The sequence below is a fragment of the Nothoprocta perdicaria genome, unplaced genomic scaffold (genome assembly GCF_003342845.1).
Source record: "Nothoprocta perdicaria isolate Ctin4 unplaced genomic scaffold, notPer1 scaffold_126, whole genome shotgun sequence".
Taxonomy (NCBI): Eukaryota; Metazoa; Chordata; class Aves; order Tinamiformes; family Tinamidae; genus Nothoprocta; species Nothoprocta perdicaria.
In genome coordinates this window covers 1,911,628-1,983,716 of record NW_020454383.1, presented here as the reverse complement: position 1 = coordinate 1,983,716, position 72,089 = coordinate 1,911,628, and the positions used below count along the sequence as shown (strand labels likewise).

The following is a 72,089-nucleotide window of genomic DNA, read 5'->3' as shown; positions in this document are numbered from 1 at the left end:
TGAGGAAAGATGGAAGTCCAGCTTTTTCATAATTTGAATGAGCCATGATAACCATTAACTTACATCTAGGGGTCTCACCTGCAACACTAGAAACCTAAACTTCAAATCTAGGAATCTCCCTCACTCTCAGAAACTGTTCTAACATACCGGCTATGGGCTGCTTTGCATGTTTTCATTAGATTCCTGCTATGGTTTTAAAGATGGTCACCGGTAAACTGCTGATCATCTACAAAAACTGAAGTGATTTGTTGTATGTCACAATTTTAGGCTTTGATAATGATGAACTCCTGCTTAAAGTTGTAGTATACAGTTATAAAATGAAGGATTCTAGCAAACATACAGAAATGGCACTTGTTTCATTAGATAGTTTCATTAATCTTCCTGTCAGAACATCATAGATCTAAAAAAAATACAGGATATTGCAGCTTAACAGCAACAGAAATTTACAGAAACTTCCCTTATTATGAAAAAATCAGATAGATAAAAGTTTTTCAAGAAAATAATAATCCTAATTTTGACGAAAGTAACAGCTTTATGAACCACCAAAATCCTACACATATATTTTGAAGTACAGTGTTTATTTGCAGGTTGGTTGTATATATTCTGTGGACCAAAAGATGAGACTCTGTGAGAGAATTGCTTGAGAAGGAGGACTTGGAAAAAGACGGAGCTTGACAGAAGTTCTGGCACTGCAGAGGCCTGCTTGAGGTGAGAGACAGTTATCAATTCCAGGATGGCTGGTATCTGTGAAATCCACTTCTACCTAGGCAACACAATCTGTCCTCCTAGCCTATTAGAGTGAATTAGAGTGAATTAGAGTGAATGGAATTAGAATTAGAGTGAATTAGAGTGAATGGAGGGAGGAGCAGAGTGAAGACACCGTGGCCAAACTCTGTTGGCCAAACACCCTGCCGAGGTGGCAGCTTGGTGGGGCCACATAGCTGATAGGCCAAGGGTGGTGGCTGATCAGTTCCTTCTGCCAACCTTTGCTCAGGCTTCTTCTCCTTCTGATCCCATTGTAATACCAATACACAACCACTCTTCACTGAACATGCTCTCTAGATTAATAACTAAAGTAAATATGACTAGAGTCACTCAAGCTTCACGTGGATGTAAAAGAAAATGTATAAAAGGTGAACTAAGTGGGGGTCAAAATTAAGAAAGACCTGGAGGAAAGAATAGGAAAGAACTGGGAAGACACGAAAGAACTGGGAAGAAAGAATGAAGAATAAGAACTGGGAAGAATGGAAAGAACTGGAAAGAACTAAGGAAGAACTAGGAGGGAAGAAAGGAAAGACCTAGGAAAGAAAGAAGAGGAGAGAGGGAGGACTCCATCGTAACTTCTGGATCAGCCCACAGGCTGAACTCCTCCCCACCTCCTGGGTCAGGACACCACCTGAGGAGACTCAAGATTGAGAGCCCTTTCCCATCTTCTGGGTGAGTGATGATTGTGCATTTGTACATTAGGCAGTAGATAGGAACCCCACAGAATTTCCTATACTGACATCTGAAACCTGTTTTCTAAAAGTTGCATTTGAATAAATTGTGCTATTCATGAACCTGACCACTTGTCTGAAGGTGATTGGACCGACAGCCAGCAGACTGTGGGTGAATCAGATACTGCCAGAATCAAGCTAATAATTGATCATACTATTGGGGAACTCAATTTGCTCCTATGAAGGCGATCGGACCGACTGTCAGCATACTGTGGGTGAATCACAGAATCACAGAATCACAGAACGGTTGAGGTTGGAAGGGACCTCTAGAGATAATCTAGTCCAATTTTCCTGCTCAAGCAGGGATACCCAGAGCATGTGGTACAGGGTGGCATCCAGGTGGGTTTTGAAGACCTCCAGAGAAGGAGACTCCACAACCTCCCTGGGCAGCCTGTTCCAGGGCTCTGTCACCCTCTCAGGAAAGAAGTTCCTCCTCATATGGAGATGGAACTTCCTATGTTGCAGCTTGCACCCTTTGCCCCATGTCCTGTCACTGGCCACCACTGGGAAGATCTTGGCCCCTTCCTCCCTACATTCCCCCTTAAGGTTAACACATGTTAATCAGATCCCCTCTTAGCCTTCTCTTCTCCAGAGAAAAGAGGCCCATCTCCAAAGGGATTATAATCACTTACGATGGACATGCATTTTTGTGTGGTAGTTTGGTTATCACTTTTCCTTAAAGCAACTAAACAAAGTAAAAATGAAAAGTTTGGAGGGAAAAAAAGAATAAAGTAGCCTGGAGCTCTGATAGCATTATGAAGGTACTTCATAAAGGCAAAGGTTTTTTAAACAAGATGATCTTCTCCAAACTGTTTAGCATTTACTTTCTTTCTTTTAGCCTGTTATGGAAACAAATGAACAAAACTAGATTTCTGCAATTGCTTTGCCTGACATAAAGGTAGTAGATTAGGCTAAAAAGAATGCAAATATTTAAAATATTTCTCAAGAATAGTTTCTTATTTCTGGTTTAATGTTCTGTTAAATTATAGTAGATGAACTTATTGAACCTACTATGTAAAAATATTCAGAGAAATGAATTAAATCTTACCATAACAAATTTTCTCAGTGTCAAACTTACTTAGAAAGCTCAGTTCACTCAATTTATGAGACAAAATATATCCTGACTGACTCTGTAGTCAGGAAAATCTACAGATTTACAGATTTACAGAATTAGGCAATTCTAAATTTGGGAACCTTTATATGCAACAGCAAGGTGACGAGAAAAAACCTTAGAGCATCATTTGGCAAATCTTATTCTGGGATCATTTTTATCAAGTAACAAAACTGTAAGAAAGCATATAAATCAATTAAAAGTCTTTCTTTTGGGGAAAAAAAATGTAATGGCTAATTCCTGACTTGGGTCCATTACAATGACTGCTCTGTCCCTGCACCTCTCTCCTTCCCACATTTCCTTAGCCCTTCTGACCAGGTTGGACAACCTATCAGCAATGACACGTATGCCCCTTTTAGTAACACAGCTCCCATCTCCCCTCATTAGTTTTAGGTCCTCAAACAGGGTCCGATAGTTTTAGAAAACGAAAGTCTGTTCCCAACACCAGCTGTGCAGCCAGTAGTTAACCTGGAATATCTGTCTACTCCTCCTCATATCCTTCATCCTCACTGGCAGGACAGACAAGAAGACAACCTGGACCCCTAGACCACCATCCCTCAAGTTCTGAAACCATTTTTGATGATCTTCAGTTTCCTCTGGGTATTCTTAATGCCCACATGGAAAAACAGCAGGGGATTATAGTATGAAGCCAGGACAAGCTTTGGCAATCTCTCCATGGCATCTTTTATTCCAGCACCTGGTGGGAAACAGACCTCTCTGGATAAGTGGTCAGGTCAACAGATTGGTGCCTCTGTCTCCTGTGGCAGAGTCACCCTAAACAATCACCGTCACTTCCTCTGGGTGTTCCTAAATGGCACAGGGTCTATTAGCCCAGTTCCTTCCCTTTAAGTTATGTCTAGTTCTTACCGAGTCTAGAGGGCACTAAAATTATTGCTCAAATTCAGGTCTTCAGGAAGAGAAGGAGCCTTTCTCCTCCTACAAGAAATAATGAGTTTCCAGCCTTCATCTACAGTGTTGTCATATACTATTTCACAGCATAGAGCCCTCCAGCAAATGCAGTGCAGCGGGAGGCTGGGACTCCTGTAGCTGCATGGGCTTCAAGAACATCCTGTCTATCTCCTGCTCACCTTCCCAGATGCTACACAACCTAACTTCCTCCCCTAATTCTTTTACCAGTTGAAACAACTCCTCCAGCCAAAGAACACCTTAAGCAGGATGGCTGGCTGTCAGCCCAGAATTCACAGACAGATCTCAAGCACTCTGCCTGCAGCCCAAGACCTGAAGCAGATATAGAGATATATCTGCTGTCAGAGGGTCGGTCTGCATCGAAGCTTCTGATGGAGCTAATGTAGTGACTCCAACATCTACTGAGGACTCTATGTGCGGCATCATAACTACTTCATAGAAGATCTCCTCTAGCATCCTTCTGCAAAAACTGGTGCCTCTGTTTACTACTTCTGTTACTTTTGCTCTAGGCCTGGCTCTTATGTAAGCTATTGTCTAGTCCTGACTCCCAGAGTAATCCATCCACCATAATCAAGATTATCTGAATCAAACACCTCAACCCCTCCTGCTCAGAGGCAATGAAAAACTCCTTAGCCGCAGCTCCACCTATCTAGAGCCACTCCTTAAAGAAGCTAAGGCCTCCTGTTGTTATTGCCTAGCTCCACTTTCCCATTAGCAGCAATCACCCTCTAGTTCCTTGAGGTTTTACAATAAGGTGCTCAAAAGTTTTAAGTTCTAAGCAGAACACAGACACTGTTGCGCAAACTGCTGCATCTGTTTGCTGCTTCTGGAAGCTGTACTCTCCAGATGATCTTTCGAGTTCCCTTCCAACCCCAACTATTCTGTGACTCAGTGATTCTGCAATTTGTTTGCATTTTTGCCAAGGTAACAAAACACTATTCACCATCTCTCATGTGTCTAATGTGACACTAGAAGCTCATAGATAGCATTCTTAGCTTTAAAGATTGAAAAAAGAAAAAGAGAGTCTTACTAGCATGAAGCTGCTCACCAAATAATTCTGCCTAAAAAATATTTCAATACAATCAATACAAACCAACATTTTACTTTTCCCCCCCACCTTTTAAAGTGATTTTTGAGAACTAATCTTTTCAAGTACAAATGTTTCAAAATTCAATAATTCTTTTAAGTAGAGGCTTCAGATTTTTCTAGACAGATGTCAAACTGCATTTTTATCTGATATTAATAAAATAGGAATGTTTTCCACATATGTAAAATTATTTTAGAAATTTATTAAAATACAGTGACAAAATTAAAATTTCTTTTGAAATTGTGGAAATTCTCTGCACCATTTGTGTCCTAGTGATATAGGACTAGTGGCAAAGGTCTTTATTTTCAATTAAATAGTAGATTCTGGATTCATTTCTGAGTACAGATAATGACCTCTAAATTTTCAAAGCTGACCTTAATAGGAGGTAGTATGAGGTGTTTCCAGAAAGGATTGTACCTCTGCCCATTGTAGAGGAGAAACTCTAGTACGTTTGAGACAATTTATGTCTCAACATCTCCATCTGATCATTTAGTATCCTCAATGTGCACAAACCGAGCAGTATCTAGTCCCATGCATACACAACACAAAAATGTAAAACTGACTGCAATTAGCAGACAGTAATAGCAGCTAATACACTGAGCAGTAGTTATGAGAGGCTAGCACTTATACGGAAGTTACTATAGATCACAGTATTTTCATATCCAGATCATGTGAGATGTGAGATGAAAATGAGACATGAATTGAGTAACATCCAGGATATTTTGGCCCAAGGCAATAATTCTGTGCAAGCTCTCTCCTGAATCCCTCCTATCTGGAACAGAATTTGTAAGCATGGGTTGCTCCATACAGATATATGCTGAAAAAACACAAACCACAAAAGCTCAGCCATCATGTGAACAGTAAGGACCTTTCTCCTGTTATGCAGTATCACAGCTTAGTAAGTTCAGAGCCTTTGAGTGGTTTTAGGGATTGTTTTTTTTTAGTGGAAGACATGACCCTCCCATCCTTTCCTGTCTCTCCATTAGCCTGTGTATCCCATTCAGCCACACATGAGTGACTTAAGTCTTAAACTTTTTCTCTCATTGTTAATCAGGTGCCACTGGACTAAAAGATGTTTTACCAGTGAAAGGCAGTTGTCTGATCCACTTTAATAAGTCATCCAATGGTAAGACCATAAAAGTTTTAAACGCTGTTTATCTCATGAAGAAGATTAGGAATACCATCCCTAGGAAAACCACCCTGAAGCATGGAAATTACCCTTAAAGAACTTCAGAAGTGACTTAAACAGAAGAAATATGTGGCATTTCTGTCACTGCAGAGTAAGGCATGTTGCATGGCAATTCTTTTTTCCAAGTGAAACAATTATAACTTTCTGTAGGTATCACATCAGAGCATAACAAAAAAAAAAAAAAAAAGAGTAGGTGGAGTGCTTAGAACTATGTGGCATGCTCAAAATATTTTAGCTCTAGCTGGGCATTTTTAGGAAGACCTAGTGAAATTTAATCACTTGTTCTGTCAGAGTCCAGATCCATTGCATTTTTAGATACAGATCCATTTCTTTCCTGAAACATTTAGGAAAAGAGAGACCTAATATAGGAGATGAAGAAGATAGGGAATAGTTGCAGGAATGTATGAAGATAGGATGAACGAAGTGCTTTAATTACATGAAACACATGAGAACTAAAACAACAGCAATATTGAGTATGTGGAGTTCAGTCTAGACATATTTAAGTTGGGGACTGTGCATTTAACATTCTGGGTACTGCACAGGAAGTTTCACTCTCCACTAGAGATTCCTAGGATTTTTCATTTTTTGAGGTTGGTAGAAGATAGAAATTTTTATCTGTGTCAGTGGTGGTGTGACTACACCACTGAGTTGACTTTGTTGCATGGACATTCTCTAATTTCAGAACTAGGTGTTCAAGACATTTTTATATGGCTCAGGATAATAATTAAGTACTATTCACTTTGTATGGTTCAGGCAGATGGGACGAATATTCAGGAAAATATGTACTTACTTCATTTATAGTGTCATGAAAGCTGTCCTCAATATCTTTAGCTTGAAACTAACTCTATATATTGCATGGTCCTGAAAAACATAATGATGTCTTGTTTACAGCAAAGGCAGAGCTCTCGGAAATGGAGATTGTCTTTATAAAACAATACTGCTTAATAAGAAAAGCCTAATGTTAGGGAGCTGCCTTCAGAAGGAACCTTTCAGCAAGGAGAAAATGCATTGAACGGACACTAAGCAAAGACGAAAATCATATGAAGGAAGATTATTAGAGAAAACATATATGCAATAGCCTCTTCATTGTTTTAAAACCCCATAATGTTTCCTGTTGTTACTTGTATGAAAGAAAACTTGTATGACTCATGCATTAGTCTTTACAAATGTGTGGCCATACCTATCCTGCTGTAATAAACAATCTCTGTTTTACTTTGCTGACCACGTGGTTTCTCCATTTTCCTTCTGTGCAGGGTATTAATCTCAGTTAATGTTCTGGTCCTTGCGGTGCTCAACAGAGAAGTGGCTCAACCACACAACTGGAAGGAGACACATGACAGATAACAAAACATGTGAGCAGGGATCTTTTATACTATCATAGGCACAGGCTAAATATTGATGATATTTGCAAAGAGAGATTTGCCATGATGATATAGTAGAACAATATTCATCACGAGCTGCCTTAGATAGGAGAGAGAAGTGCTATTCAAAGTCACAGCTAGTTTATAAACTTAAATGGGACATAGACTAGATCCTTCATAGTCCAAAGCACAATAAACTTTGATGGTAAGTAGTATTATTCACCCCAAAAGAATACACTGGGTTTTCCCAGTTAGCGTCCTTCTCTTCCTCACTGCTCCTGTGATGAGAATTGAAGTCAAGAGCCTTGGTTTGCTATGCCATAAAGTTTTCAGACAGAAGAAATTGTCATTTTGAAATCCTAGACTTCTCTGTCTTTTTTCCTTATAGACTGAAATTTGACGTACTTCCACATACTCCATCATCTTTCAAATAGAAATGGGAAAAATGGTTTTAGGAGCAAAATGGTTTCTCTGTTTCTGTGGTTAAAAGAAAGAGAAATACTTGTCATTGAGAAAAGAATTCTCTTACAATCCATTTCACAAAAGCCTGCCTGTGCTTATGCAGCTCATCCACTTGACTATAAGCATAGTGTGTCCTTGATCTGTCATCTTTATGGGTATATCACATACTATGTGCAGGATATCAGCTTGCATCTTGTCTGAGTATGGCACTTGCACAAGCCTGCAGGCTTCAGTATCCAATGTAGAAATCTGTAGCCATGCTAGAAGCTGTTCTTGAAAGCTTGCTATCCATATTGAGAGCTAATACAGTCTTAAAAGCATGTTCTGAACTTCTGTATTGTCACCTAAGTACATGACACTTGTTGAATTTTGCATTATGCTTTTAGAAAATTAAAGAGTAGAAGCATAGCCAAATGAGCATAAGCATCAATCAGATAAAAAGTTTGAATCAAATTTGTTTTAATCCAAATAAAAATACCTTGAAGAATCAGAACCCATAATTATTAATGACTAAGTGCACAAGTGCTGAGAAATGTACCACTGACTACAAAAGCTGACTTCTGCTATTAAACATTCCACGAGCAGTACTTCAAATTATTCTATTCTATTATATATATTATATAAAATATTATATATTATTTTATATATTATATATTATCCTCTATTCTAGCAAGTATAATCTCAGAACACAAATGAGACCTTTACTTAACTCCATTAAGAAAAAAGTTATTGCCTAAATTCACTTCTATTTTTACACAAACTTCTATTGCTACTTGCAAGTGTGCATATTAAAGTGAGTAAGGCAAGAGCTTTCTTCCTTCTCCTGGAGTACTTTATTATTTTTCTTTTCTTTCTTTGTATTTTTAATTCTTATAAATAACATTGGCAGAAAAGAATACTTACATCTGGCATTAATATCAGGGATGTAAGAACATAAGTCAACGACACATTTGCCTATGTTTGGAAATGTGTCCCTATTGTCACGTGTATTCCACAGAACTATGCCTTTAATCTCAGCGATGCTTAAATTTAGCAAACACACCTTTTGCCATGCTAGCAAACAAGCAATGCTCTGGGGCTCTTTATTTTGGGATTATTTGGAATTTTTAGTTTAGTTTTTTTTTTTTTTTAAAGCACTCTGAAAGAATGTAATTGACTTTTTTTTTATTCTTTATGAACTTGTTTTAGATACCATAGCTCTGTTGGATCACAAAGATTTAGAAGAATCAATTTAATAACAATAGAAACAACAACAAAGTATGTATGAAGCTTTGTCTGCCTGGTCTGGGAATTTTAGTGTGTAATTTTGTTTTAGCAAGTATCTCTGCTATATCTGGCAGTGGATACCCCCAGTGATAGTGATACAAATCAAGGAATGGTTATCTAAAAGAAACTTCTGAAAATATTTCACTGGAGAGTTTTATTTCAAATCTAGGCTGGAGCACTGAGGACATAACGTTCCAGAAAATGTTCTTTTTCAAAGAAGATACTAGTCACAGAGTCATGGAAAAGATGAATCGGGAGAGACCATCTAGGTCCTTTTCTCAGAACAAGATCAACTACAGCTCTCAGCCCTGACAGATTTGTATAACTTGCTTGTGATGACTTTCAATGAGGCAGACATAGAATCATAGAATCACAGAATGCTTAAGGCTGGAAGGGACCTCCAGAGGTCTTCTAGTCCAACCCCCCTGCACATGCAGGGTCACCTAGAGCTCGTGGCACAGGGCTGCATCCAACCGGGTTTTAAAGATCTGCAGAGATGGAGACTCCACAACCTCCCTGGGCAGCCTGTTCCAGTGCTTTGTCACCCTCACTGTCAAGAATTGTTTTCTTAAGTCCCTGTGGAACTTTTGGTGCATCAGCTTGTGGTCGCTCTCCAGAAGGTTGTTCCCCAGCCTGTACTGCTGTCTGGTGTTATTTCTCTCCAAGTGCAGGACCCTGCACTTTCACTTATTTAACTTCATGAGGTTTCGCACTGCCCAGTTGTCCAGTCTGTCCAGGTCTCTCTGGATGGCAGCACAGCCCGCAGGCTCCCAGTTTCATATCATCAGTAAACTTGCTGCGGCAGCACTCTGTTCCTTCATCCAGGTCGTTAATGAGTAAATTGAATAGGACTGGACTGAGGACTGGCCCATGAGGGACACCACTAACCACATACCTCCAACTGGACTCCACACCCCTGATCCTCACCCTCTGAGCCCTGCCATCGAGCCAATTCCTAATCCACCTCACTGTCCACTCATCTATCTCACACTTTCAAAGCTTGCTTAGGAGGATGTTGTGAGGGACAGTGTCAAAAGCCTTGCTGAAGTTCAGATAGATGACATCTACCACTCTGCCCTCATCTATCTAGCTAGTCACTCCATCATAGAAGACTATCAGGTTAGTCAAGCATGATTTCCCTTTGGTGAATCCATGCTGGCTACTCCTGAGCACCTTCTTCTCCTCCATGTGTTTGGAGACAACAGCCAGGATGAGCTGTTCCATCACTTTTCCAGGGATGGAGGTGAGGCTTATTGGCCTGTATTTGCCCAGGTCTTCCTTCTTGCCTTTTTTGAAGACTGGAGCGACGTTGACTTTCTTCCAGTTCTCTGGCACCTCCCCTGCTCTCCATGACTTTCAAGGATGATGGCGAGCGGCTTGGCTATGACATCCGCCAGTTCCCTCAACACTCTGGGGGTACATCCCATCTCAGCTCATGGATTTGTGGGTGTCAAGTTTCCTTAGGTGCTCTCTGTCGAGTTTCCTTAGGTGCTCTCTGACCCATTCTTCCTCTGCTCAGGGCAAGTCTTCCACTCCCCAGTTTTCTTCTCTTGTCTCTAGGACCCGGGATTCTAGAGAATCCCAGGTTTGCCCTTGGCAAACACTGAAGCAAAGAAGGCATTCAGCAACTCTGCTTTCTCTGTGTTTTTGGGAACCAGGGCATCCACTTCATTCACCAGTGGACCTTTTCCAGGGACCAGGGACGTTTTCCCTGACCTTCCTTTTGTTAATATATTTGAAGAAGTTCTTCTTGTTATTTTTAACATTCCTTGCCAGATGTAATTGCAAATGTGCTTTAGCTTTCCTTGTTGCATCCCTGCATTCCCTGACAACGGTCCTGTATTTTTCCCAAGAGGCCTGTACTTTCTTCCACATTGTGTATACTGCTTTCTTCTGTTGAAGTTTGGTCAGGAGCTCCCTGCTCATCCATGCAGGTCTCCAGCTGCCCCTACCTGGCTTCTTACGCACAGGGATGCACTGATGCTGGGCATGGAGAAAGTGGCGCTTGAAAACTAACCAGCTCTCCTGGGCCCCTCCTCCTTCTAGAGCCCATGGGATCTTTCCCAGCAGGTCTCTGAAGAGGCTAAAGTTGGCCCTCCTGAAGTCCAGGGTGGCAAGCCTACTTACTGCCCTGCCTCTTCCACGTTGGATCCTGAACTCTACCACTGCAGCCAAGGCTGCCCCCCACTAGGATGCCCCCCACATCTCCAAGTACACAGCACACATCTCACAGTAGCCTAAACAAGCTATTCTGGAGCTTGTGTTCTCCACTCTTGACTCATGCCTAAAGTGAATTACTCTTCCTGCAATATAAATAGCTTACTTCTTTTCACTCAAGATGTGAGTTCTCTTCCACCTTTTATGAGCCTTTAGCATTCAGTTCTACCACCTTTCAGATTCTCTTTTTCTTTTTAAACAACTAGATTTTTTTCAGGCTTTCCTCACAGGAAAAGTCTCTTAAACATTCATCATTGCATCTGGCATTTTTCATATATTCTGTGATCCGTTCATATCTTTCTTGAACTTGATTAGAAGTGGCTTTTATGTCCCAACTGAGGTCTCATCAGAGTACTTCCTATGCAGTTCATGCAGGCTATGAAGTTCCATCCATAGAGGTTCCATCGCGGAATTTACTTTCTTTGCAACAAAATGACTTTTATTCTAGCCCATCTGGGATGGTTAAAAACTTAAGATACCTTTCTTTCCACTTTCCACAGAACTAGATAATTCTGCTTAACTTCTTGCTGTAGCTTTAACTTGCGTTTTATTTAGCATTTCTTAAAGTAAGAAATGGAATTTTTATAGTTATGCAAATTCAGTTCCACTAATTCTGTTCCACTACTGTTAAGTAGAGGCTAAAAGAAAAGTTAATGTTACCAAGACATTATTTTTAGTTTCCAGAAATTTTGCCTGTCATCAGCAGCTAAGCATGTTCTTGATATTCTTCACATAATGCATCTTCATAATTCCTTCAATAAAGATCATCTTTGGAAAAATTAGATACTGAAAAGCAAGAAATGTTACACAAGTATGTGTAAAACTGATAGGTGATAGCACATATCAGTATACTAGAGATTTGTAGTGATCACAACAAAGCAATTTTTCCTATTGCTAAAACATACTATATACTGGCTAGTAAGAGTCCCCTCATGCATACTACTAAATAAGCAGGAGTACAGACACCTACATGTAATTAAACTAGTAAGCTTATACTTTAAAATCTTGTCTGAATTCTGTCTTGTTTTGTATGTATATTTCACTCAAGACGGGGATAGTGGCTTTACTTGAACCATGTAATTCAAACAATAGTCCTTGTTAAATTAATAACATATTCAGAACTTTATTTAATCTCATTCTAGTAATATTCATCATGAAATAGGGCCCACTAAAGTCAAGATAATAAGTTTTTAGATGAACTGCATAGGAGCTAAATCTGCAAAATATACTGCTTTCAGGAATATCTGTGAAGAGCAATGACTCAGGATGCGACCCTAAGTCATGGTTCTTGCCCTGCATATTTTTCCATCCTGTCTTTTGGCAGATCAATAGTTCTGTATACAGTTTTTTCTCTGTCATGCTTGATGATCCTATCTGTTAACTGTTATCATAGGATCATAGAATCATAGAATGCTTAAGGTTGGAAAGGACCTCAGAGGTCATCTAGTCCAACTCCCCTGCTCACGCAGGGTCACCTAGAGCACGTGGCACAGGGCTGTGTCCAAGCAGGTTTTAAAAATCTTCAGTTCTTTATGATAGTTATGAGCTATTCTTATTATTTTAACCACATTTTTAATAGGAGTAAACATAGAGGACAACCTTTGAAGAAATGTGCAACAGAATCACATTTGACCTGGTCTGTTCATTTTGCTTGGAAAGTCTCTTTAATACTTATAATTTCTATAGCTTGGGTAAAGAGTGAAGAGATGTGTGGAAATGAGCGCAGCCGATGACACCAAGTTCAGCACTGATAGAAATGTGCATGGAAGCTTAAAGTCATTAAGGTTTCATCAATTCTGTCAGCTCTGAAATGTTACATTTGATAATTTTTAAATTAATATTTAGATGCATTATTTTTAATCATCTATTTTGTTCATGGTGCTGTTTCCCTCAATTAAAGAGAAGTTCTGTTTTTTGCTTTTCAGAAAACATTTCCCACACAGATCACAGAAAATATTCTTTGGGAATGTTGTCACACCTTTTGTTAGCTTCTTGAAATAAACATGGAAGTTATTGTTTGAAAGAGGAACAACCTCATAAATTGAACTGCATTGTTGAACAAAATGTCCAGAGCTCATGTATTGTGGGCAAGTATTCAGAAATCTGTTGCTTCTTCTTCTTCGCTTTTTTTTTTTTTTTTTTTAATCAAGTTACCTTCTGATAAATAGTGAACACATCGTTGGAAAGTATTTCCATTACCACTAAACTTATTTGTCAATTTTCATTAAAACTGCCGTGATAATTGGGCAAACTTGCTTAAATGCCTATAGTATACCTGCAATAGCTAATCAGTACTTTGACCACAGCGTGGTGCTGTTGTAAAAGCTAACGGTTTAGGTTCTTTCCTTATTCAATGACTTGAATTATACCTTAAATCCAATAAAAATCTTCAGCCCTTTACGTGCCTATCTTATCTATAAAAATTCTAATTTATTAACATCAAAAGCAATCAGTGTGTTATTTGCATATATATATCGAAAAATATAGAATACACATATAGAAAATGTGCTTAATATATATAAAATACATATTTTGAAATTTGTTCAAGGGCTTAATTAACCAAATCATTGTCTAGCAGTTATTCCAATTAAAATCCCCAGGAATTAATGACTATCTACAATATGTTCAGAGCAGTATTGCAAATTCTTCAGAACTGAACGAAAGCAATGCATTTTTACTGATATGTTACAAGTTTACATTCAAAACTGTACTTCAAATAAGGTGACCACTTGGGAGCTCTGTTGTTTACCTACCAGTAAAAAGTGAGAAACACATTTAAGGTGTGTAAAAAAAAAATAAAAAAAAAATGCAGGATCAAAGGATTGAAGGATTAGGCTTACAAAACCATTCAGAATAACAGATGAAAATGTAAAAATATCTAGTAAAAAAATAAGTTTTGAAACAACTAAAAAGCTTTTAGGGGCAAGTATGGAAAATTGAAAGTATCAAACATCTTCTTTTCTCTAGCTATGATAACATCCTGTCTACAATACTTTTTGTAGTGTATACATGTTTGGAAAGATTAAGGTGTCACATCTCAAATTATGAGGCATGCTTATTGCCAAAGACCTAGGTACAAGTACAGGGCAAAACCCCTCAATTCATGCATAAGGCAAAGCTCTAGTAGCTTTACCTCACATCAGAGGCAGTCTGCCCATCTGTGTCTAACTTGCAGACTATTTACCTTCTTTTTGCTGCACTAGCTGCAACTGCAAACTTCGGGCTGCCTTTAGGTAGTTAACCCTTTGCCTGCCTCTGGGGGAGCATACCATTTGCCAGCTATATGAAAATTTTCTATTACTGGTACTGTTTGTCTACTTCAGTAGATTAAAAGCTGAGTCATAGTTTAGGTATTTCCCAAATCAGGCTACAGTGCTGGTGGGGGAGGACAAGAACTGAAATGTGCTTTCCTCCTTTTTACTGAAGAAGCTCTAAAAATGATGGAAGATGAAGATGAAAAGGCTCTATAGGTCTTTTAGGTTTAAAGATTTTGGTGATCTGGCAGAGTAGCAAATTTAGAAGAATATTCATAGGAGATAGTGTTTGATGATTACTCTTTTTCTTTTGTGTCTAGGCATTTATATGGAATAAGCAACACAGGCAGATTTACAAGGCAGGTACAATGTATGGCGTTCAAAGTTCCCTACAATGGTACCATTTTATGATTGAAAAAGATCAGATAAAGGACATCCATAACAAACAGCACCAACACACTGGAAAATATTTGAATTAATATGCGGCTACTAACCAGGCACGCTTTAATGTCTTGAAGAAAAATGGCAAAATACTTTGACATTATGAAAGGGTAGTTAGCTTTTCACGGGGAGGGAAAAAAAAAGGAAAATTTCTTTGGTTAAACAACAAAAGAAAAAACTTCACAAAATGGTAAAGAATTATTTAAGGAAATAAGCTTGTGTTTTTTAAGATTAAGATTCTACAATATCTATGACCACTTTCTTGTGGTAAGGACTTGCTCAATTATTCTTGAATCAAATGGAAAAGAAAGATGACTTAAGCATGTAAATTTAGAGGGAGACTTAAAGGCATGCAGCTAAATTTATCCGCCATCTCTGTGAGTGAGCATTCTAAATAAAAAGTTTGGAAAACAGTCGCTGCTGGTTGCTGATGATCTTTCCATGTTTTTGGCATTTGTCAACCTTCTCTTAATGGACTAATCTTTAAATTAAAACAGGAGGAATATCTAACCACAAATTCATCCAAAGGTCTACTCTTATCAGTGAAGTTTTCTCCTGACACTTAGCTTTTTGCTATTGTGGGAGTGACTTGGTTGCACTTGGTCATTTGCCCCCCTTTGAAATAAAAACAACAGAAAACAAGAAAAAAAGGATCCACAAGGAGGGAGCAGAGTTTTATGACATTTTAGTCCTGTTTCTCTATTTCACCTGTTTTACATGTCTTATAATAACTTCAGAATGTGGGTGAGAATATCAACACACGCTGACAAAGGGTTTGTGCATTTATCTGTGTGAGTCTACATGTTAGAGAGCATAGGAAAAAGAGAGAAATGGAGAGAGAGAGAGAGGAGGAAAAAGAAAGAGCAGGAGCAGAAGGCAGGTGACTGGACCATTAGAGAGAAAATGCAGACACATTCCCCCAATAAATTACTGCCTTTAGAGAATCACAGCCCAGAAGAGATGGTTATGATTTAACAAAAGAATTCTTTCAAACGTTGCCTGGTGCTAACACTGTTCTTAATAATACGAAAAGATTTTGTAAGGAAGGAGAAAATTATAAACAGCATTAAAAAAAAAAAGTCACATAATTGTTTTCTTTAGAGCACATAGGGGAAAAATGACCTTTATGATGGTTTGTCATTTTCAGAAACAGTGTCTTGTTCTCTGAAAGTCTGTAACCAGTCCAAGCTATTTTAAATGGTAGGTAGAAAAAGCAGAGTGTGGCAATAAAGGGGTTAATCTGCAGAGCACAGAGCCATCTGGCTGAGCTGGTTTGTTATAATCGAGCAGATTATGTTCACGGGACTCAGAGTTTAAGGCTCCTCTCCGATAGAGCAACTCTGCACAGCCCAAGCAGACCAACTTTAAGACTTTGAATGAACATATATACATTCACCTTTCTCTTCATGTCGACTTTTCTGGAAACATTCACACGGATGCCATGGTTACTCCTACCACGGTAAGGAAATTTTCTAATAGGGTCCTAGGAGGGTGGGGAGGGGGGGGTGGGGGGGAGAGAGATTCTTTAAAGAAGCATAATGGAGATGGGGAGCGTTGTAAGAAGTAGATCTGTCTCAAATGTTGCAGCCTTTCCTGCTGTGCCTCCTCCTTCCCCCACCCGCGTTGCCCCACAGCTTTCTTTAGTCCTGAGGTTCCTCTCTCCTCCTGCTCTACAGGCTGTTTTCAGGTCCCTGGCAGGGAAACTGCGAAAGAGAAATATGAGGTGTGAAATAAATATGATTTAAGAGGCAAAAGTAAAGAGATTGTTGGTTATGTTTTAAGAAGGAAATCTGAAACTTCAGATGCAACAAAAAGGGTTCCTTGAGCAGGGTTTTCAAGAATCAACATCAGTGTAAGTAGCCTGCGAACCCTTAGGGAAAATTAGAGACCGTGACAAACAAAGTCCAAATTCCTGGTTACTAGACCTTGCGTGTCTCAGGTAACTAACTGCACTGGTGTCCTTTTTGTTTGTTTTTGTTTTATTTTATTTTGTTTTCTGTGTGTTTTTTGTTTGTTTGTTTGTTGGGTTTTTTTTTCTTTTTTTGTGCTGAACACTGAAAACTGTATTCATGACCTTTGAATCAATCCTCATTTTCCTCAAGCACAAATACTATGGAAGAGACTGGAGATCAAAGGATCTTCTGCACCTCTGTGTTTAGGTGAAATGATACGTTCACTTTGTGCTAGCAAGGCAGGAAAACTGTTCTCACACTGCAATTTCCAGTATTTTCAAAGTGCCTTCTAGGAATGTAGAACACAAATAATGAACACAGACACATACAGAGGAAAACTGAAAACTGTTACTCCTCTAAACAGCTGAAATGTAGCTTAAAGCGTCAGTTACTGGTGAGGCCTTATGGAGACACCAAACTGTTATTAGCCAAGAGGGGAAAAAGTCCTTGAATGGTTTAGATAGTTTTCTGATCAGTTCTTAATCCTTCATTAAAATAAACGTGAAAGCTCTGTGTTGGTTCTATCTCTTGAACTATAAATATGCAGTATCTGGAGAGATGGATATTTTGGACTGAATAGGGCTGCTTTGCATGCATTCTCCGATTCCTATATTGCAAAACCAGTTATTTAGAGAGGAGTGTGTAGTGGGAAGTGAATTTTTTTTCCTTTTTAAATAGACAAAGATATGGTCCAGTTGGTTGTTATGAGCTACAGTAGGACCAGAAAGCACTGAGATTTTGCTGCTAGGCTTGTGTGATTTTTTTTGTATGAGGAGTGCAAATGGTATGTAAAGTTTGCCTTTATCTTGTGCCTTCAGGAAAATACCCAGACAAACAGAAGAGACATATACAGGAACAGAAATACCTGACCTGTCTAAGCATATAAGCAGAGGAGTGGTGGAAGTAAAAAACCATAAATAAGTCATCAGGGGAAAAAATATTTATTTATTTATTTTTGCTTTGTGGCAAGACAGACAAAAGCAGCAGAGAATGAAAGAAAGTTCGGCACTACTCCAACTGCTTGTAGTAAAAAGACTAGTCACAGATACATGTCAGCACCAGAAGCTGTATGTGTGATCATGGTAGTGGGAGGGAAGTTGTGTGTGACTGCAGATGGACGAACCAAAATATGGGAAAAAGAAGATGTAGCGGTGAGGCTAGGATGGCAGTGCTTTTGTGTAAGAGGGTGCAGTATGTTAAAGTGTGGGATACACATAGATTTTGGATTTTTTTTTCTTTCCAAGAAAGAAAAAATTAAATTATATATAAAAAGATAGCAACAAAGAATTTTGTGGAAAGGGACTACATGCTGAAAATAAACTGCTTTGTATCAAATGCTGTATATTTGGTTACTAAGGGCAGATGAGCAAAGGTGCAAAGATAGCATAGAAGGAGAAATACAATAGGGAATATGGAAAAAAAAGAGGATCTTTGTGGGTGGAAAGAGGTTTAGAAGCTTAAAAGGGGAAGTAAGAAATAGAAGACATGGGGAAAAGGTGCAAACTGTAGGTTGCTGAGGATATAGATAGACAGGTAAGTTTGTTAGGGCCTGTGACAGTCAGTTATGGTATGCAATAAAAGTAGGGGGAAAATGAATTAAAGCATGGACACATAGCATGTTTGAAGAAGTAAGAAAAATGTAAACTATTACATATTTGGAGAAAGGTATAGAAAATAGTCAGATACATGATATTTGTGAGGAGTTTAAAGGCGATCCTCTAACTGTCAAGAACTGGAAAATGAGAGATATTTGTAAGGAAGATGCTAGGATTTGGAAGTGAAGGTTTGTGTGGTGGTGGAACACATGCCAAGGAGAGGAATAGGTAGGAAAAATGAGCAGGAAATAAGCAGAAACTGAATGTGTGATGGTGGGGAAAATGTATAGGGAGTTGTAAAAATATACAAGGAGTTAATAGCTGGGAAAAATTTCAGTGGAGGATGAAAGCCTGATAGAGTGCTGTAGGTATTTGGTAACTGGTTGTAAGGTAAAGCAGAACTGAGCTATGTAAAGGCATTGTAAGAAAATGCAAGTTAATGAGCATTGAGTGCAGTGTGAACTGTAGAAGGTGTATAAAAATGTAGGAAGTCTTAAGAAATATGAGAATGGTGAAAAACAAAGGATCTGAAGGACATGTAGACAAAATTAAAGCTGGATTTTGTGCAAAGATGCCTGGGTAAATTGTGATTTACACAAGGTATGGGGCAAGAAATTTAGAGTTGTACATGGCTTCATAGGCAAACGAAAATAGTGCAGAGGACAAGAGTGGCTTGGTCAGCATTTAAAAGTAAAAAAAAGATGCCTCTTTCTAGGTAGTTGGTATAATATTGAGAAAGAACAGGCAATATGGTACAGGGGCAACAGCTGAGGAAAACAATGAGAGCAGTAAAGAGCAGTGAGTGTAGGTGTCACAACACGTACATGAATTAAAAGCAAAGCTTCTTTTGTTAGGAGAATTGGGATGTAAGCCAAGAGGGTTGTAGTAGGTACTAAGTAAGCAAAGCAGTATGAGAAAATGGTGCAAAAGTGCTAGCTGAGTGATGGCTAAAGATATAAAGTAGTGGGAAGAAAAGGAATGAGAGGTTTAAATACCTGGAAGACTTTGTAAGATACATGGTTGTACTAGAGTCAAAAGTGAAAGTGTGCAGTATGACGGGAGTAGAGTTGTAGCTGTAGGTCATAAAGTGAAATGGATGGGAGTGAACAGAACAGGGAGGAACTCAACATGGGCAGACACATGATGGTGTATGATAGCAAGAAAGGTACATGGCAGTTGTGCTTGTAAGGCCTGCGGAAGGAAAGATGAAAGAAATTTTAAGTCATGACTAATAAGAGAGCATTCTGCATACAGCAGGCTCAAAGTAAATGAAGGAAGTGCAGGCAAAGATTAGAGAGCTGGGTGTGGGGCTTGAAAGTAGCTTATAGGGGAGGGAAGAGTGATGAAGAGTGGGAAAAGTCAATAAGGGGATAAGCTATTTGCGGTGATCTGCCTCTTGGTTTTAAGGAGGTTGCATACAACTGCAAGGAGGCCATGTCATGTAAGTGTACATGGAAGCAAGAGAAGGTTGTGAGTTAACTTCAAGGAGGGTAGAAGACAAAAGGAGAAAATGTATACAGTCAATGAAGACAGGTACATCAATGAGTATGAGATACTGTTGTTTACGAGTGGACTGGGTTAAGTACAGCTGTATTGTGGTAGACATGTTGTGCATGATTGGCAGAGTTACAATTGCATGTGTTAAGAATTAGATAGGCTGCAGGAAGAAGCTGAAATCAATGTGGTATGCATAAGAGCGTAGTGCTCATCATAGGAGACATGCATCTGTTTACGTTATAGAAATGAATGCAAGCAGCTATACTAGTGTGTAAAATGTCTACTGGAGGCCAATTGAAGAATTATGTAATCATTGCATTTGTGGCACAATTCTCTGTGCTGAAAAAAAGTTATGCAAGCACAAGAGAGGTGAATTTCATGACTACTAAGAAGCAGTGTTTATGTTGAAAAGGAGGGTCAGGAAAGATGACTAACTGGGAAAATGGTTTGGTGTGTGGGGAGAGAAAGGATGGAATGTGTGCTAGATGTGTTCTGTGTGATGTGAATAACAGTGTGAGCTTTAAAGACTTTGCAGATTTTTTTTTTCTGAAGGACTACAGTACAGTCCTAAGTAAATACCATCATGTCTAGCTAAAATATTGTCACTAGTTTCATTTGGAGGGACATAATGCATTTAATTTTACAGTTTACAGAGCTTCTGGGTAGTTAACAGGACTACTGGCAGAGCAACAGCTGGGTTAAAGAGTGCATTGGAAATACTGATGTCAGTCAAACAAACATGAAAGTATGAGCTTTCTCCATGGCTTGAAGTGGTACTGAAATAATAGGCAGCTACTTGAAGGTGAGAATCAGAAGATACGTCTTGGGCATGAGACAAACACTAAGGATGTATTTTCCTTCAAAGTACTCTCATATATGGACACATCTGTTCTCAAATTGAGCAGTTGGTCTAGAGTCTTGCTGTCTTTTTAAACAACCAAACGGGATAGAGGAATGCTCATTTTCATCCACAACTGACCAGAAGATTGTGACTAATCCTCTAAGACTTACACTGGTCTAATATGGTCCAGACGCACATAACCTCTCGACTTGAACACTGAAAGACTTTGGGCGCTTACTTTAGGTAGTGTCAGTGGCATTAAAGTTAATGAGAGTCTTTGGTTTATTCCGCAAAAGGATCAATTCCTACCAAAAAAAAATGTAGTGGCCAGTAGAATACCTAGCTAATTGGTCTTTCCCAGTCATAGTCTATGTTAATAACTTGTTGTCCTACTTCATGCACTAATTTACCACTGCAGAGAATGCATTCAAAATGATGAGACAGCTATGTTTTTCCCAAACAGTGCTTGAAAATGCTTGTAGCTAGCAGAAATCTCCTTTTCCACTGCTGTTGGCTTCTTTTTGTGGCAGGTTGTAGCCACTGGGACAGTGAAGCTCTTGTCCATGAGGTGGAGATGCGTGACCACAGCTAACGTCATAGGTCAAGTCTATGGGATTCAGCAGCTGCTGTGGGCTCAGCCTACTGCCCTCAGCTCAGCCCAGGTCAATGCCCTTGCCTTCAACCACTATGTTGTTTCCACTGTATTTAGCTACATAAAAAACAAAACCAAAAAAGGCAAACAATCTTGCCAGCTGGCTTGAAAAAGACAAGTGTACTTATGGGTACAGTTCAATGGTTACAGGAAGGGGGATCAAAACATTAATGTCTAAACCATGTTCAACTGTCAGTAATATACAGTATTTGAGTAAGTATGAAGTTCTTTGTAGTCCAGACACAGCTAGTGAAATCTGTCTGCAAAGCTTCGAGGATCCGGGTGTCTCTGGGGATGCTTGCTTGCGTTAGAGTATGTTTATTCTTCTCTGCTGATTATTCAGAATGGACAGTAGAAACAAGAAGCCTGTGGGTAGGGATGAGAGAGGTAAATGACAGCTGTTCCTGTGTGGGAGATATATTCATCTGTCAGGGGGGGATGTGGGGATAAACTGGTTTCTGAGGGGACAGATGGGAAGTGTGTGTGAGGAGAGGAATAGTAAGGATGGACATGGATGATCATTGAGATTGTGAAGTATTATAAAGAATATGTAAGCTGGAACTCTAGGGAAGGCTTCAAGATTGTACCTCCTTGGAAACAAACAACAAGAACAACAAATACGCATACCACCCATCCAGTTAGGAGTTTCTTTCACATTGTACAAGAGGTCTGGTCCAAGAGCAAGCTAAGCAGTATGGCCAGGAGTCTCCCGACCTTTCAGGGAAGAAAAAATTGGAAAAGATGGGAACAAGAATGTTCTCTCTTATTCTTCCTATCTTTACTTCTCCCCTACCTTATACAGCTTTACACACACACACACAGACAAAACAAACAAACAAACAAAAAGCCCACAGTGTCCTTTGCAGTCTGGCTTCTCATATAGTTCTGAAAGTGTGGAAATGTGTGATGAAGATGTGTGTAAATGAGGACATTAATAAGTTTGGGTAGGGTAGGTGTCTCTACTTGTTGAAATTATGTTAATTGGTTAAAAGTAAGTTGACTTGAAGCTTAAGCAAGTAACTTGTTAATCACATTTCAATGCGCAGAGAGAAGACAGGAGTTAATTTCACATTATCATCAGGCAGTGCTGGGTAATCAGAGATCATGATTGTATGATTGTCTTTGTGCCTGCATTATAGAGGTCACCACCTGCTTAGCCATGTAAATATACAGCTTGTGGAAAACAAGTACTATTTATGTTATCTATTACAGACCTGTACTGATGTGGAACTTTTGATGAAAAGGTTCTTAAAATATTGCATCCTACCAAGTAAGATTTGTGACACTCCTCAGATGTTTTCTGTGTTCAGCCAATTGCATTGCCTGAAAAAGAACAGCAATAATTATCATTTATTACTCTTGGTCATTTGGACCCTCCAGCAATCAATTCCTCTATTTTGGCTTTGCACATACCACAGTTTTTACATGTTTTATCTTACATTAGCTGAGTTTGCATGTGAGAAAAAGTTGATTTAGTTAATTCAGAAATATTTATTTCTAGGCTATGCCCTACAATAACTCACTCAGATTTGCAGGAAGTCTAAATCAATATCTTCAGTTAACTGACTTTTAACTAGAGAAAAGGAAAGGACATTGTGTTCTGCATGTATTCTTGAAGTCTCATCAACACTTAGGACTGTATTCAGGTTGTGAATGTGAAATTAAAACCCAACAGCTGCTTCTGAACAACTCTGGAGTTTCTGAACATGCACACTTGCAAGACGAAAGCAACCTTTGTTCTGTTGAAATTTGATGGATTTGGAAGGTTTTTGGTTTCTGCTCCAAACCAAGATCAGATGTTGTGGTTTTCAGCTGTGAAATGTAGACCTCAGAAATCCACCAGAGACATTTAGACAATTTCACCAGTGTACTTCTAGTACTACTAGATTCTGAGGTGTGGGATGATCTCGGAGTCTGACTCCAGAATATGGGGATAATGGTAAAACTGATGCCTCGCGGGAATAAAACAGATACTATGTACTCGTCTGAGTTAAAAGGAAAAAAAAAAAAAAATAGCCTTCTACGTGGAGACTACAGCAAAGCTTTGGAAGAACATTTGGAAGAAACATTCACGCCTATCTGTGTATCTTCCCTCTGTCATCCCCCAGAACACTCTCTTTCCCACCCTAGCATGTAAATGGTATGCATAAAACCAACTTTAAGGTAGTAGCAGCAAAAATAACATAGAATGACATCATTTTAACAAGATAAAGTTTACCATGCTTTGAATCTGACAACAAAAGTATAGCAGTTGAGATGCATGTCATTCCATGTGCTGGAGTGTTTGATGGATTTGTACACGCAAATGCTAGAAAAGATCTTTTTAGTTCATCATTTATCTTTTAGTAAATGCAAAACTGTTTCTTTTACTTGTTTCTCAAACTTTGCAGACTAAGTTTTTGAATGGATGGTAATGATGCTTCAGTAATTTCATAAATCTCCATGTAAGAATAGGTTTCCCCTGATATTTATTGATACTTGTGTGTTGTACAACTTAGATCCCCCTAGACTCTGGGCAATTCTTCTCTTTTGTTGTTATCAACTAAATATGCAGGACACAAGCTATTTCTCTTTGTTTATCCGCATTCTTTTCTGTTTCCCTCAACTTCATTCATATTGTTGTGGTACAGTAGTGTCCAAAACTAAAGAGATTCTATCTTTTTGTCTAATTAGGTGTTATATTTCTACCTGCCATCCATAATTATATTGCTTTTGGTTTGTTTTTTTGTTGTTGTTATTTTTGTTTTATTTTGTTTTTGTTTTGCCTCCTGTATTTGTCTTCCCTTTCTCTTCCTCTGCAGGAAAAGAACCCCAATATCATATAATAAATGCATCACAATAAATTATTGTTTAAATATAGCTTACCTAGCTATTTCCAAGGTTACTCATTTACAGCTTCCTCCTTACAATTTAATATTGGTGCTTCGAGCTGATTTTTTCCAGGCTTTTTTTTGCACTCTGAGTCTCTTATTTTCTGTCTATTTTTTCTAATCACTCGTTGTCCCTCTATATAGCAACTTTTTTTTTTTAAAAATCATTTTTCTGTCTGACCATTTTCAGCACATTCCTTCTCCACTGTTCTAATTCCAGCCAGGTTTACTTCATAATACTTTTATATTGCTCATAGCTGAGAAGGGTGGTAAGTCACCAGATACTACCCAGCCTCAGTAGTCACCAGTGCCCTGCTTTTCCAGCTTACATCCTTTTTTGAGTACATATTTGTCTTGCAGAGTAGATGGGAGATGTGCAAGTGTGGGATTAGTGCAGGAGTGAGTGTGTGTGTATATATATATGTACATACATATGAACAGGAGAGGAGAAGCTGACATGTGAGTGTGCCATGAGAACATTGTAGTGCCTGTTGTGAGAATATTTTATCCATCCCATTACTCTGTACTCCTCTGTGTGGCCTTGCCTTCCCTTTAGGTCATACAGCACTGTTACCATAATGTCTCTTTGTTACATTGGCTAATTTATTGTCTCTCTTGAATTTTCCTCCAAACTTCTGCCTACTTTCCTGTCAGAAATTCAGTAACTGCAATTAGTTTATACATCAATTTAAACTATTTAAAGAGGGAAGTTCATTCCATTCTCCCAATGGCTTTTTTTTTTTTTTTTCATTTGTTCTAATTAAGGAATAATGCAGAGTTTGGAAGTTTAAAAGCCTCTTGTTCTTTAGGCATCCAATAAAAAAAGCTTCAGAAAGTAGCACAAAACCTGTTAGGTTACAAAACTAAAATCGGGACTGTACTCTCTTACCTTCAACCATGTATTACAATTTTAGATTTTGATCATTTAGCTAAGGATGTGATTGAAGTATCCGATGACCATTTTGTTGCACTTAGATTCTATCTTGAAAAGAAGCTGTGTATTCCTGAAAAGAGTGTTTTTTAACTGCTAGAACCCACTTGAAGGAATAATATTGTGTTCTCAAAGACAATGGAAAATTACAGAATTTAGATTTCACATCATTTGAATAATTGTTATTCTTTTTTTTTCTACTTTAATTGACTTCTAAACCCTCAAGACTTTGGACAAAATAAGCATCTTTTTCAAAAAACTAAGGAAAGGAAAATATCAACTGATGAGGAAAGAATCCATAATAAAGCTCTTAGGCAGGCTCTTCAGGTCATTAAAACATTTCTTTTACACAGGGAATACCTACCAGCCCCTTGGGAAAGATGCAGAGTTGAAAGCAGCTGTAGTTAAATACTCTTTGATGCCAGTACTGATGAGGACTATTATGTTTTGCAATCTGCTCCAACAAACATAATTTTCAAGTATAGAGTGGACTACTTTATTTGAAATTAACTGGAGTTTTAGTATGGATAGTTAAAAAAAAAAAAAAAAAACATAATTTATCCAGTACTAAGAGGGAGGGAACTTGCAATCTCGCAAAATAGAGTTTTATAGTCATATCCTTGTGAATAAAAATGTCAATACTTATACTTTACAAGTCTGCATGTTAAAAAAGAAAAATAAAGTCAGTCTTTCTGCCTGCTGAAGAATGTGTGATACATACCAGTTTCAATCAAACACATCCCACAGTTCTTTGAGTAATCTGGGGGTCAGAAAGGAGGTCAGAGGTTGTTCTCTGAACTGACTTCTTATGGCACAGTGTGTCTTAACCAAATGGGACCATCTCAAACTCTCCTCCCTCACAGAGCAGGTGGCAATATCCTATTTGCCTACTGGGAACTGTCTGTATCCTGTGCTCTTCCCCAGACTATTTGCAAGAACCACCAGTGTGCATGGACCAAAAGTTAGTGAGGAAACGTGGAACAGCACATTTGTGCTTGATGCCATATCCTAGCCACACTTTAGCCACGCTTTATGTAGCAATGTATGTATCACCTGAAAGTCAGTCCCAGTGTAGGAGTTTTTGTGTTTCTAGGCTTAATAAGGTAGAGAGCTTAGCCAAAGTAGATGATATAGTATAGTATAGGGCATAGAGCTTAGGGCATGGCGCTCGGAAGATCTCATGATGTCACGGGAGTTAGGAGCATAATTAATTTATGCAGTTTACTGATAACCCCATGCCATACAAGGCGAAAAGTAGAAATTARTCTCCYGAYTGGGCAGKAGGTGAGTTTCCGCATTCAGCTGGAGTATATAGGCAGACTGAACTGCGCAATAATTGCCATTTTGCCGCATCCCCCATAGTGATATCTGTGCTCCAGGGCCCTGGGGTGAGGACAACCCCAGGTCAGTCCAGCTAGCAAACAAGGCTTGCCGACCCCCATCGGCAACATCCAGCAAGACCAGATACTGATCATAGAATCATAGAATCATAGAATCATAGAATGCCGAAGGTTGGAAGGGACCTCAGAGGTCATCGAGTCCAACCCCCCTGCTCAAGCAGGGTCACCTAGAGCACGTGGCACAGGGCTGCATCCAAGCGGGTTTTAAAGATCTCCAAAGAAGGAGACTCCACAACCTCTCTGGGCAGCCTGTTCCAGTGCTTTGTCACCCTCACAGTGAAGAAATGCTTCCTTAAGTTCCTGTGGAACTTCCGATGCTTCAGTTTGAAGCCATTTCCTCTAGTCCTATCCCTGCCCACCACTGAAAAGAGGCCGCCCCCCTCCTCCTCACTGCCTTCCTTGAGGTATTTATACACGCTGATCAGGTCCCCCCTCAGCCTCCTCTTCTCCAGGCTGAACAGACCCAGCTCTCTCAGCCTCTGCTCATAGGGCAGATGTTCCAGGCCCCTGATCATCCTCGTAGCCCTGCGCTGGACTCTCTCCAGCAGCTCCACATCCCTCTTGTACTGGGGAGCCCAGAACTGGACGCAGTACTCCAGATGTGGCCTCACCAGGGCTGAGTAGAGGGGGATGATCACTTCCCTCGACCTGCTGGAGACGCTTTTCTTAATGCACCCCAGGATCCCGTTGGCCTTCTTGGCCACCAGGGCACACTGCTGCCTCATGGTCAACTTGTCGTCCACCATGACACCCAGGTCCCTCTCTGCGGGGCTGCTCTCCAGCAGGTCCACCCCTAATCTGTACTGGTGTCCAGGGTTATTCCTCCCCAAGTGCAGGACCTTGCACTTGCCCTTGTTGAACCTCATGAGGTTTCTTGCCGCCCAGTCCTCCAGTCTGTCCAGGTCCCTCTGGATGGCAGCACAGCCCTCAGGGCTATCAGCTACTCCACCCAGTTTGGTATCGTCGGCAAACTTGCTGAGGGAGCACTCCAGCCCTTCATCCAGGTCGTTAATGAATAAGTTGAACAGGACCGGACCGAGAACTGACCCCTGGGGGACACCACTAAGTACAGGCCTCCAGCTGGACTCCGCACCATTGACAACCACTCTCTGCACCCTGCCATCGAGCCAATTCCTAATCCACCTCCCCGTCCACTCATCTATCCCACACCTTCGGAGCTTGCCCAGGAGGATGCTGTGAGGGACAGTGTCAAAAGCCTTGCTCAAATCCAGATAGATGACATCCACCGCTCTGCCCTCATCTATCCAGCTAGATATTCCTTCGTAGAAGGTGATCAGGTTAGTCAAGCAGGATTTCCCCTTGGTGAATCCATGCTGGCTACTCCTGAGCACCTTCTTCTCCTCCATGTGTCTGGAGAGAGCAGCCAGGATGAGCTGCTCCATCACTTTCCCAGGGATGGAGGTGAGGCTCACCGGCCTGTAGTTACTCGGGTCCTCCTTCTTGCCTTTTTTGAAGACTGGAGTGATGTTGGCTTTCTTCCAGTCTTCCGGCACCTCCCCCGTTCTCCAGGACCTTTGAAAGATGATGGCGAGCGGCTCGGCTAGGACATCTGCCAGTTCCCGCAGCACTCTGGGGTGCATCTCATCAGGGCCCATGGATTTGTGGGTGTCGAGGCTCCCTAGATGCTCTCTGACCCACTCTTCCTCTACCCAGGGCAAGCCTTCCTCTCTCTCGCTCTCTTCGTGTGTCCCTAGGGCCTGGGATTCCAGAGGGCTGCCCCTGACAAACACAGAAGCAAAGGCAGCATTCAGCAGCTACATAATGGCAATGTATCTGAGAAAAATCCAGGATGAAGTGGTGCTGGTCTGACTGCTTCTATTAACTGTGATTTGCAGCATACTAATTTACATAGTGAAAATCGTTTTAACAGAGATGGCAAGTGTCCTACCATATTGGAACTTCTTTAGGAAGTGTTGCCTTTATATTTCTTCCTGACTGAGTTGCTTATACTTAGAAAACCGTTATTCCTGATTTACAGCAGTATTTCAGAATCAAGAGGCCCTGGACAAGTGCTGAAATTCATCTGATCACAGCTCAAATCCTGACCTCAATTTTCCCCATGCAATGCCATTAAAATTAGTTAAAATCAGTACTGTAATCAAAACTTGCATTTGGCTCTCAGTGTTTCATTTTTCAAAACCTTGAAGGCACTTCCAAAGTGTCAAGTACAATGAGTCACAGAAATTGGAGAGTGCATATCTGTATTAGGTAACTGGTATAGCTGATTGTAAAAATGAAGAACCCCCCCCCCTTTTTTTTTTTTTTTAATCTCTTAGAAACAAACCATTCCTTTGATACTGTCCAGTTTCAACTAAGTCCCTTTGGGTACAAAAGAAATTTTAAAAACTTGTCAGGTTTCCCACTTGCTCAAAATCTCTTTATTGACCTGTATGGTCAACATAATGGCTAGAGAAAAGAGTCAACCATAGTCTCTTTTCATAGGTTGAAAAGAGTCAACCATAGACTCTTTTCTCTAGCCACTATGTTGACCATAGTCTGGTTGACTCTTTGGTCAAATTGGTACATGCAGGGATAAAACCAAAAAAAGTCTATTGAGCTAGAACAACCCAGAGCATGACTCTGTTCACTCACAGAGAACTGTGAAAGTTGTTGGAGTTGTAAGGTGGGTATTACTCACAATCTCCAAATGGCAAAATGAGAAAAATGAGAAAAATGAAACCAGGCATCTTACCTTTCATCTAAGGTAAATAATCATAGTTGCCTTTACTAGCTTCCCACAGGGATGTGGTCCAGAATGAAGGACTCAAAGAGAAGTGCAAACATCTTTCTAAAAATCATCAAATATTTTATAATTTCTCTCCCATTTTCTTACTGAAAAGGAATAGACAGAAATGGGAGTAAATTCTGCAGTTTTCTTATGCAGGAAGATTAGTATGGAAGAAATAGATGTCTAACTTGTACAGATATTAACTCATCTTTGCCAAATACCAAGATAAAAATCCAGTTTCAAAAAGGGGTGGCTGAAGGAAAAAAAATAGAGAGAGATTTTGGAAAAACCTTTTCTCAGCATCTTCTTATCCTTTATTTTTTCTGTTCTACAGAAAATCAAAATAATTCATTTGAAATTTAACAACTTATATCATGGAAAGTTCTCTGCCTTGGTCTTTCCTATACTATAATTATCACTGCACTTTGGATTCTAGCTCGAGGACATGAGCTGTGTCATAATTTTTAACATAATGTTAATTACTTTTAATGGTAATTTTCATTATATCAAATTTAAATGAAAAACTAGCATTACAAGTCTTCCTTAAGTGGGAAATCAGAAGCCAAACAAATCCATTCATAGTTTTGCTCTTTTCCTGGATGGTATCTAATCGACTAGCTCTTCTATTTTATATTTTGAAAATTCAGATTGTTTCTCTTTTTCCTTTCTCTTTTGTGAAGTAACTTTTATGCCTCTACAGACACTGATCAAATATGATCAGGTAGATGAAGAAACCTCTTAAGAAGAAACTTTTCTGTGCCCATGTTTTCTCAATGCATTTACAAGTACTCTGCTTTTTTGTACTGTGTGTTTGTATGTGTTCACTATACACAGAACATTATAGATCTCATGACTTTTATTACGGTAGTTTATTTGTTTCCTATTTACATGGTCATTATAAGAATTTGCAATTTGTTTTAAATCTTGTGATTACATAAGTACCTTATCCTTTCTACTGACCTTCTTCTAAGCTTTCAATTGAATGGCATTTCAGCAAGTAACATTTCCCTTGGATATTAATGAGATTGGTAATACAGAGCCAACATATTTTCCCCAGAAGACATAAATGAAAAGCTGTTCTAATTCAACATAATTGACTCCTATGTTGTGAATCCCATTTTTTAAACTTAGTTGTGTTTTTATTTTTCTATAACTACATTTATTTGAGGTAAAGATATTGCTTTTCTCCACTTATCTTTACTTACCTCCCTGTAAAAAACTCAGGCTTGTACCTCTCTCCTTAAATTTTCCTAGAAAATCACGTAGATCTCACTTCAAATGATATACTGTCATTTCATTTGTGCACAAAACCAAAATGTATAAGACACAAAGACTTAATTTGGATTGAAGGTAGTGCTCCAGCTACTATGTAACTGTTCCAACCAGTTCCTTAGTTTCTTGGTAAATATCCTCAGTCTTTTTATCACTTGCTTTTGCATGATGATTTGTCTTTGTGGCTGGAAAATAATTATTTCTAAAAACTGGGACTGCATCAGCCGATACTTTTTCCGTTGCGCAATCTTTTGTGCTTCTTTTACAAGTAGGTCCTGATTACCATTTGTAAAATTTTGCTTGTAGTCCTCAATTTTCTCTTGTCTCTGCATGTTCCTGAGAGTTTGTGGTTTGTTGAGACAAACATCTGTAACCTTCTTCTGTTTTCCTTCTAAAATATACAGTTTGGTTTATTTCTGCTGTGCAGCATAGCATTTTTTTTTCCTAAGTTCCTAATCCCTTAGGCTCCTGTAATAGCTTTCCTTCTGAGTTTGTCATCTTTATTACCTGGCACTCTCTGACCTGATAGGCACCACAAGCTTCCCTAAAATTACTTGTTGACTCGGAAAAATCAAGTGTTCTTTATAAGAAAGTTTTCCTCCCTTTTTTACTTATTCCTGTGAAGGTGATAACCTTTCAAAATTTCCCTTCTTTATCAAAATCGGGTAAGTGCTCTACCATGGTATTAAGCAACTGTGATGCCTCTGATCAAGCAATATTAGTTTTTATTGCCCATGTTCTTTTTGAATGGCATTCCTTATCTTTGTGAAAAGACAGAATTCTTCCTTAGGCTTCTTCCTTCTCTTAGGCTTCATTTCAGGAAAAAGGCTATTTAAGGACTTTTGGTGCCTCTGTCTTCTCATTCATTTACATATATTTATGTCTACCTATATTCTTTCTCATTTTTCTCCTGATACAATATCTTGGTGCCTTGATGGTGATTATAGACATCTCAGAATGAGAAAGGAACTAAGCAAAAAGGAATCTCTCCATCCCTGTCAGACTTCTCATGGAAACTGACACTGACTTTTGTTGTTTCAAATCAGAATTTTACAAACTATTTAGAGGCTGATGTGGAATGCACACAAAAATAATGGCTGCATCAGATTTCCAGGCTACATCTCCATTATACACCATGTTGTGTTTCTGTCATAGCAGTTTGGTCAGAGCGGCAATAATAAACTAACCATTGGACATGTTACCCTTTAGGACACTCAACCCATATGAAAGAATCACATCTGTAAATCAAATTTCTACAACAGAACAACAGAATATTGTATGTAGAAAATGACTGTCTAATTTGTTACTGATTTTAGGGAAAACAAAATATACTCTATTTTTCAAGAAAAAATTAAGGAAATATTTGACAAAAATCACATAGAGTGAAATGTTTGCCATTAGTATATGAGGTTTTATTGATGAAAATATGAAAAATGTTGATAAATCGTAAATATTTGAAGGATATTCTCAATTGCAATGGAAAGCATGTTTACATGAGCAAAATGGGAAATTTCCACTAGATCTATTTCTAGTATTGCTGGCTGCACCTGACTATCAAGCATTACTCTTCCACAATTAGTGCATCCTTCTCAAACTGTATTAATACACATTTAGTTTTGAGAGAAAAAGGCAAAAACAAACGATGTTGTAGGCATGCAGTGCAGCCGTACTGCTACAAAGAAGATCTCTGTTGTGTATGTGGGGGAGCAATTGGCTTACCAAAACCACAACCATTTACTCATCATCTCCTCTGAATATTACCTATACTGTTTTCTTTGGTAATGGGGGAGGCAAACAGAGAAGAAGTCTTCTCTCCCAAACATTGTTTTTCTGTGTGGAGGAACTCTGTAAATCCCCCTGGCATCAGCAGTATAACCAATGTATTATCATATTCAGGAGGTGTAAACAATCTTATGTAAATATTAATGGCTAGTCCTCATTATTATTGTTGGCCCTGCTGGAATTCCTTCTCCTCCTGTGCCCCCTACACTTCTTTTGTGCCTAATTTAGGTTTTTGATAGGTTAACTGTTTCTAGAATACTAAGGCCACTTCAATATAAAGAGAAAAAATAAAATCAAAGCAAATATCTGTTAATTTCAACATTTAAAAAATACTCAGAATTCAAATTGAAATGGTTAACTGTAAGAGGCATTTTGGTTTTTTAAATTAATGTTTCAATTGATAGCACCCTGGAGTGACACCACAATTCCTATCGTAAATCCAAAGGATACGGGGATACAGTTTTAAGAATTAATATAAAAAACTCTTCTTTTATGATTTCTCTTTTACTGAATGTGTGTTGTTAATTATTTCTTTCACCTATTTATAACCTCCTTTCTCTCCTGACAGAATATTTTTAAAAAGCGAATCTCCTGCTCCTTTATAAAGGGTAATTACAATCATAATTTTTAGCAGATGCAATTCCTACAACTAGTTTCATCTTTCTTATCTTCTCAGACATTACCACTTTTCAGTTTATTCTCCTAATTTCATATTTCCTCTAATAATAAGAGATGGTGAAAGAGTTTAGGCAGGCAGACAATTTCTCAACTAGAAGAGAAAGATGCTTGCCAGATTTCAAATTCAGTGGCCAGCTACAAAATATTAACAAGAAGTAGAGCTCACAAATTAAGAAGCAAGCTGAAAAATTTAGAAGAAAAAAAAAAAACAGCTGAAAAAGAATCATCTTTTGCAAAATAATCCTACATACTTATAGGAAAAAACATTTCACAGGAGCACAGGCCTAAATTGTCTTCCTCTAATGAGCATTACCCTGTTCACTGAACAGATCTCCAGAGCATCTCCAGATTCTTCCTACTTGCATGCTCTCACCATCCCTATCCCATGTCCTCTGACTGTGAATAAGACGAGCAATAGCATGTGCTTTAGCTATTTCAGAATTCTGAATATGCTAATGAGGAGCCTAAAGGCTGCAGATCTTGTTTTATTTTCACCATTTTCACCATTTTCACCATTTTCACCATTTTACTTCACCATTTTTGAGAATTTTGCACCTCTAGCAGATTTAGTTAACATCTTTCTACCAAATCAGTGATTATTGGGAGGGCTCAGAAGGTAATGTGATTGTACAGTTCTGTTTCCAGCCAGACTGAAAAGTCATACTTGGTGTGCATAAGGGCAATTGCCAAGTAGAACAATACTTTTATCACTAATGTGTTTCTGGAGCATTTGGAAAACAGCTTACATTCCCCCCCCACCACCACCAAAAAAAAAAAATATATATATATATATATTTTGTGAGCACACACATTTTTAACAGTTGTTTAGGAGTATCTGGTAGTCAGTCATGACTGTATTTGAGATGCGAGTATTTAGAAAAGTAATTATTTTTTCATTCTTTTTGTTTTGTAACATTTTCTTGCTGGACATACTCCCCCCAAAAATGGCTTTACCTTACAGTTCATGAACATGACCAATTGACTTTCCAGATTCAGTTGCTTATTATACCTCACAGCACTGAGGGCACTTTATCACAGCTTAGACCAGAAGCTTCAGCAGATGCAGGTCATATTCAGTGCATAAATAGACCTAGTGTATACAAAGGTTTACAGTAGTAGACCTGGACATCCTCTTGGGTCCTGATGCTGGAGAAGAAAACTCATTGTGCTTTGGTGGATGACTTCTTATCTCTTCAGTGGTTTTGGAGGGACTAGCTGATCCTGAGGGATCATGATCCTGCTGCTAGAGAAAAGTAGGACTGAAACTTTCAGGCTCTTTCTTCAGTGCAAGTAGGAATTTGCTCTTGCACACAACCACAAATTGATAAGTAATAAATTTATCTTATTACACGATTGTAGAAGAAAGTGTATATGAAAAATGGAATGCTTTCTCCTGGATAGGGACAAACAAGCACTTTTTTATTGCCATGTGCATGCATTCCAAAGAAAGAGACATTGAAAAGGCACCCTGAAAAGATGGGTGCATGTTTGTTACATAGGTTGGTATTTGCCAAAGATCTCATGTAGGTATCTCACAGTCGTGTAGAATCATAGAATCATAGAATGCCGAAGGTTGGAAGGGACCTCAGAGGTCATCGAGTCCAACCCCTCTGCTCACACAGGGTCACCTAGAGCACATGGCACAGGGCTGCATCCAAGCGGGTTTTAAAGATCTCCAAAGAAGGAGACTGGAAATGCCAACTGCTGCAGCAGATAGTTAGGGCTGGCAATAGAAGAAACTCCACATTCTTTAAAAAGAACTGAAACAATTTGTTCATGTGTTTTTAAATCTCCAAGTTCTGTTTGTATTACCTTGTGGAGATGTGCCTTTTTTACCTTAAACTCATTCATTACAAATATTTTGAGACGGTATTTGGGGTGAGAATGTATGCTATCGTTATGCCACAGTTATTAAAAAAAAATAAGCAATTGGTTTTATGTGAAACATTTTATGTGAAACTGAGCAACATTTTCCCAGGGTTTCAGCTCGACTGGTTATCTCTTTCAACTGTCAATTGCAAAACTCTCTCTGGCCTCTATCTCCAAAGACCTCCACAGAATTGTTTTGCTGATCCTCTGATACTTCTTCATTTTGCTTTTAGATATAAAAATCTACTTATGTTGCCTTCTTATGTTACTTGAGATGATACATCTACTTAAAAGGAAATGAGTCTGAGGCATTTCTTGACCAAATACAGAATGTACTTTGCCTATCAAAACTATGAATATCTTCATGGTAATAACATCTACCATTAACTGGCAAAATTGTTATTAAGGGTCAGTTTGTTAATTTGCAATTAGCAATTAGCAGTTAGTGCCACAAAATAGAGTACACTGCTTGTCCCGATAAAAAAAATAAAATGCTTTTATTAGCTCTGGGTGCCCAGGGGGGTTCTCAACCTTGCAAGGAGTTGACAAATACTAGCTTATTTCTTCTCCCAACATGCAGGGGTCTCTCAACCTTGTAAAATGTTACTTTAGCCCTGGGTCCCAAATAAGGGGAGTGATACTCACAGTCCAACTGGATGAGTTGGTTGAGTGTTGTTCCTGATCACTGCTCAGCTCGTCTGTACTGTACACTACCTTTTATATACACATAGAGAGAGACATGACTGAGACATGCTCATTTTTGTTGTTAGATCCTTCTCTGATCTTCAGTGAATTTTAGTTCTTTCGTGAGTTTGACATTGATTGCAAATTTTAGTGAAGTGAGACCATCCTGACTTCACAAGACTTCCCACCTCCCTTTCTCGCTATTATTGGGAAGTACACCCCATGTCTTTGCCACATCAGCAGTGATCGTGCAGTTTCAAATGCTAACTCTTTGCTCACCTAACAAGTGGGAAAGTAATTTTAAAAGAAATTTTGAACTTTTAATTATTTTAAATTTCTAAAAAATGGGTATTTGAATAGGAACTTCTTTGGAGTGCAGTCACTCCATATGTGAACCATGCATCTATCAGTGCAACCTGCTGTTTGAATAGTAAGAATATAGCCAAATCAATGACAGAGTGCACAAGGTTCTCACTTCAGAGATACATCAAGTGGGAGTCACGCTAGAGCTGCTGCAGTTTTCCAAGAGAAAGGCCAACACATCTCTGTTACGCAGCAAGCAAGAGTCTTTGCTGGCGGCAGCTGGAAGGAGACCAACAAAACGGGACAGGAGCATGGAGAGGTGCCAAAACCATCTCTAGAGTGTCCTGCTGTGACTGACCCAGAGACAAATTGCCTGTGAATGAGTTCCAGACCAGAAAAACAGTCATTTCTTGGAGGTTATCTGGCAGGCCTGTCTGAATACCACTGTGTTGGGGGCAGGGATGTCATAATCTATTATAACCAATTCTTAAAGACTGAAACTCCTTTCTTACAGCAAACCAGTGCTGTGCACATGCTCCTCCACTGCATGAATCCTACGTAAACTCTATTATTCTGAGGCCTTTGCTGGAGAACAGCCTCCTTGCTAGTCTTCTTACAGGATGAGTTTCAGGCAGGAAGCAGAATAATTCATTTAATGAATTTTCCTTTTAAGGACTTGTTTAGTTCTCCTCATCTCGATGTTCTTCATTAATTCAGTAAGATCTGCGCCATGTGCAGTGGTTCCTGCACTGTCCAAGTTTGTGCAAATATCATGAAATGTGGCCTGGTATCCATAGTTTGGCAGTTCTGTGTGGGTAGTCTGCCAAAAAGAGACAGGAGCCTTATCAGAAGGACACAGGAAATTCTCAAGCAAATTTGGAGTTGCCTTTTGAGATAGGAGTGTTGACAAGCACAGATCCCTTCTGTCTGGCAGCTAGCGTTTCTTCCCATTATGGTTACAGAGTAGGTCCAAATGTCTTCAGTTTTGGCTAGGGGAGGAAGCTTGTTCAAGATTTGGTTCCCCAGAGTAAAATCTAGTTCTACATTTCTTGTCCTTAGATCCAAAAGTGCAGGGAACATACGTCCATGTTCCAGAAATCTCACAGCAGCATCTGTTGCTCATGAAAGATTTTGACGCAAGATGGTAGAATTAAAAAAAAAAAAAAAATCAAACAAACAAAAAACCTGTCAAGATTGTGACATTGTCAAATCAGAATATAAACAGAGTTCTCGTCTATAGTTTATCCATATCCAAAATACTGCCCAAGAATTATAAAAGTTGCTGCTGAAAGTTAACAGGCTGTTTTCCTCCTCAAGTATCTGTGCTGTTATCATCTTTTTCTCATATGTGTATCACTTGGCTTGCCAGATAAATAAGTAGCTGTGATCATGTCTAATCCTGAGGATACTCATGTCTGTGTTAGTATCTAATATAGTTCCTTCAGCACCATACAATACATTCACACACTAGTAGAAATATGAATGGATAGAGAGTGAAAAACTTATTCAATTTGCCACTAAATTATTCTGTCCTTATTGGCAGTTTCGGTTATTCCCAAAGACTTGGCTCAAAATTATTGGATGTTTGCCTAGCTGGGAAATTGCATTTCCATTTTCAACACCTGCTATGTGCTAGACTATTGCTAAATAGTTTTCCACAATGATGGATACTCACTACTAGAATTGTTACACATGCCTGTTAAAAATGTGATAAATTTTCATTGCAGTTTTACTTTTCCTGAAAGATGAGTTAATTTTATTGATGATTTTGTAATTCTTGCTCAATTTTCTTGTTCTTCCCATTTACATGATTACATATGGTTACACAAGATTCCACACTGTTTTTAATAAGCCCAAATTTGGATTTTCTTGGACAATATCTTGCCATCCAGCCACTCTTTTACAGAGTGTTTATTAGTGGCTGTTTCCAATATACAAGTAGTTGCATTTCCACAATGTTCTATGTATAGAGGCTGCAGATAATTCATCCGTTCTACTGAGGTGTTATGTAAGCAGAAGGCATATTTGATAAGTGTGTTTTTGATATGTGGTGGCACATACCATTATTTATGGAAGCTCCAAAATGAGCTTTTTTTTTCTTTCTTTTCTTTTTTATTTTTTTCTCTCAAATCTCAAAACTTAATTAAGTAAGAAAAAGTTCTGGGCTGAATCTGTCTATGTTAAGCTAGTGGAAGCCCAGATTTCTATCTGTTCACAATGCAGATTCAGAAACAGTACTGTATCTTGGAGTTTTCTTGTACCAGGACGAATAAATATGTAAAATGCTATATCTAACTGACCTTGTCCTGACCTGACAAGGTCAGCTACACTGAAGTCCAGCATCCCCTTAGTACTCTATCTCATAAGTATGTTCTTCCCAACTTTCCTACTTATTTTAAACCTAAGGGAAACACATGGGCCTTAAGTGACTTGCTTTTTTAATGTTAGGATTTAATCAATTATCTATCTCTTTATGTCACATTGAAGCTGACTGCCTATTTTATACATTTTTTAAATACAAATGTAGCTTGTAAATACAAAATTAAGCTTTGTATTCTACACTACAATTCACTGCAAGGCATACCATCTCATTTCTTTTCTATGGACAATGGATTCAGAAGTAGAGATTTTTCATAATGTAAAATAAAATCACTGTGCACTCTGTGCAAGTTTTGTCATCTATTAACATAAATTTGCAAACACATATGTGTACATGAGATGATACCATTTTGAGGAGCCCTAGCATTCTCAAAAAGGAAGAAGTTCCTGTCAAGGAAATCATACAGATTCATAAATGGACATGGAAAAAGCACCATTCCCTTGCTCCCAAACTCTTCATTGAAAGCAAGCATCTGTTCATTTACCCAATTCTTAAGGACTTCTGATGATGAAAATTTTACACATTTCCCAAACAATCTGTTCCAGTGCTGCAGCATCCTAACTGTTAGAAAATGATCCCATGCCTCCTCTAATCCCGATCCTTAAACCAAGCCAGTTTAACTCTAATGCAGTGTCATGGAAGAAGGTCAAAAATCTGCTCTAGCAATCTGAGCTCATCTTCACTGTGGGAAACCTATACAGCAAGATCTATAACACATGAACTATGACTTTTCTCATATAAAATAGCATATCAATGCCACATACAAATGTCACTAAACTATAAAGCCAGAAGATTGGTTACAGGCTGATAGTTGCATTTTCCATTAGGAATCCTAGTGACAGACAGTCAAGGACAAATTCAGTTGCCTGAATGTCTAGAGTGATTTGAGAGGGCTGAGATAGCACACAAAGCCAATATATATGACCCAGCCTATCAAAGACCCATGACCTTTAGGAGAAGTGTACAGAATCCCCTTGGGAATGGCAGTAGACAACAAAGTGTGAACACCTGAAGTAAATCCTTAGCTCCCTGTGAGAATTACAAGGCAACTGGCCTTTACTATATTGTCTCTTGTGCTGATGGGGTTTCTGAAAAAAAAAAAAAAAAAAGAACCTACACTGGCTATCAGGTTTTCTGGCTCATTTTCCTTGTGAAACAGACACTTAAGAATAATAAAAGCACTAGCCTGTAGCCAGCCTATATTAGTAGCAAGATTTGAGTAGAAAGATAACACAAGTTTGTAGGGCAGATCACAAATATCTCTCCTGTAGATTTATCATCCACCAAGGCTTCATAGCTGCATCCTGTGGGCAGGGCTCCTCATCTATATGATACAACTGTGGAAAACAGAGACAGATAAATTTTCTGAGGAGTGTAGCAACAGAAGATTCCTGAACTCAGTGGATTTGCTGCTTCAGCCTACAAGAAGTATTGGTCTAGCTTAAAGCTGGCAGTGGAATAAAGATGAAAATGCAGTTTCCTGCCTCCCAAATAGACTGAAATGCATTTTGAAATGCATAGGACTAATAGAGTACACAAGCAGTAAGAGTCCTCTCAGGGAAAGCTAGGTGGCATTTTTACTGTCTTGCATTCTATGTATCTATATTATTACTGGATATTGATGAGAACAAACAAGAAGGAAATATGTAGCAGACACAAATAAGCACTATAATTAGCACTTGAATAATAAGTTTAAAATGGAGTCCAAATGCTTTTGCTGTGAGCCTTGTAAACTGAATATGCAGAAAAATGTGCTGCATCACCACTAAAAAATGAAAAATTAAACATTACTTCCATTTGCTTAAGTTTCAACGAATGTCTTAAATGGCTTATTAATTTCTAAGAAGTATTTTCATGTCAAGCTAAAACTAAACTAAACTAAAAACCTGTACAAGAAAAATCAAGTGTTTCCACTTCACAAGAATTTTCAAGTCAGAGACCAGCATGTGTTTACACCATCTCAATATCATCTGGTCCAAGACAAGACAAAACAAAGCATTTTAGTGTATGCAAAAGCAAATGAGTTCACTGGGAAGTCTTTTGTAGGTCAGTCCCGGAAGGCAAAGGAAATGATTTCCATTTTCCACTGTCTCCAGACAGTGAGACACTTTGGAGAATTTTTAGTCTTAATAAGAGAAGAAAGCGATTGAAATACTTCTGAAGTGACGGACTTCACAATATTATAGGTAAAGCTGGAGTAATTTATACAGAATAGTGTGGGGGGGAAGCAGTGGGGAAGGAAAAGTAGTTTTGATACAAAAAAAAAAAAAGAGCATATACATGCGTAGTTCTCTTCAAAAACAGCAAAACAAAGAAAAAGAAATGAAATTATGTTTTTTTTTCACAGTGTTAAAGTGAAAACCTCATGCTCACACGCAAAGTGAAGATAATGGAAAGGTTCCTGCGGACTTCAGTAGACTTGAGAGTCATATTAAACTTCTAGTTTCTGTAGATAATTTTGTAGATAACCTGCTGACATTTGGCTAAGAAGAAATCCAATTCTGCTTGCTTTATTCCATGAATAACCCCAGTACTTAATCACACACCTGTGGGATCATTACCCCACATGGCCTGTGTAATGGAAAAGTTTAGACAGGCTTTTTGGTGGTGAAAGTTCTCATTCCGCTCTCCCTTTCATAATTATTGTGAAGACAGAAGCAGAGATACAAAACAAGACGTCACTATTGCAATGGTAATAGAAATTAAGAGCAGTGCTAGGTAATGAAGTTATGATGTTTGGGGAGATACAAAGCATTGCTGAGGTGGAGTGTTTAGAGAAAAAAAATCCCACAGCTCGTATTGTATATTTGTAAATTCCTGGAACTCAATTTTATAGGGTTTTTGATTAATGGCTGAGCAGTAGTTCAGCTCCAAGCTTATTGAACTTACTGTGCTGAAATGGAGCAAGTGATACACTAGCCAAATATGAACACTACTAGTGGATTATGATTTAAAGATGGCTTGGCTTATTGCTTAAAGGCATTACCGTGGGGCTCTGCTTATTGTGCAAGTAGAGCTCAAACATAAAGGTGGTCCTCCCAAAAGCCTTCTTAAAGTCATTGTCAGAGGTGATGCTGTCCCAGATACCTATATCGCAGATAAGATAAAGAATATGGTAAAATGATTCCCCATCACTTTACATTAAAATAGGTGCAATTCCTGTTGATGTATGGATTCTCCTAATTATATGTTTATGTCTCTTTAATCACAGTGTCTTGTAGGATCATTGCCAAATGCTCAATTTTCTTATGTGGCTGTTGTATGCCAAGTATTCCCACGCTGTAGTATTTGAGATTAGTGCTGTTTCTCCCACACTTCAAAGAAAACATCTGTGATTATGGCTGGTAAATGCCAATGTAATTGTTGACTGTCATAAAAACATAGTAAAAGCATTCTCATTCTGTTGAGGTCAGAATCACTTCATTAAATACAATCACAGAATCACAGAATCACAAAATATTCAAGGTTGGAAGGGACCTCTAGAGATCATCTAGTCCAACCTTCCTGCTCAAGCAGGCACACCTACAGCATGTGGCACAGGGTGGCATCCAGGCGGGTTTTGAAGRCCTCCAGAGAAGGAGACTCCACARCCTCCCTGGGCAGCCTGTTCCACTGCTCTGTCACCCTCACAGTAAAGAAGATCCTCCTCACCTGGAGACGGAACCTCCTGTGCTCCAGCTTATTGCCAATACACCTCGTCCTATTGCTGGCCACCAATGAAAACAGCTTGTCCCCTTCCTCCCTGCATTCTCCCTTCCTGAACTTATACATGTTAATCAGATCCCCTCTCATCCTTCTCTTCTCCAGAGAAAAGAGGCCCAGCTCACTCAATCTCTCCTCATACTAGAGATGTTCCATTCCCTTAATCATCTTAGCTGCTCTTCTCTGGACCCTCTCGAGAAGCTCCACGTCCCTCTTATACTGGGGAGACACAGTACTCCAGGTGTGGCCTCACCAGAGCTGAGTAGAGGGGAAGAATCCCCTCCCTTGACCTGCTGGCAACACTCCTCCTGATGCAGGCCAGGATCCCTGGATTCTTGGCCATGAGGGCACACTGCTCACTCATGGTTAACTTAGTGTCAACCAGGACTCCCAGGTCCCTCTCCGTGGAGCTGCTTTCCAGCAGGTCGACCCCTAATCTGTACTGGTGCCTGGGGTTATTCCTCCCCAGGTGCAGGTCCCTGCACTTATCCTCATTGAACCTCATGAGGTTCCTCTCTGCCCAACTCTCCAGCCTGTCCAGGTCCCTCTGGATGGCAGCACAGCCCTCCGGCGTGTTGGCCACTCCACCCAGCTTGGTGTCATCTGCAAACTTGCTCAGAGTGCACTCCGTGCCCTCGCCCAGGTCATTGATGAACAAATTGAACAGCACCGGGCCCAGTACTGACCCCTGGGAGACACCACTGGCCACAGACCTCCAACTGGACTCAGCCCCATTTATCACCACCCTCTGAGCTCTGCCATCCAGCCAACCCTCGATCCACCGCACCGTGCACTCATCTAGTCCACTCTCCTGGAGCTTCCGTATGAGGATATTATGGGAGACGGTGTCAAAAGCCTTGCTGAAGTCAAGGTAGACAACATCCACGGCTCTCCCCTCGTCCAGCCAGCCTGTCATCCCATCATGGAAGGCTATGAGGTTCGTCAGACATGACTTCCCCTTGGTGAATCCATGCTGACTGCTCCTCAACACCTTTTTCTCCTTCATATGCCTGGAGATTCTCTCTAGGATGAACTGCTCCATCACCTTTCCAGGGACGGAGGTGAGGCTGACCGGCCTGTAATTGCCCAGCTCTTCCCTCTTGCCCATTTTGAAGACTGGAGTGACGTTGGCTCTCTTCCAGTCCTCGGGCACCTCCCCTGCTCTCCAGGACCTCTCAAAGATGATGGAGAGAGGCTGAGCAATAACCTCGGTCAATTCCCTCAGCACTCTTGGGTGCATCCCATCTAGGCCCATAGATTTTTGAGTGGCCAGTTTGCCTAAGTGATTCCTAACCCAATCCTTCTCAACCCACGGAAGGTCTTCCTTTAGCCCATTTATATCTCTTCCACTTGAGCCCTGCAGTTCATGGGGGGTCGCCTTAGCAGTAAAGATAGAGGCAAAGAAGGCATTTAGTAACTCTGTCTTCTCGGCATCCTCCGTCACCAAGGCCCCTTCCCCATTCAGCAGTACACTAACATTTTCCCTCATCTTCCTCTTGCTGTTGACATAATGATAGAAACTCTTCCTGTTGTCTCTGACATGCCTCGCCAACTCTAATTCCACCCGGGCTTTGGCCTTCCTCATTTCGCATCTGCATTCTCTGACAATGCACCTGTATTCCTCCCACGTGGCCTATCTCTTCTTCCACAAGCTGTATACTCTTTTTTTCTGATTGACTTTGCCCAGCATTTCCTTACCCATCCATACAGGCCACCTACCCTGCTTACTCAACTTCTTTTTTGTGGGAATACACCGATCCTGAGCTTGGAGGAAGTGGTGCTTGAATATCAGCCAGCTCTCCTGGATCCCCTTTCCTTATAGGACCCTGACCCAGGGGACTGCTCCAAGGAGCTCCCTGAAGAGGTCAAAGTTGGCTCTCTTGAAGTCCTATCCTACTTCTCGCCCCACTTCCTCCACGCAGGATCGCGAATTCCAAATCTTTATGGCTATTATGATCTGTGAAGCTATTATGATCTGTGAGGCAAAATTTGATGCATTTGATCTATCTGCAAGTATGTTAACCAGGGCCAATGGAAGACATCAGAAAAATATATGCATATTAAAAGATGAGAAAAATGAAGATGAGTGACTTGAAACTTACCAACATTGAGAGAAAGTTCCACATTCCCTTGAGTTGTCATCTTCCCAGGCAATGCAGCCTTCAGCTGTTAGGACAGATTGAATGGCAAATCATTTTAGAAGTTGTAAACTTTCTCCAGTCTTAGAGCTGATAAATGAGAACATGATCACTGGAACAAGTCACCATTCCTGCCACAACAATTTTCATAAAAATAAATAATTAAATAAATATTGATAATTGCTGTTGATAAAACAAATCTGTTGGAAAAAAAATAGTAATTATATTCCCTGCAAAAATACAGTATATATAGAAACAGACTGCCTCTCTTACAAGCAGGCTATTATTTTATACACAATGTAACAACATAAAAATTCCTTATCTACTACCACAGGCAATCATGGAAAAATGAATTTGTTAAAAAGTTAAAAATTGTTTGAAAGTTAAAATCGACACTAAATTATTATTTCTAAGAAAGATTTAATTTTTTGTTTGTAGTTTGGCTTTGCATTCTTTAAAACAACAGTTGCAATGACGCTTGTTTTTAAATAGATCCCATCTCAATTAAAAGAAAAAGTATAGAGTTACTGAAACTCATTTAATTACACTTCTGCAACATTCTGCCACATAATGGCATTTCTTATTTTCTTTGAGCTTTATGTGGAATGGTAATTGCCTTCTCTGTCTGCTTTGAAATTCAAGATAGCTATTTGATACATTTCTTTAAGAAAGAAAAGTGTTGAACTCCATAGTTTCTGGGAAGTTTAGATGGCAGCAATTTCCTTTTTGTGCCACTCTCTCTCTCTTGCTTTGATATGAGCGTTTAATCACAAATGATACCTGATGAGCAAGTGAGACTGAGAACTGTTTTTTCAGAAGTCTCTGTGGCATGCTTGAAGGGTGCAAAGTAAATTGCCAAAGCCAAGCTCCAATACCTGTGATTTGTCATTTTAATGAAACACTGGGGACAAACAAACAGTTTTACAATCTGAGTATGTTATCTCTGGGGAAAAAAAATATTTAAAAAGGAAAGGGAAAGATGTGAAGAATATATTCTGTAGATAATCAAAGTGTTAGATTCAGATAAATTCTCAGCCTTTCCACAATTCCAAAGTAGGAATGTTATGGAGTATCATACTTAAAAGTACAGGAATCAGCACTGAGCCTAAGGAATTCTTAGAATCATGGAATTGTTAAGGTTGGAAGGGAGGACCTCTAGAGATCATCTAGAATCTAGATCATCTAGAGATCATCTAGATCTCCAGAGAAGGAGACTCCACAAGCTCTCCGGGCAGCCTGTTCCAGTGCTCTCTCACCCTCGCTGTTAAGAAATTTTTCCTTAAGTTCCTGTGGAACTTTTGGTGCATCAGTTTGTGGCCATTTCCTCTAGTCCTATTGCTGGCCACTACTGAAAAGAGGTGGACTCCTCCCATCCTACTCACTCCCTCCCTATAGGTATTTATAGACACAGGTCCCTCCTCAGCCTTCTCTTCTCCAGGCTGAACAGGTCCAGCTCTCTCCGCCTTCCCTCACAGGGCAGATGTTCCAGGCCCATGATCATCCTCGTAGCCCTGCACGGGACTCTCTCTGGTAGTTCCAAATCTCTCTTGTACTGGGGACCACAGAACTGGACACAGTACTCCAGATGTGGCCTGACCAGGGTTGAGGAGGGGAGGATCATCTTCCTCGACTGGCTGGAGATGCTCTTTTTAATGCACCCTAAGATCCCATTGGCCTTCTTGGCCACCAGGGCACACTGCTGCCTCATGGTCAGCTTGTCCTCCACCATGATGCCCAAGGCCTTCTCTGTAGAGCTGCTCTCCAGAAGGTCAGTCCCCAGCCTGTACTGATGTCTGGGGTTATTCCTCCCCAAGTGCAGGCAGGACCCTGCACTTTCACTTGTTGAACTTCGTGAGGTTTCTCAGCACCCAGTTGCCCAGTCTGTCCAGCTCTCTCTGGTTGGCAGCACAGCCCTCTACGGTATCAACTACTCCTCCCAGTTTCTTATCATCAGCAAACTTGGTGAGGGGCACTCCATCCCTTCATCCAGGTCATTGATGAATAAATTGAACAGAACTGGGCCCTGAACCCTGGACTGAAAGGACTGAACCCTGCAGGACACCACTAACTACAGGCCTTCAACTAGACCCTGTGCCACTGATCACAACCGTCTGAGCTCTACCGTATTTGTTTGGATGAATGTGGTATGTAGAAGACTATTTGCAGACAGACATACTAAGTATTTAGCTTATTTACAAATGGGTGATTCTTGCTCTTTTGGATTAGTCATATCCAGGAGAATCATGGTCAAAAAAGGTGGCAGATGCATGGGAGATCTCACTCTCTGATTCCCAGAACTAACAACTCTGTGACACAGTACTTAAAAGAACAATGTAAGGAGATGGCAGTTCCACCTGTTTGGCATAGCTGTTCGGCCTAGCTGTTATTTAGAGGATAAATTCTCGTCTCTAGGACCTCGATATGCAGCATAACTGAATATATAAAGGATTATAGGATACCAGAGGAATAAAGTATGGTCATTTTGACTCGCTAAAATATTTTAAATTATTCCCAAAGATTTCCACGATGTTTTTCACAGCTTCATCTGCTGAACTCTATTTCATTGAAAGCAGGCAGAAAGAGTCCCAGTTACTTCTTTTGGAGATGGACTTGTCTTGAACTGTACATACAGTATGTACAGATATTTACACAGAATACTGAAAACAGCTAAATGCATGTTAACAAAGTACATACATGCATATGATTTGGAATTCTTTCTTTGCATAAATTGTATGCCTGTTCATACTTTTGGACACCCCTGGAAAATACATAAAGATGATTAAGAAAAGGGCAGCATCACCTCCAATTAATATATCATGTGATACAGTATATTATATACTACCATTTGAAATATATATAAACATGATATAATTATCATATACTGCATATGATAATTATCATATATGAGTGCTCTCATGGGTGAGTAACAAGAGTGCTCTGGTTTATCTAGGTAAGGAATATCATACCAGATACTGCTTTTTACACATTCCAGGAAAGCTGCATCTTTATCCAACAACATAATAGGACTTCTGAAGATGCCAGAGGAAGAATGTAGACATAGAGAACTCATTGTACGAATATTTTAAAAATACTCTTCTGTTTAAAAATGTTAAGCCTTTTTTTTTTTTCTCAAAGACTGCTGTAAGACTGGGGCTCTGAAATTGCAGTCACTTGCCAGAGCCTTACAGAGTTCTTTGGTAATCTATTCTGAGATCTATCAAATCCCCAAAACACTTCTGTCAACTGAAGGAGAAAATATCTTTAGGTAAGTCTGAAATCCTGCTTATGATGCAAGTTTGTCCTGTTTCCATATGTAAGGATTCACTGAAAAGATTATAACATATGCATTCTTTCTTAGACTCAGACTTTAACTAAATCACTAAGTCATTCAGGAGTATTGCTGTGTATAGCAGAAGCATAATCATAAGGAAATTTATACTGTTATTGTTGTGGTCACCGCAAATGTTTTCAATAGCAAAAGGGAATTAATATACTAAGGAATTAATATACTAAGGGAATTTATATATATTTATATATTTTTTATGAATGATCCTTTAAATACTTATACAGAAATAAGAAGGTCACATTTTGAAATTGATTCTGTACTAGCTTCTACAAAGCTAAATAAGGCTCAGAAATCAAGAAGATGCCTGGATAAAATTCTTTAGAGAAATCAGTATCATGGTTTACATAAACAAGCCCATCTATTATTCCATGAGCAAAACACTGATTATAATGGCCTTTTCTGTTAGCAGCTCATTGAGATGTGTGAGTGAATTCAAAATACTCACAGCCACTGTCCAGACTGCCCACAGACTACTTGACCACTGTCCATATCCATCAGGAGTCCATAAGCTCTGCATATAATAGTATCATTTATAGTGATATTAATGTAAACCTTTGTTACAGGCCTAGGAAAATAGTGGCTAACGATAACCTAGCTTATCTTGGTTTTATTTCTAAGTTTTTGTGACATAAATGAGTGAAATGGGTAATTGAGACATATTTCTAAATATACAAATAAATCCTGGGAAACTTAGTAGAAGAGCTGGCTCCATCTCCCACAGCAATTCCCACTGCAAATATAGTCTCTTAAATCATTATAGTGTACTTAATCAGAGTATTCTTTTGAGAAAGCTAGGTAGTACTGCTATTTCCCTTTCACAAATAGAAAAGTAGCTTTAGAAATACACATTCTTATTTTGCCTCATTTACCTTATTTTTACCTTATTTTACCTTATTTACTAAATCTGCACTAGCTATTCAAACTCAAAACTACAGAGAGGGCAAAGAAAAAAAAATAAGTTGTACTGCTAAGAGTCAACTTCAGCAAATACATATCAGACTAAAATTATCCTGCTTTTTCTATACTCTGGTATTGCAGTAGCTAAATGAATGTCAGTTAATCTACAGTATGAAAAAAATAATAATAAAAAGTTAATTTTAGCAACATAAACAAGTTTTTAATAGCTTTCACAACCTATTCACTTATAGAGGGATTTCTGAGGGGAGATTTGAACTGAACACAGGTTAGTGACCACCAATCACTCCTTTCTGACAGTCTGAACACCGAGAAAGAAATCCTGCAAAAATTCTGTGAACTGTCATCTAGCAGGTGTGTTCGGCGATACTTGAAGTACTCAGCATTTGCAATGCCACAGGCAATTGGCATGATTCTGGGGCCCAGTTCTGTTAGACTATAGTGCTTATTTGCAACAATATTATAAATCTTTATTAAAAGTCAAATTTAAAATGTATTATACATTATTCAGTAACTTTTATTAGATTTTGAATTATTATTGCAGTTGCATCCATAGGCCTTCCTCAGGAAGGAACCGCGCTTATTGTCCTGAGGCCATGTGAGACAGTGAAAGTGTTTCATGGAAGAGACTCTACAGACTTTGTCATGTAAAGGACAAGGAAGTGGGGACATGCTTCTGGCATTTGGGGCTCTCAGGTAACCAAGATGCACCAGGTATTATCTGATGGGCATGCATCCAGTCAGAAGAAGCAATAGGCTGCAGCTGAAAATAAAATCTTCTGATGGGCCTGCTTTCACATGTAAGCCTGTGAGGTGAAGCACTCAGCTTCAATGCGGGCAAAGGCTATTCTTCTTATCGGGTGACCTCAGCTGATCCAGCATGCAAGTTCACAGAGCAGAAGAGATGTCACAATGGTCTTCTGCTAAAACCAGAGATTTAGCAAACTTTGCCTAGAAAAGGTAGGCTTTGCTAGGCTAACCTACACTTAGTGTGCAAGATTTGACAGTGCTCACATACAGGCATAAAATGTCAAGTCGTCATCCCACAGAGCTCAGAATCTAAGAGAAAATATTGAACGCATGGCTTACAAAAATAAGGCAGGGTAGGGAAGATGCTGACAAGAGGGGAGCAGACGGGGTGTTGAATTCACAAACATGTCCTTAGACAGTCAGTAACAGCAAATGCAACAGTAAGCTGTTGCTAAACTGTTTATTTACTTTAATATTCAAGCTATAAAGAGTAAGGACCACTTGAAGAGCAAAGATGGGTAGGAAAGAGGAGCTTTTTTAGATTTCTCGCGAAGAAATAAAGCTGTCAGTCAAACCTGGCGAAAAGTCAAAAGTCAAGGATCAAACCAGTACACTTGACCATATAAACCATAAGCCATATGGTTTCATCAAGCCATAAGCTTTCATCAAGGTTCTTTCTTGCCTTGGTGATATATCACAGAGAAATGAAGGATTTTCTTATTTGCTTACTGTGAATATAATCAGATATTTCTTCCTAACAGTGCTAATGGTATCTAAGCGTGTTAGGCCAGTTGAAGTTCCTCAAGCTACGTTGTTTTACCCACTGAACCACTTTGTACTTTTTATCTATTCTGATAGTTACATCAGGACAGCTCTCATTTCTCTGATTTTCCTGATAATTAGAAGCTGGATTCTTACAATGATGAAAGCCAGATCATTGCCACTAAAAGTGAAGCCATGCTACAGAAGTTATGGTCACCTACGCAAAATGTAGATGCCTACACTGTTAAACAAAAACACCTGAGATTTTGAAGTATTTACCTCTCATTCTTTTGTTTCTAGTTCTGATCTTTATACCATAATAACACTATTCTTAGGCCTTTTGACTTGCTGGTATATAACAATCAAGTTAGATTCCTGCTTTATAATAACAATCACATGATGCATCTCAGTCCTTCCAATTTCCTGAAAATTTGTCTTATAGTTTCTGGAAGGAATGTTTTGAATCAGAAAAGTCTAGTCAAACTGTGAGGAAGGACATCCTCACTTTTATCAAATCTTTATTTCAAACAATTGGGCATTGGGTGTTTCTGAATGTCACTTTTTTAAAAAATCTTTTTTTTTTTCTCAAAGTCAAGTGAGCTGTTTTGTTCTGTTGAACCCAAAATATTTTCAGATGGTAAGCTTCTAAACTTTTTGACATTGACTCCTGCTCTTTCTGGCCAAATTCCTGACTTCTAAATTTTTAACACTCACTCATCTTTTAGGATGCTTCTCCTCTTTTGAAAAGTATTTCAAAAGCCATTTCTTTTCCCCTGTAAGATTGGCACAAGCCTCAGCAACTTAAAGCATTTTTGATCTTTTGCAAACTTAGACCTTTAAGAAGAAGCTACCACCTACTTTGCTTGTTCATTCTGCTTTATACATTGTGTTTTCCTTCACCATATGCAATTCTACTTAATATAGTATCTTATAATGTAACACTGTACTCATCAGCAAACTGTGTGTCCACATTTTTAGATTGGCTTTCTTTTTTAATTCCATGTTTTTCAACAGTTTTTATTACTCTTTATTATTTGTAATTAATTATTTTAATTTAATTTTAATTAATTATTTTATTACTCTTTATTATTTTAAACACTCTTTATTTTAAAGAAGATTGGTCAAAGAAGTAAGCTTTCTTCTGGCTTTATACTACAGCCTGCCTCACACATAAAAGTTAGCTTTGCAGTAGACTTTTTCTTGTTTTAGTCAAGAGAGGACATCTCAGCTAGTGCTCCATAAAGGGCTTTGAATCAAATGAACTAGAGAAACAAATCAATAGATTTGTTGGCAGAATAGAACAGCCAAATAGCCAATTATGCTTGCCTTACTATATAGCGTGATTATTAAACAATTCAATTTGGAACAAAAGTGCAAAATAAAAGGTCAGGATCTCACTATCCTGACATGCAGCATTCAAAACTCAGATGCTAACTCTCATGCTATCTTCTGTTTCTAGATCTTTTTCTATCACAGAATACCAATTTGCATTCAAGTGGGTAGAGTATTTCCAAATATAATAGCAGCAGTGTATCTGAGGGATATCAGACTGCCTCTTTCTCACTACTGAAGAAGTCTCATAGGTAAATAGCATCCAAACACCCATTTTCTGTGTCAAATCTCATCCTGTAGCCTCTTTGACTAACTGTTTTTCAGGATCTCTAAATATCAGCAAATACTTGCTTAACACCATATGCAAAGGGCTACATATTTTGCAGCTCCTAGCTATTCTGGAATGGAAGCTATTCTGAAGAGAAGATACTTCTCCTTAGAGGGGCTTCTGCTGTTCTGCATTGAGCTGTTAGAGTAGGCATCTGGAGGAGCATCTGGAGGCTGTGGCAAAGAGTATATAAAAACAATTTTCCACTGCAGATATCCCATGGGTACAATAATGGTAATGGAACATAAAACAAAGGTCTTCTAGATCTTAGCAACACATAACCAACCTCACTCATTTTTTGTTGGTGTTTGTAATATATAAGGCTTATGTAGTGATATGGTCTTGCACACCTGTTTATGCCTGTAAGTTTGAACTTGGACATAGTTGAGAGAAGTTGAAAGGCTGTAAAAACAGATAGCCCACAAACTCTAATGGGTGCATTGCTGGAACTTTTCTAGATGATCCATTCTAAAAATGCTGTAGTACAAGCACAAGTTAAACTGACAGAAACTGGCAGAAAAGTATTGTGGCGGGAATACAGCTTTGAATATTTTAAGAGTATGAATACTGGAAGAAGAGAATCAAAAGTAGCAGTTTTCACTCAGTCTAACCAGTGTGGGTATGTATGAGAGACAGATGAGGTACAAGGAGTATTGAGAGTCCACAGTGAGAACTGTTGAATTAGCTAATGATTTTACTGAAAAGTCTGGGCAATTTTATAGTAAATATATTTATTTATAAAGCAGAAGCTTGATGAGAGAGCACAAATAATAAGATGCTTTTGAAGATAATAAATATAACTTACTCTAAGAAAAAATCTAAAAAAAAAGAATCAGAGGGAATATCTTCTTAGGAAAAAAAGTGTTATATGCAAAGCATGTAAAAATACTTTGGAAGCCGCTTTAAAAAAAAAAAAAAAAAAAAAAAAAAAAAAAAAAAAAAAAAAAGGTCCTTTTTGGCCTCTATTACAGAGAAAAGTGACTGAGAAAAAAAAAAGATAATAGCATTCTGTGTTGCATTACTTTAAAAAATGCACTGAAATGAAAACATGTAATAAAATAATGAACTAAGAGAGCACTGTTCACTTAGAAGTAAAACTTAAGGAAGTTTATGATAGTAAGACTTAGAAGAGAAAGACTTGGTTTCACTTAATATTATGGAAAAGGGGAAAAAGTTGTTACAAAATAAATGCCATTTAATGCCACTTATAATGCAGGAGAATCTGGTAAAACTGATGCAGATTAGTGCTTTGCAGCACAAAACCTTAAAACTAAGTCACATAGATAAAAGGAGAATTTAGTCTAAACTATTTCATATGAAGGCTAATTGACATATGGCACATGTTATTCACCAACCATTATCTGGGGTCTGAAAAAAACTAATCATAGAATCATAGAATGCTTAAGGTTGGAAGGAACTTCAGAGGTCATCTGGTCCAACCCCCCTGGTCACACAGAGTCACCTAGAGCACATGTGGCACAGGGCTGCATCTGAGCGGGTTTTAAAGATCTCCAAAGAAGGAGACTCCACAACCTCTCTGGGCAGCCTGTTCCAGGGCTCTGTCACCCTCACTGTCAAGAAGTGTTTCCTTAAGTTCCTGTGGAACTTTTGGTGCATCAGTTTGTGGCCGTTTCCTCTAGCCCCTTCGCTGGCCACCACTGAAAAGAGGCCAGCCCCCTCCTCCTCACTGCCCACCTTGAGGTATTTATAGACACTGATCAGGTCCCCCCTCAGCCTTCTTTTCTCCAGGCTGAACAGGCCCAGCCCTCTCAGCCTTCCCTCATAGGGCAGATGTTCCAGGCCCATGATCATCCTCGCAGCCCTGTGCTGGACTCTCTCCAGCAGCTCCACATCCCTCTTGTACTGGGGAGCCCAGAACTGGACACAGTACTCCAGATGTGGCCTCACCATTGCTGAGTATAGGGGGACGATCATATTCTTCGACCTGCTGGAGACACTCTTAATGCACTCCAGGATCCCGTTGGCCTTCTTGGCCACCAGGGCACACTGCTGCCTCATGGTCAACTTGTCCTCCACCATGACACCTAGGTCCCTCTCTGCAGGGCCGCTCTCCAGCAGGTCAACCCCTAATCTGTACTGGTATCCAGGATTATTCCTCCCCAAGTGCAGGCAGGACCCTACACTTGCCCTTGTTGAACTTCATGAGGTTTCTCACCGCCTAGTCATCCAGTCTGTCCAGGTCCCTCAGGATGGCAGCACAACCCTCAGGGCTGTCAGCTATTCCGCCCAGTTTGGTATCATCAGCAAACCTGCTGAGGGAGCACTCCATCTCTTCATCCAGGTCGTTAATGAATAAGTTGAATGCTGAACATTGGCTTTTTTTGTTGTTTCTTGCACCTTTTATAAGTATGGAGTTTGTGCCATTTAGCTTGTTTTGTTTCCATCAGAAAGGCTGCAATTTTTATTTCCTAGAGCAAAAATACAAGAACAAAATGTTAATGGCTAGATATTTTCTTTCAATATGTGCTGGTTAAGGATAAATATTAAAATCTTTGTTCCTTTTAGTCTCTCTTTTGGTTTCATTAGAGGTTTTATGAGAATGAGGATGTTTTTAATATCAAATAGGCACTTAACAACTTCTTGCATGTCTGGGAAAACATCCTGTTCTGAAATTCTTTTCATGGCTTGGACTGCATATAATAAAACACTAGCAGGCTAACTGGCAGAGCCAAATGTCAGAAGAGGCCATTAGGCACTTAGAGCACTGCTGTTCCTATCCTACTGAGCATGAGGTCCTTGCACAAGGTTTTACTCAAAAAACGTTGATGTTTGTCTGACAGGTATCTCAGATAGATCTCCATTACACATTAGTTAACAAGGTACAGCATTTATTTACTTTTTTATTGTATATCAAGTTCTACTTTGAAATGTAAATATCTAAAACTGATGCAAGAACAATGAGTAGAAAAAGAAACTAGCACACTTCCATCTCTAGAAATGATGATTTTAATCACATCCCTTGAATCACGGAATTCATTATGTGGCAGATCTGCATAGGACAAGTCAGTCTGTGCACTAGAAAGGATCTAAATTTAACCCTCAGAGATGTGAGGTGTTAAAATCCTTTACCACAACTTCTGGAAGCTGAGAGTGCAAGAAATGTTTTGAAATTAAATCTAAAACTTTAAAGCTTGAACCTAAGACATTATTTGATTGTGAAAATCTATCTTGAGTTAAGAACTAATAAAAGAAAATGGAGAGTCAGTTATCTTATCTTATCTTATCTTATCTTATCTTATCTTATCTTATCTTATCTTATCTTATCTTATCTTATCCATTATATTTCTATGTCTTCTAACAGACAAGTAACATAACTTTCAAAAATTCTACATGCATACTTATAAATGAACTCTTTCTAAGGACACCAAGAATGACTTAGTAGAAAAAAAGGCAATGAAATTATAATATAATCTTGAGGAATTATGCCTGCATTTTAAAGTTTTTGTTTCATTAGTGTGCATACAAACTAGCCTAATTTCTTGCATTAAAGTTGTTTTCTTTGAAATCACAATTCCACCTGCATTGAGAGGTCTTCAAAAATGTTGGGAAAAGTCTTCACTAAATGAGATTTCTGAGACTTTGTGTGCTTTCAGTACAGAAGTGGAAGTTTATGGGTGAAGATGAGAGAATGGGAGAGAAAAGGGGTATGTGCATGCTTTAGCTTTTCTCCTGGAGGGGAAAGGAAATATTTTTTGAACATGTGCAATGTCAATGCAGTGCAAAGTTTTCTTACTTGAGAGAAAACCCTGTTCTTGCTTGTAGCTCAGCAAAGGTCTTTGTGTTCCCACTATCAAAAAGGCCTGAGAGCCTATTATTCACTTTGCATCCACTTATCCCAAGATGTTGACTGACCTCTCCCCTATAGCAAAGAATTTCCCCACCTATTTGCCTTCCAAACATTCCTAAGGATGTGATTGCTTTGTTTTGCTTTTGCAGTGGGCTCTCTTTCATATTTTCCAGGAATAGATTGATTTTAGGCTAGGGAGATACTGCTCTTTCACCGGTTTCAGTGAACAGACTTCTCTAGGTATTACCCTGTAGCATTTTAACATGGGCCTTCCAACCTATACAGAATACATTTCTTGGGTTAAACCTGACCATACATTGCCAAGCCCGTTATCCAGTCAGACAGCAGTGTAACAGAGAGGAAGAGGTCTCCCTGCTCTTCTCCTCAACAATTTTGCACCCTAGTCATTCAAGTTAAGCCTGCTCATTGCAGTTCTACTTACCTAATACTCCCTGCTGGGAGAAAGTGGAGGAGGAGAGTGTCTTAAGAGAAGTGCAGGGAGCCCTAGCTTCACCTCCCTCCCATTCCTTGCTAGTCAAAGTAGCTGGCTGGGAGCATGGGAGAGTAAACTGTTCCATGGGAAAAAGAAAAAAAAAATGAGTCACAATATATTGTGTGTTCTGCTCCTGGAGAGATGCAGCTGTGCATCTCCTCTTGTATGGGCTATAGTGTAAGGCTATACAGTCGTCCAAAGTAAGCATCCCTAATTCTCCGATTTCCTAAAGTACAATAGCATTTGGTTTCTTTTTAATCAGGATTTTCTACTGTGCAAATTGAAGTCTACCATCAAACTTCTCTTATATGCAGAATTAAAAATCTCTCTCTTGATAATTTTGTTGGTGCCTGGGGAAAATTGCTCAACTTTTCAATAAAAAAGTGCCACTTGCACTGGCATGCTCCTTTGTCAAGACTAATCCGAAATTATTCTTGATTTCTAAAAGCACCTGAAGTCTAGGTAATCCAGTGACTTTACTAGAGAAAGGAATGTTTCCTTTACTGCTCTGTCAATGGGAAAAAATATGTCACTTCTGATTTTGACTGGTTGACTCAATGGGCTTTACTTGGGGAAGAAAGGAGGAGAATGCTGAAAAGAGTCGAAAAGAAGAAGCCAGTCCAGTGGCTACTTGTGATAGCTTCATGCTGTGGTGTTGCCATGCCCACAATGAGAGTGCTGACATCCTGCTTCCCTTACCCTCTGTTAGCTCTCATGTTGCAACTGATTTTGCATGTCTGAGTCTGACTTCTTGCTTCTAAGAGCAATGAATACTAGATCTCTCACAAAAAAGCCCTATTCCACCAGTGCCTCCATAGCTTGCATCTTACATCTAACCTGCAAGTTAGATCTAAGCTGCACCTGTAATGATGCAGCTAAACCTTGTGATGATCAGATGTCAAGAGAATTCCTTCAGGAAGTCAACAAAAGTCAATTCACCACATTGCTTTTTTTTTTTTTCTTTCTAATTCCTTTACCCTGAATGTTACTTCATTTCTGCCCTTCTGTAATTAAAACATGTTCCATAACCAGAATGTCTCCAATAAGAAGAAATTTTCTAGTTATAATCCCATACACCTAACAATATAAGCAGAGGCAAGGCCCCACCTTAAGCCAGCTGCTGTACACACCTTCCCATGCCCAGTTTAAAATTTTGCTTTTCTCAAATTTCTGGGTATCATAAATCTAGGAGGAAGCAGCATGTGCTAAAGTCCCAGTTCTAAAATTCTTTTTTGAGATATGCAAGTCATTTTTGTAACAAATAGGCAAATAGCATCTGGATTGAAAGATAGGAAAAGCAGGGTGAGTTCCATGAAGGAAGGAATTTTTCAGATGAGGCTTGGGCCTACCAGGGCTGCTGAATTGCCTTATAGCACAATAAAAGAATGCTCTGGATCATGCTTTTGAGTTTGGAAGGAAGATCTCATCTTTCAGTGGGTCAACTCACGAACTTAAAAGATATACACTCTGCTAGACTGGAACTAGAATACTGACATCATTCTGTAGCCCTAATCTCAAAATATAGCCAAACTCATAGCAAAGTGTTAACTAAGAGTTAAAAAATAGAGAAATTCCATCTCTTGAGGAGAACTACATACGGGAAATTTTATCTGCATTAACATTGATCAACCAGAATATTTACAACGAAAAGTTCCATTTGCTTGAAGGGCATATTTTTAAAGAGAAAGTAACACAGTGTAGCTAGACTTACGAGAAAACTCCTGCCCTCAGGACAGACCTATGTGTAAACAGTTTACCATAAAGTAATGTCAAGTAGGATGTGATAATGTAGTCAGACAACCTTCTTCTCTCATGGTCTTTCATGGGCACCATGACTTCATTTGTGAGTTTTCTTGTGCTAGGGTAGCTATCATAATTTCACCGAGTAAAAATAGGCAAGATTGTTTGGATAGGTGATTCATTTTATTAGATCTGCTTCCTTAGTTTGTCAGAATGCAGAAGTTTTTAAGCACACAAGCTCTTTTTAGTCTATAATCTTACATTTTGTGCAAACAAATTTCTAACTTTACAACTTCTATAAAAAACTTACCTCTGTGTTGTTTATCGGAAACATGAGACCGTTTTTCTCTAGAAAAGTACTTTGAAAGTATTATTTTAAGCTGGTTAAGAGTAAGCTACTGATATCCATGCAATGTCTGTGGAGGAGAAATATGCTGTAATGCTCATTTCTTGTTACGGTCCTGATGGAAACAACTCAGCTGCATGCTACATGCTGTATGAAATAAGGATCAAAAGGTAACTCTCTGTAGCCACACTCCCTGCCTACTGTGCCAAAGATTTTTACAGTTCAGGCATCTTTCAAGGAGGTCTTACTGCTGTTTTAAAGTATTTGTATCAGGCCTAGAGTCCTGTTCCTGAGAACTCCTCATACACAGGTTTTGCATGTAAAATTTTGCACCTGCATGTCTAATAAGACTTTTCTATTTGGAAGTCTGTGAACCTTTGAGTAGTGGGGAGAGGCAATTCGTAGAATGAACTTTGATTCACAAAGTGGCCAAGACTTTAAAGAACCCAGGAGTCATGGGAGTTTGCAAAGCAAATGCAGGTGCAGTTTTGGATGAAATGAAATGGAGCTTCTCCACAAAGACTTCTGTGCAATAGCTTGTCACAATCAGTTCCACAAAACGCACCAGGGGTGATAGTGCATTGCTTGTGGAGATGCAGCTAGGCTTGGAGATCTTCCCTTTGAGTTGCTTAACATCCAAAAATCTAAAAATAGTTTTTAAAAATCTGTCCAAATTTTACTACAAAAATTGTTTTTCAATTAAATTGTAGCCAGTGGGAATATATTTTTTTTTTTAAAAAAATCAGACCATCCTACTTCAAAAAGTATCTCGGAGGCTGCTAACTCCTACTATAATAGGAGAAGGGCAAAAATCTGATAACCTCAGTGTTAACTCTTGTTTCCTTTTCTGTCCAGACACCAAATTACACAAAACCCATTTCCATTAGATGTAAACTAAATGAAATGGTCTCTAGAATGAGACCAATTCTTATTTTTGAATCTAAAAACTGAATAAGAGAAATTCATTATGAATGTGGAGCATTTCACATTGAGAATTCCAGTGTTTTCCCTGCTCTCCATATTACACTAAAATACAGATCATGCCTCTAATATATGCAGAAAATAGATTTACACCCCTCAAAGTCCTGGAAAGGTGAAAGAAGTGAATTTTATCTTGAAGACTGCTCTCAGTTTTAATTACAGAACACTTAAGTCCTCAAAGCGTATCTCAGAAGAAAATGAAAGGAACTGTAACTATTGCCTGACTTTAATACAAAATGATTAATCAATCAGCCCTGGTTGAGGCAAAGCAGGTCCAGGTTGACTTGAAATGTTAATGGATCTTCAAAACATTAAAAAAAAAAAAAAAAAAAAAAAAAAAAAAAAAGAGGTGTAGTTTTGGGGTTCTTTGTTGTGTCTTTGAGTTGAATACAAGCAGAACTTGAAAACTCTTTTTGATGATTAGCCGTTTATATAATAATGCAGTGAGTAATATGTAGAAATATTCTATCTGATGTAGAAGTTGTTTACACAATCTATGGCAATGGCTTATTACCCCAACTATGGTGTAGCAGATCCCTCACCTCAGATGGCATTGGTTTCATTTCCTTTCGTTTCATGCTTGTCACTAGTGGATCAAACTTCCACAGAGCATTCCAATTATCTTTTCTGTTGCAGTCTCTGCAATATGGAAATACTGCATCAGTTCCCAGGCTGAGAGCAGACCTCCTATATGACCTTGCAAAAATCATCTGAATTCTTTGTATCTCAGTCTCTTCCCTTTAAAATGTGAGGAACAGCACACCTCCACACTTCCTGCAAGGAAGACCTCCTTATTTTCCTACTAGGAAAGATAAATGCTTTCCTAGTGCTCAAGAAGCAATGACATTAGAATGTTACAAGGTAAGAAAGGATAATTTATATTTTGGACATTTATGGAAACATGTTTATGGAAATATATTTATTAAGATGCCTCCTTACTTTCAAAACAGACAAGCATCTCCCATGCAGGACACCATACTGAATGAATATCATACCTATTGTGATGAGACAAATTCCAGTTTTGCAAAAAAAAGCCCACAAGTTGAAGGGAAAAAGAAAGGATATCAGAGTAAATATCTGGGGTAGCAAAAGCTCCAACACCATTATTGTGTGGAGCCATTATGGAGCCATGATGCTGGTTCCATTATGTGGAGTTCCTTATTTTGTAGATGTAGAAACTAATGAACAGATATTATGAATTGACTAAACTTTTCCCCCAAATCAGAGAAGTCAGGATTTGAGCCTCTGAAACACTTGACTCAGATTAATTAGCCAGCTGGTTAATGCACAGTTATAGTATGGCAATGTTCTGAGCAGAGACAAACAGATGCAAATGCCCTATTGCAGAAATATCAGCAAGAAAATATATTAAAACAGAGTTAGCTGTGACTAGCTCTGGAGGAAAGACTTTCTACTTCTGCAGTTGACTACAGAGCTGAGGATGTGGCTAGTGAGGTTGATATTGTACCAGACATCTCTCAGTGGGATTGCTATAGGATGCTGGAAAGTGATGGATGCCTCTGGGGAGGGTCTCCAGTGCCCTGAACACCCAATGATGTCAATGGCGGGAGGTAAACGTACAGGGCCAAAAACAAACAGAATTAACTCTACACAATGTGTGGAAGCAAACACCATTCCATCTAGTGAGGTAATCAGTGAGGAACTGTTCCTGCCCTTTCTGTTGAAAATGGGCAAGTATGTATAAGGTAATCACATTTTGATTTCTGAAAACTACATTGATGAAAAGATCAAATGTAGGCACAAAATGCCTTTACAATTGGCAGTTCTGAAATGAACTGATATCACTTGAAGCTCCACAAATACATAGTGCCGTGCAGAAACACTACACAGAAAGTTTACTTCTAGCAGCTAATGCATTATAACAAAACTGTTCTCCAGAAAGATGTTACCAATCAGAAAATCTTTCCTCAACAACTAGAAGCCTCGTGCTAATGACTGTAATCACAAACACTGATGTTGATTTATTCAGAGCAGATGAGATTTTTGTCCTTGGACATACAGTTGTTGTGATGCTTAGACGGTTATTGAGAAAGGAGAAGGAAATGTCAGTGAGTCAGTATACTGAGCTTCATATCCATAGAATGGATCCTCACTGGATGATCGTCACTGAAGGATAATGAAGCCCAGCGATCAGATGTGTCATCTCCTTTGAAAATGACTCTGAGAAATACATGATCAAAAGGGGACTTGAAACTGCTGTGATTCCCTCAGGTATGGTGTATATCCACACATCCCAGTCCATCTGCAAGAGGAATGCATGAGTTTAGAATTCTTAGATTTTCACAAAGTGTCAAATGTTTCAAGCTAACTTACATAAATCATGTTGAGTATTACCATGCTGAGTGTGAAATGCACACCAGTTACTTTTATTTCTATTCCAGTTCCTCTCAGCAATGACTTAAAAGTAAGCACTTAGGCATTGCCTCACAGTACTAGGATTTCATTATTTTCACATAATGTATTACATAACACTTTGCTCTTTAACTGTATAGCATATTCAGAAAGTATTCAAAATAAATCCATAAACTTCTAAAAATATGTCACTACAAAGAAAATAGAACTCTCCAATACTATGTGAAGTGTGAGGTCTAAAAAGGGTGAAAAGTGACTTGCCATAGTCTACTGGGGATTTTATTTCTTTGTGGAAGCTCTAGATAAGAATATTTACTTCTCCCAATTGCAAGCCTTATATGAGACACTTTGACCAGACCATGTTAACATCCTTTAGTAAGTTTAGATTTAAACATCCTTTAGATGATAGTAAGGCTTTTGACACAGTCTCCTACTTCATTCTCGTGGAGAAACTGGCGGCTTATGGCTTACACAGGTTTGCTCTTTGCTGCATGGGAAACTGGCTGGATGGCCAGGCCCAGAGAGTGGTGGTGAATGGAGTTAAATCTAGCTGATGACTGGTCACGAGCCCTGTTCCCCAGGAGTCAGTATTGGGACCAATCCTCTTTAATGCCTTTATTGATGACCTGGGTGAGGGGATTGAGTGTACCCTGAGCAAGTTTGCAGATGTCACCAACCTAGGAGGAAGAGCTGATCTTGAAGGTGGGAAGGCTCTACAGAGGGATCTGGGCTGAGGACAACTGTATGCGGTTCAACAAGGTCAAGTGCCAGGTCTGGCCCTTCACAGATTCACAGATTCACAGAATATTTAAGGTTGGAAGGGACCTCTACAGGTCATCTAGTCCAACCTTCCTGCTCAAGCAGGCACACCTAGAGCATGTGGCACAGGGTGGCATCCAGGCGGGTTTTGAAGACCTCCAGAGTAGGAGACTCCACAACCTCCCTGGGCAGCCTGTTCCACTGCTCTGTCACCCTAACAGTAAAGAAGTTGCTCCTCACCTGGAGACGGAACTTCTTGTGTTTCAGCTTGTGGCCATTACCCCTCGTCCTATCGCTGGCCACCAGTGAGAACAGCTTGGCCCCTTCCTCCCTGCATTCTCCCTTCCTGAACTTATACATATTAATCATATCCCCTCTGAGCCGTCTCTTCTCCAGAGAAAACAGGCCCAGCTCACTCAGCCTCTCTTCATACGAGAGATGTTCCATTCCCTTAATCATCCTGGTTGCCCTTCTCTGGACCCTCTCCAGAAGCTCCACGTCCCTCCTATACTGGGGTGCCCAGAACTGAACACAGTACTCCACGTGCGGCCTCACCAGAGCTGAGTAGAGGGGCAGAATCACCTCCCTTGACCTGCTGGCAACACTCCTCCTGATGCAGGCCAGGATCCCATTGGCCTTCTTGGCCACGAGGGCACACTGCTCACTCATGGTTAACTTAGTGTCAACCAGGACTCCCAAGTCCCTCTCCGTGGAGGTGCTTTCCAGCAGGTCGACCCCTAATCTGTACTTCCATCACAGCAATCCCATGCAGCACTACAGGCTTGGAGCAACGTGTCTGGAGAGCTATGCAGCAGAAAAGAACCTGAGGGTGTTGGTTGTCAGCTGCCTGAACATGAGCCAGCAGTGTGCCCAAGTGGCCAAGAAGGCCAATGACATCCTGCCTTGTTTCAGGAATAGAGTAATCAGCAGGACTAGCGAAGGGATCTTTTTTCTGTACTCTGTGCTGGCAAGGCCACACCTTGAATACTGCGTTCAGTATTGGGCCTCTCACTACGTGAAAGACGTCAAGGTGCTGGAGCATGTCCAAAGAAGGGCAGCAAAGCTGGTGAAGGAGCTGGAGCACAGACCTTATGAGGAGCAGGTGAGGGAGCTGGGGTTATTTAGTCTGTAATAGAGCAGGTTCAGGGGTGACCCTATCCTTCTGTACAACCTCGGAAGGGATGTTGCAGTGAGACAGGTGTCTCACTTTTCTTCTCCAGAGAAACTGCAGGTATTGCTAGAGGAAATGGCCTCAAGTCATGCTAGGGGAAGTTCAGATTAGACATTGGGAAGAATTTCTACACAGAAAGAGGCTGTGGAACAGGGTGCCCAAGGAAGTGGTGGAGTCTCTGACATCTCTGACAGTGTTCAAGAAATGAGTAGATGAGGTGTTTAGGGACATGGTGTTGAAGGCCTTGTGGTTGGACTCGATCTTGAAGGTCTTTTTCAACCATAATGATTCTATGATTTTGGGATTCTATCCTTGACATGGCTGTGACAGGAAGAAATAAAAACCATTAAAACCTAAGCTACAGTTGAAAGATTGGTGGAGCAAATGACTTTGCAATACATCAGCTTTTCTATGGTGTTTGTCTTTACTTGCTGTATTACACCTGTCAGTGATTTCTAAGTTGAACTTATTTAGTGCAAATTAACGGCCTGTTCTATCCTACCAAGAACTGTTAGTTTTCCAACAGTTGGTTTCCAATGCGTCTTCTCTTACAAATTTTTAAATCACTCATTATAACTTACTGTCTCTTAGTTCTGCTTTTCTTTCCTTTAAAGATCTTCTTTTCTCTTGTTTATATATTTTTAATTGTCTTGGAAAGCAATGGCAGCATCCACTCTACAAAAGGAGCAATTTGAAAATATTACATTTCACCATTTCACTTCCTACATTTATGTCATTTATGTCCAGTGGTTTTTTTTGTTTTTTTTTTTAAGGGAGTTTAACTGCAATCACATGGAATTAGAAAGGAGTTAGGAGGCAAAAAAGTAGTCTGCATATACCAGCAGCAATACTAAATCAGTCTGCTAAGGCCCAGTCAAGAGCACTGACAACGCTTTTTGTAGTAAGTCAGGGATCCTTGTGGGTGTGAATTCAGAGAAAGTTTCAGGGAAAGTATTGCATAAATATTGCTGGACACTGAGATATTTTACCCGTTCAACTAGCATATAATAGCTGGGCCAGGCAAATAGTAAAACTGCACATTAATTTGATTATACCACAAGTGGCTATGTGGTCATATGGGTCTTAATTAAATAATGCCTTATTTAATTAATCTATATCAATACACTTTGAAGACTTACTTTAATAGCAAGACCCTATGTGTCGCAACTGACATGACAGTCATGAAACAGGAACTGAACTCAGGAACCACCATTAGAACTGGAACACAATCAACTCTATTGGGCAGAAATCTGGTGGAACGATACACTGATGAGAGATCTCTATATTCAGATGTGAAAATACTACTTCAGCTGTTATTGTACATATTGTAGTCGTATTCTGAAGTCGCCATGGAAAAGCTTGACTATGTAACGTACCTAGGCCCGAATATAGTAATCTGCTCTGTACTTCCTGAAGGATTTTAAATGTCATTGTGTCCATTCTAGGGCTGTTCATCATGTCTGCTTGACCAGAAATACTTTTTGGTGGTCATTTTGCAGAGACACGAGGATGTACATGTGGAAAAATTAAAGAAGACCTTGAAGAATGACAGAAATATTTCATAGGGTTCAGCTAATTAGAATAAAATATGTTGATATGAACAAAATCTTTTTATTTTTCCTACCTGAAATAGATCTTACACTTTTCAGGAATTTTTAATTAAAAAAAAAAAAAGGAAAATTTGATGTGAAGGACTAAATTTTCAGCGGATTGTTAAGATATTCAGAAGTAGTAACACTTTCTGTTCTTAAGATATTCAGAAGAATTCTGTACTGGAACAACTTCTACTAAGTCCATACAAGTGCGCATTCAATTAGCCTCAGGCACAGTAACATCAGCCTAATAGTCTTAGGGAACTGTTCAGATAGCGGAGTTATCTCTGATCAAATCTCATCTCTGAAAGCAGCAAGTGGATGAATGCAAGTCCCCTATGATATAATAAATAAGTACTTCTTCTGTTTTATGAAGGGCATTGCGTACATTTTTAAGTGTGTCCAGAAACACTTTTGCTTTATTTTTACTTTTTTGGGTGGAAAAAAATGGTACATCTCTTACAAATATCATCCATTTAGGCTGAGACAAGTTATATTTTGGGCAAAGACACATTTTTTAAATACAAAATCACTCAGCACTATAAATGAATACATTTTTAGGGGTTGTATTCAGAATTGATCTAAAACTACTAATCAGTTTCAGTTTCTCAGTAACCTGCATTTCTTCTAGCTATAACACTGTTTTAAGCATCTTCTGAGTTGCTGGACCTCATAGGCAACCTAACTGCTTCGCATCATAGGGAGATGCTTCTGAGTGTGCCACTTATGAAGTACCTAAGTAAGTGAACTGTCTTGGACAAACTTTCTGAAAACTGTTTCATAAAATACTTGTAATGCTTGTGATTTGTAATCTGCTCCAAATCTATAAGACATTACTTTAGATATAGCAAATGTCTTTTAGCAATTGTGATGGTTACACACATAAAAAATCTTTTATTCTCGTTGGCACCATTCTGAGGACCCTACCCCTTCCTTTTTGTGTGCAGCTAGGCATTAGAGAGAGTTTGCAGAAACTTAAGCGTTACTTTTCCCAACTCATGACCTGCTCCAGCTTGTATATTTTACTAGTGCCACTTAGTTTTGAAACTAAGCAGTCAGTGATTACATGCAGCTGCATATTGGCATGAATTACACTTTCGGTGTCTGAAGTGGGCATTGTCAGAGCTTTGCTCATCATCCTACTGACTTTTTTGTCACACTGTGTGAGTTAGCTCTTTCAAGTGCTGTATGAAATCTGCTGAATGATATCCATAGTAAAATATTTTTACTGTTCTTAAAAGTGAATATTTTACTGAGGGAAGATCAAATTATGCAGGAAAATATCTTTGTATTTTATACAGAGGTGTTTGAGAGCTGAGTTCCAAATTAATATTTATATAGATATGACAGTAACTATATGAAACTCAAAATCTTAATTCTTTTTTTTTTTTTCCAAGCATAGCTTTGCTACAAGCAACAGTGTAGATTTAGGTGAACTCACACTGTGACAAACTGAGAATGGAGAAAACACATTTCTTGTCCATAAAAGGACAGATCACACATCCACAGAGAGTAGCTCTGATTTTGCAGCAGTTCCAAACTATGAAGTGGTAGCTCGCTGTTGCTAAAAGGAGCTCTGCTTAGAACTGATAAAGAATTCTCCAGTAAAACTCTTTTTTCCTTTTCTTTTTTGTTCTGTTTGTTTTGTTTTCCATCTTAATTGGAAAAAAATGGTGATTTCTTGAATTTTTCTGTTTAAGAGGTCTGCTTTCTCAGCAATTTCTTCTACATGCATACAATGTCACTGTCAGGTCAAGGCATCCATTGCCTTAAGTCAGCATTGGTGAGACACATCTGGCCTGCTGTGTCCAGTTCTGGGCTCCCCATTAAAAGAGAGACATGAAGCTAATGGAGTGAATCCAGCAAAGGACCACAAAGCTGATTAAGAGCTCTCCCATATGGAGAGCTGAGACTGTTGAGTTTTGAGAAGAAAAGGATCGAGGGCAATCTTAGCAATGTGTATAAATATTTGTTTGGGCAAGTAAAGAAGAGAGAGACAGACTCTCCTCAGGAGTATCTTGTGACAGGACAATGAGCAATGAGCATAAACTGAAATACATGAAACATCACTGAAACATAATACCACTATGAGCATGCCTGAACACTGAAAGTTTGCCTGGCAAGGTTGTGGAGTCGCCGTTCTAGGAGTTATTTCATATCTGACTGGATGTTGCCCGGGGCAACCTGCTTTAATTGACCCTACTTTTAGTAGGGGAGATGGACTAGACAATCTCCAGCTCTTTTGTTATTATGTAAACTTGTGACTTCTAAGGAATTCATCCCCAGTTCAGGAAAACCAAGATCAAGGTTCTTTTGAGTCAATTGAAGAAATATTCAGCCACAGTTTCCTACATTACGTGAGTGCTGTAACTGCATGAGTTCAATGTTTGCCTCTTTAGCCTTCTACTTCTGCAAAAATTTAATTACAGTTGTTCTGCTTCCAAATAAATAATTTCTCTACGTGATTTAGTATTTTACAATGAGAACTAGTTCCATTTATTTATGAGCACACATGCAAAATACACAAATAAACACCGGGAAAACACAAATCCTTAAGCAAGTGTACGGTTCTCAACTACACAAGCAGGATGACAGACAAATTGATCCAAAAATGACAAATAAGCTCCTCGAATATGTCCAGAAGCTTGAATTATGAGAACAGTTTGAGAATCCATTTAGCATAGCAGGACAAAGAACAGTCTAGATAAGAAATCAACTTTTAGGTCCACATTTTTGGTCTTGAACAATAATCTTCAGTCTCAGAAGGGGTGAATTATCCATTTGTCCTTGAATGTTGTAAATATAGTCAATTCTGCTTCACTTCATGTATAAAGCAGTGAAGAAACTTCATTAAAAAACAAACAAACAAACGAACCTATCACGAACATCAACAAGAGGGCCTGATCCTTCAAACAAGAAGTATAAAATGCTCTGTGGATATATCCGAACTGCACTTTTACTTTACAGAGGCTTAATAATTGTTTTCCAAAATTCAAAATATTAAAAAAAGCTACTTTGCTCCTTGACTATATCTTTTTTCTCCAAAATTTCTTTCCCTCATCGAACTAGATATAGCTACTGAAACACGATACTATTTCTCAATATTATTACCTGAGAGAAGAATGTAAAGAGGATGAGGCCAAACTCTTCTCAGTGGTGGCCAGTGACAGGGCAAGGGATAATGGGTATAAATTAAGCATACGAAGTTTAATCTGCATATGAGAAAGAACTTCTTTATTGTGAGAGTGACAGAGCCCTGGAACAGGCTGCCCAGAGAATTTGTAGAGTCTCCATCTCTGGAGATGCCTGGACCTGCCTGGATACCACCCTGTGCCATGTGCTCTAGGTATCCCTGCTTGAGCAGGGGAGTTGGACTAGATGATCTCTAGAGGTCCCTTCCAACCTCAACCATTCTGTGATTCTGTGTTTTTCGGTGTATATTGATGCTCTCAGGGTAAAAGTTAAACACAAGTCAGTCTTTATGAAAGCAAAATATGTTGTAACTTATCTAAATATATTTCTTTATAATTTTAAATTCAAAATATTCAAGTTCTTGCTCACAATGACTATTTAGAGGGTGAGAGTTTTGTGAATCTATGAGATGTCAAAAAAAATTGACAACACTTAGCTAACTGGATTTTTCATTATTACAGCAGTAGAGAGTTCGTTATTTGCATAATCTCATAGCAGCTTTGAAACAATGCTCTGTTTTGTAAAGAGACTTTGTAAAATTGACTTGTCCTTTTTCATATGCCATACATTGGCACACTTTCTGAAGAAGTAGCAACTGTCCTCTGTAGGACAAGGACCTAGATGGGATAATTGGCCAGTATGCACAGAAAGAAGAAAAATGAATTCATCCTGGAAAAGGCATGAAATTTAGATTAAATCAATTGAAAAAAGAAAGTAAAGAGTTGCATTCATAATAAAATATTATCTCAAAAAAAAATACAAGCTAACTGAGTATATAAAGTGCATAAGATACATGTAAGACATTAAAAACTGAGAATAGATTTTTCATGTTTATGGCATATAGTAAATCTCCTTATTTACTTGGCTTTATGTTAGCTTTCTGTTTCTTTTCAATTCTTACAGGTGAACAAGGTGATGTCCATCTTGTTTTATGCGATATTTCTTGCTTATCTTCGTGGCATCCAATCAACAAACATGGATCAAAGAAATTTACCAGAAGATTCAATAAATTCTCTCATTATTAAACTCATTCAGGCAGACATTTTGAAAAACAAGCTTTCAAAGCAGATGGTAGATATTAAGGAAAATCATCATAACACATTGCAGAAAGCAGAGACTCAGCAGGACATCGATGGAGTTGAAAATGTGAAATCAGACTTCCAGCCAGTTGTTCCAGTGGATACTGACCTCTTAAGGCAGCAAAGACGTTACAATTCTCCCCGAGTCCTCTTGAGTCACAACACACCACTGGAGCCCCCACCACTGTATCTCATGGAGGATTATATTGGAAGTTCAGCGGTCATGAATAGAACCTTACGAAGTAAAAGGTATGCAGAGCACAAGAGCCACCGAGGGGAATATTCTGTTTGTGACAGTGAGAGCTTGTGGGTTACGGACAAATCCTCTGCTATCGACATTAGAGGACACCAGGTAACAGTTCTGGGAGAAATTAAAACAGGCAATTCCCCAGTTAAGCAATACTTTTATGAAACAAGGTGCAAAGAAGCCAAGCCTGTAAAAAATGGCTGCAGAGGCATCGATGATAAGCACTGGAACTCCCAATGCAAGACTTCCCAAACTTATGTTAGAGCACTGACTTCAGAAAACAATAAACTGGTAGGATGGAGATGGATCAGAATAGACACCTCCTGTGTGTGTGCATTATCAAGAAAAATAGGAAGAACATAAATCTGCATCTCTTGGCTATATAAATTATTACTTTAAATTATGATATGCATGTAGCATATAAATGTTTATATTGTTTTATATATTATAAGTTGACCTTATTTATTAAACTTCAGCAAATCAGTATATAAGCTTTCTCTCTCAATAAATAAGAATAAAGGGTATGTGCCTCTGCTGTGGGCAACTACAGTTTTATTAGGCTATGTTTGTAGCACTGCTTGTCAGCAGCATACCATAACGTTACTGTAAAATCTATGTAAAATCAGTATTTTTTCAGTAATGTCAAACCAGTGACTGACATTTAGTAAACTTGTTAAAAATCATATCAATGTCAAGACTTGTGTATATATTTTTAAACTCCACTCTACACATTCATGTCTAATTTGATGCAGTATCAATTCCTTACCTTCAAAACAAAAATGAGCCAAAATATGCGTTGTAGCCTGCCAGTGTTGCAGAAATCAAGTAGTCATAAAATACAGTTTCTGTATATTATGCCATTTTTGCCATTGAAATGACCATTTATCTCTCTGTTAGCTTTCCAGAATGACTGCTAATAATCCAGAACTTTATTTTTTATGGATTCCATTTGTTTTATAACTGTTTTGATTGCTGCCAGTTCCTCTTACAAATGATACAAAAAAGTTCTAAAATATTTGCAATAGAATCTGCCTGAAGCAAGAACCAATCTAAATGGAACATTAATATAATACATAAAAGATGATTTCTGCAAAGTATACTATTTTTTTATGATCAACCACTTCCTCCTTGCAGTAATCTATTACTTTCTGCTTGCCTTGTCACATCATTTCACTGTGAGCTTTCAAATTAGAAACAAAGCTAATGGCATCTTAACATTAAAGGAAACCTTGGCTTCAGAATTTTAATCAAGAAAGATATGATACTTTGGAGGGAATATCAAAGCCATACACGTGTGCAAAACTGTTCATCTCCTCAGTAAACCATTACCCAAATTTTCACAGAAGAAAATTGTGTAGAACTCTTTGACAGTCCTGGCACCTTTCTCAGGAAAATAAAATAATACAGCTTTCTGATCTGTATTGTGATTTAAATACAGTTAGTCCATAGTTATAATAATGATGTTCTTCAGTCATACAGGTGAGTTTTGACTTGAAACAGACATATGTACTAATGTGTATTTCAAATAATTTTTTAAAATGGCTTATAGCTGTACTTGAGACAGTTTAATTAAACTGCTCAAAGACATAGTCTGCTATACAATACCTGTATGCTCTGGATGAGATCTCAGTCCCATTATAGTTAATGAGTCTTTTCTCTCAAGAATCAACAGAATTAGATTAGACCACATGCCATCTACGTCTACCTAGATATTACCTCACAACCAGGGCTGGAAAGTGTCACCTGCTTGAAAATGATTGCAGCTGTCTTAGATTTCTAAGTTATGACTTCCTTTACGTAGTGTGTTTAACAAGCACAGTGAAAATAAGAGCAGAGTACCAAAAGACAAGGTGGTAGGACACCATTGTTCATATATTTTTTATTACTAGAGGAACAACTTAAAATCTGCAACGGGTCATCAGAGGCAGCAATTTGTGTGGTCTCATCTAATCCCTTACGGAGAGCATTACAACTTACAAAACTACTGGAGAAATGTACTAGGTTGTTAAGGAGGACACAAACTGGAATAGCAGAAATTTTGAAAGACAGAAATGGACCTTAGAGGTATTTGAAGGGGATTTGAAGGGGAGACCATTTCTATTTGAAGGGGAGACCATTTATAAAGGTTTTGAGAACCCTGGAATTTTCAAAATGAGGCCAAAGTATTTGCCTTACACAAAATGTCATCACCTTGAACAGCTGAATTCTAACCTTGCATCAATCACTAATACCTTTAGAGATTCAATATCATGGAAACTTTTAAAATGAAAGAGATGATGTTATATAACAAGCAACTCAGTATCCAATGAATCTGTAAGAATGTTTCTGCCATTCTCTTCTTTCTTAACAAACAGAAAAAAAATCCTTAGCAATTTTTAGCAATTTTGCCTTTTTCTTTCCTACTAGTTTTATTAATGGTGACGTTCATGTTTCAAAAATGAAAAAAAAAATAACCCATCTCATTCGTTTTTTTTACTTTGGGGGAGAACCATATTTTTAAAGGGAGCATTTTCACTGATTTTTTTTTAGTTAAAAAGCACATTTTGCACCCTGCATTCCCAAAGAAAGATAGTTTTTTTCAGATGCTATAAGCAATTGATAGCAGATGTTGTCATGGGTCATTAACTTTAGGGAACTCCAAAATTCAGTGTGCTAAATAGGTCCATGTCTATATGAAAAGGGAAAGTGAAAGTAAGAACACTAACTGAGCTTGTTTAGACAGTATTGTTTACTGATGGTAAATCGAATTAACTAGAGACTTAAGGGTTC

At 38.9% G+C, this 72,089-nt stretch overlaps 1 protein-coding gene across 1 annotated transcript; it reads left to right on the top strand.

Annotated features, from left to right (window-relative positions):
• The first annotated feature begins 16,146 nt into the window (after positions 1-16,146).
• NTF3 (neurotrophin 3) lies at positions 16,147-69,730 on the top strand. Its single transcript, XM_026033245.1, has 2 exons — positions 16,147-16,270; positions 68,898-69,730. The coding sequence occupies exons 1-2, from the start codon at positions 16,253-16,255 to the stop codon at positions 69,681-69,683; spliced, it is 804 nt and encodes a 267-aa protein (XP_025889030.1). The 5' UTR covers positions 16,147-16,252; the 3' UTR covers positions 69,684-69,730.
• The last annotated feature ends 2,359 nt before the right edge of the window (positions 69,731-72,089 follow it).